Source organism: Oryza brachyantha, chromosome 2, assembly GCF_000231095.2.
Source record: "Oryza brachyantha chromosome 2, ObraRS2, whole genome shotgun sequence".
NCBI classification, from domain to species: Eukaryota; Viridiplantae; Streptophyta; class Magnoliopsida; order Poales; family Poaceae; genus Oryza; species Oryza brachyantha.
The window spans coordinates 15,234,602-15,306,690 of record NC_023164.2 but is presented as its reverse complement, the minus strand read 5'-3'; the positions used below and the strand labels follow the sequence as shown (position 1 = coordinate 15,306,690).

The 72,089-nt window shown below is 40.0% G+C and overlaps 5 protein-coding genes across 5 annotated transcripts in view; all 5 read right to left on the bottom strand.

The window, feature by feature from the left end:
* Positions 1-21,974, bottom strand: part of LOC102711319 (myosin-8-like) — a 23,787-nt gene extending 1,813 nt beyond the window's left edge. Inside the window, 37 exon segments of the mRNA XM_006647293.3 lie at positions 465-521; positions 843-942; positions 1,029-1,099; positions 1,180-1,332; positions 1,576-1,749; positions 3,413-3,562; positions 3,694-3,864; positions 3,958-4,038; positions 4,130-4,168; positions 4,280-4,388; positions 4,508-4,647; positions 4,967-5,176; positions 6,625-6,680; positions 6,683-6,723; positions 7,364-7,416; positions 7,418-7,483; positions 7,703-7,908; positions 7,995-8,172; positions 8,629-8,689; positions 8,775-8,884; positions 12,118-12,249; positions 12,342-12,509; positions 13,095-13,221; positions 13,304-13,341; positions 13,657-13,758; positions 13,863-13,920; positions 16,200-16,301; positions 16,418-16,564; positions 16,645-16,781; positions 16,865-17,014; positions 17,682-17,841; positions 17,978-18,036; positions 18,337-18,493; positions 18,571-18,716; positions 19,076-19,219; positions 19,439-19,567; positions 21,498-21,974. Coding sequence (XP_006647356.2) covers positions 465-521; positions 843-942; positions 1,029-1,099; positions 1,180-1,332; positions 1,576-1,749; positions 3,413-3,562; positions 3,694-3,864; positions 3,958-4,038; positions 4,130-4,168; positions 4,280-4,388; positions 4,508-4,647; positions 4,967-5,176; positions 6,625-6,680; positions 6,683-6,723; positions 7,364-7,416; positions 7,418-7,483; positions 7,703-7,908; positions 7,995-8,172; positions 8,629-8,689; positions 8,775-8,884; positions 12,118-12,249; positions 12,342-12,509; positions 13,095-13,221; positions 13,304-13,341; positions 13,657-13,758; positions 13,863-13,920; positions 16,200-16,301; positions 16,418-16,564; positions 16,645-16,781; positions 16,865-17,014; positions 17,682-17,841; positions 17,978-18,036; positions 18,337-18,493; positions 18,571-18,716; positions 19,076-19,219; positions 19,439-19,567; positions 21,498-21,500 — 4,185 coding nt within the window. The 5' untranslated portion in view covers positions 21,501-21,974.
* A 16,530-nt stretch (positions 21,975-38,504) lies between these two features.
* Positions 38,505-41,227, bottom strand: LOC121053558. Its single transcript, XM_040520994.1, has one exon. It carries the CDS (start codon positions 41,209-41,211, stop codon positions 38,629-38,631), a length of 2,583 nt encoding a protein of 860 aa, XP_040376928.1. The 5' UTR covers positions 41,212-41,227; the 3' UTR covers positions 38,505-38,628.
* Positions 41,228-48,045: 6,818 nt separating this feature from the next.
* Positions 48,046-51,727, bottom strand: LOC102715920 (WD repeat domain-containing protein 83). Its single transcript, XM_006648655.3, has 8 exons — positions 51,453-51,727; positions 51,227-51,329; positions 50,610-50,717; positions 50,392-50,501; positions 50,132-50,239; positions 48,970-49,015; positions 48,617-48,748; positions 48,046-48,497 (listed from the first exon to the last, which is right to left on the bottom strand). Exons 1-8 carry the CDS (start codon positions 51,671-51,673, stop codon positions 48,417-48,419), a joined length of 909 nt encoding a protein of 302 aa, XP_006648718.1. The 5' UTR covers positions 51,674-51,727; the 3' UTR covers positions 48,046-48,416.
* Positions 51,728-57,859: 6,132 nt separating this feature from the next.
* On the bottom strand, positions 57,860-59,541 carry LOC102715646. The gene has a single exon (XM_006648654.2). It carries the CDS (start codon positions 59,450-59,452, stop codon positions 58,160-58,162), a length of 1,293 nt encoding a protein of 430 aa, XP_006648717.1. The 5' UTR covers positions 59,453-59,541; the 3' UTR covers positions 57,860-58,159.
* A 2,422-nt stretch (positions 59,542-61,963) lies between these two features.
* Positions 61,964-63,919, bottom strand: LOC102715372 (UDP-glycosyltransferase 91D2-like). Its single transcript, XM_040521128.1, has one exon. The coding sequence runs from the start codon at positions 63,826-63,828 to the stop codon at positions 62,536-62,538; it is 1,293 nt and encodes a 430-aa protein (XP_040377062.1). The 5' UTR covers positions 63,829-63,919; the 3' UTR covers positions 61,964-62,535.
* Positions 63,920-72,089: the final 8,170 nt, after the last annotated feature.

Here is a 72,089-nt window from a genome sequence, read left to right as displayed (position 1 = left end):
ATTGGCGTGCCAAAAGCATCTCATAGCAAAAGATTTTGCACAACTAGTATGAAATTGGTGTGTACAAGTTTCAACGACTGTCCAGTAACAAGGAGGATTTAAATAAACCTATTTCATCTTAGAAAAAAATGGTACATCAGAAACTGCAGATAAGCTTGAAGAAAACACCATTTCAGTCTCTAAATGAGTTCTCAACATAAAATAGATATAATTTCATACTGAAATATCATCTGTTCAGGAATGATGCACGTATAAATATCTTGGACTGTCTGGCAACCTTACAGCTGGATTTATGCATGCTAAATTTCATGATGACAATTATCAAGTCAACATTTGCTTCTACTATGTGATACATGATTTCAGGACACCATACTAAATTAAGGAAAAATAATTATGATAAGGACGAATTGGTCCAACAATAGAAAGTGGATTTGAAATACAAAAGAGCATGAGATGTAACATACCAAGAAACCAACGGCTTGCCTTATGTGCCTGAGTTCATCCAATGCAGATCCTACATACTGTGAGCTTTTGACAGTTAGGCAAGGTAAAACGTGAAACATTCTCAAAATTGAAGCAACAAAAGGAAACTCATTAAGTTGTCCAGCATTACAAATTATAGTAAACAAGGTTAATGGAAGAAAATTTGCAATTCTCTTCCTTGAGCAGAACAAGAGACAAATTAACAAAGTGGTCATGCACATTATTATAAATTGTAGTAACACAATTAACCTGACCGGTTGTACAGGATGAAGACTTGTTGCTCACAGTAGTGGGGTGTTACAGCTTAGTGGAAAAATTTGCTGCAAATAAGGCATATGCTCCAACCACATTCATATTACCTCTGGCTTGACTTCTCCACACCACACCTCCATTTGTGCTAATCCTTGTTTCACATACTCTCCATTGCTGAAAGAGCAACACTCATGGCGTACAAGAAGACTGAAAACAGTGCAGCCAAAGAATAAGATATTTATGATATCGGGAAAAAAAATACAAATTCAATGCTAGCATCAGCAGACAATTACCTGTTAAAAAGTTGTGCATTGATGAATGAGAAAATCTGGGTAAATATCTTCCTCATAAAAATTGCTGGGACCTAAAATTTTAGCAGAATGTTTAGAATACCATCAACTAGTCGTAGACATGGTATGTAGAGGAAATGTAGTGATTGCTTACGCAGTTTTCTTGCAGGATTTTCAAGAGTTCATCCAAATTATCAACTATCGCCTGCCAGTAGCTACCTTGATTTGAAAATGAACGCCCCCTTGGTAAACTCGATGTCCCAAATGAACGCCCTCTTACCATACTGGCTTTCATAATTCTTGGGACCTGCAGTAACGTAGTCTAACAATTAACTACAAGGAGGATAATAGAACACCTGCAGGCATTGAAACGTTATAGTATTGGATGCACTAAACAACAGCCTAATCAACAAATAGTGGGTTTTACTAGCAAACATACATATCATGAACACACGTTGTTTACTCCACAATAGTGAATCAGTGTGTGTGCAATGGCATGTCTTTCAACTGCTGTTCCAATTGACAGAATAACCAACAGAAAACACTATACCTGAATAGCATGTGAGAGCAGTGAAGATAGTTCTTTCTTCACATTGTCACGGATCATTCCATATAATCCTTCCACAAAAGCTGTAAGCTGCTGCTTAAAAAGAAAAGCAGGATACTTGGCCTCAATTTGGCGCACAAGGTCCATATCGACAGTGATGTTTGACGAGCGGAATACCTGGCCACAACACCAGCGGAACAATGCAGCGATCATGAGATAGTGATGTGATGAAGGGAAAGATGCTAATATCATGAGATTGAATGAGTTTATGCTTCATTAATTGAATTTTCAAATACCATCCAGAAAAAGAGATAACAGTTTAAACAACACATAAACTAAAATTTTGAGCATGTACCTAAACCAAATAGAAAACTGCAAACAGAAACGGTAAAGTAATTCCCTGACCACAGGTTGAGTGAAAATCAACAAAATTTGTCAGTCCATAAAAGAATAAGAATCTTTATTTGTATAGCTCTTGAACCAAGAATTCAAAATAAAAAAATTACTGTAGAAATCTTTGAAAAAGATTTTAAATTTCCCTTTGGGTGTAAATAAGATAGTCAACTAGCATTGACCAATATTAATAAACAAAGAGAAAATCACACCAACAGCAGCATGACAAGAGAAAGAATTACAAAATTTTCTAGAATTTTTTATCTTTGGTCATTCTTCACAACTCTATTATCTTTAAATCACATGTCTTTTGCCACTACTCCGACATTTGGTATTTCTCTATTGCCATTTATTTAAAAAGGGGTTGGACTTAAAATTTGTGCCAAAAACACCATTTTGTCTCAGTATAAGTTCAAAAGTAAAAGAAAAACGATAAAATTAATAAAATATCATAAACCATCAACCGAGAATAGGATGACTACTAAAAAGGTCTATATTTCTTAAAAAACAGAAGGTAATTATATGGTTTTTAATTTTCCTGAAAATATTACACAGAAATTCCTTCAGTATGTACCGGAGAAACTGTACTGTTACATACTAGCTCCATTTCACAATGTAAGACTTTCTAGCATTTGCTAGATTCATATGAACGTTAATGAATCTAGACATATATACAACTAACATACATTGATCAATAGATGAATATAGATATAGCTAAAATGTCTTACAATATGAAATAGAGGGAGTAGAATTATGTATGGATATGAGAAAACATTTCTTCAATATTCTCATTTCCCATGACAAATAGGAACGTTTCAAGCTACACAAATCTTTCTACCATAAAGCCTTTTTTCTGAAAATATCATGGATTTTTTGAATTCTCCACAATTTTGGTTGACATAAGGGTGTAATGGTCTTTTTGGGGTGAGCCTAACGGTTAGCTAGACGTGACAGGATGGTATACAAAAAGGTGGTGAACACTACTGAAAGAATGGAAAAGGAGAAGTGCAAAAATATTTGATGGTAGAAAAGACAACACAGTTGAAATGAGTGACAAAAAAAATGATTAACTCTATGTTATGAAAGGGGAAATCATACTATTATGTAAATAGTTTTAAGAAAAAAAAATGAAGATATCCATGTGGCCAACCTGGATACATTTTTTATGTCAGGTTGAATTGAAAAACTTTGGCTGAACAGAATAGTAAGCCCATAAGAAACACTGACTATGAAGAATAATAATTCAGAGTGATATATGATGGTAAAAGCCTCAAACTGTAATATTGTGAAAGTACTGTCAACAGATCTAATATTGTCAATATAACATTGCACATGTAGATACATGTTAGAAAGAGTAAAGAAGTAATATTGATCAGTGAAAACACAAAGTCCAACTTCTAAGGATTGATGGTTCATATGGTGACTGTGTCAAACTGGCAAAACATACCATCCTCCCTAGGAATGATGACTGAGTCTGTGGTTTTCTCCGTGGAGTGGCACCAGAAGAGCCAGCAGCTTTTAGGCTCTTTTGCAGCATAATCAATAAAGTTGATGAAGTTGATAACCAATATGCAAGATCCTCATTACTATCGTGTTTCTGACACACAGAAGGTGCCATTTGTGTAAGAACATATTCATAAAATTGACAGGCATATGAGGAACATAATGTTTGAAAAACAAGAGTACAATAAAAAGATTTTAGTTAGAATCAACACCAGCAGAGAATACCTGCATCGCAGAACCAAAAATTTGAATAAGCCGATCAAAAACAGATGTTTTCTCTGTTTCAAAGATCTTCCAATGAACAAGACATTTATATATTGTTATTGCAGCAATTGGCTTTCCTTCACTGAAGCCAATATTTTCAGTAACACAGTTTATAAGTGCATCAACACTCTCCTGTAAAATTTGTAAATGAAGTAAATCATCACTTGTTCCACAATAATGTCACTAAATGAATTAAACATTAAAACATAAAAAGTTTGAATATACATGCTGCCTCTCAAAAAAGGATGGTCTTGGCTGTGCGAACTTCCCATATTCTTTAGAAGCTGGTGGCGTACCATGAGGTGTCTGGGGAGAAAAAAGAAACAATTTAGGTTCAATCATAAAACTGAAAAGTATATATTGATTTAACTAGCTCTAAAAGACAACTGCTTCCAACCATCTGTTCATCCCCGTGTGGACTGCCATTAGGCACATTCTGCAAAGGTGGAAATCCAAAGAAGCAACTCAGTAATGAATAGGTGAAAACACAAAAGAAATAGATGAATGTTATATGAAGAGGTAGGATTGGGATAGAAAAGACACGTACAGATTTTGGAGATGTGTTTTCAGGTATTGTTCTCACGGGAGAACGAAACAGCGCCTGCTGACGGAGAACTTGATTTTCCGCTTCCATGTTTATTAGTTTTTCTTGAAGACTGATAATCACAACAAAAACAAAGTCATGGAAAAGAAACTAATCACCAAAAAGAACACATATAGAGGGGTTATCAGTATTGATATGGCTATATCATTTGAACAATGCCATAGCTAGGACCTTAGCATTGTGTTGGTTAGTCCATCTATCTTTGACTCTGCATCTGTGGCTTTCTTGAGCAATTCTTCTCTAGCTTTCTTCACTTCTTCAAACCTCTGTTCTGTTTCATCAATTTTCGTCTCAAGAGAAACCACAAGTGTCTAAACATATAAAAGAAAAGGATTCAGTCATTTAACTTTTATCAATGGCATTCAAGCATAATACAATGACTTGTACCAGAAAGAATAACTATTATGTTGGTGCCAACAGTATGGTTTTGTGTGTAATACTGTAATATGCTCACAAAAGAATCTAAGGGACTGCCTTAGCACATGTGAAGCTACCCCACCAATTATCATAGTAGAATAAATTTCTTTCACTTGACAACATACATACATTCACTTACCCTAAATGCAATGGATTACATGAAAGTGGATAAACTGACTAATGCATTGAATCAACTGCAGTTAAGATGTTTACCTTAAGCTTCTCATTTTCAGCTGTTAGCTCATTAACAAGAGTTGTATCAACTTGAACCTCTGGTACTAAGGCAGCTTTCTCCAATGCGGCTTTAGCAGTTTCTTGTTCCCTTTTTAACAAATCTTTTGTTTCATTGGACTGCAATTGAAGTTCCTGCAATTTCTGTTGCAACTTCTTATTTTCTTGTGACTTGGCTTCTTCCATGTCAGCCTGCAAGCCAGCAAACTTTGCATAAGACACCTCATAGATATCAAACAAAAACGAAACTAAAATAAAATCTGTTGTGACCTAAGTGAGTTCAATTATTCATTTTACTTAACTACTTCCCATCATGGGATCATTTTTTTACAATTAATGTGTATTGCATATCATAATATTATATATTATAAAAGTAACTTTTGAAAAAAAAATATCTAAATTTAGGATTCATATGCATCAAATCTAGATGTTTATTATAATATTGATAATCAAAGTTTTAAAACTTTGACTAAAAACATGTCTAGAACATTTTTTCATGGTGAGGGAGTATATATACCTTAGCTTAATTATGCATGCTGTTTATTAGATTTACCTCCACACATATATGCAGGCAGGTACATGAGCTATTGTCGTCATAATAGGAAGGGATGAAATAGTGTTCCTAATTGCTATCAGGAAAAGAATATACAACCATTTGCCTCATCAGCCTCTAGTCACCTTCTATTTCTAGGAAAGTGGCATTCAGGAAATAGCGAGGCCACAAAGAAAATTTTGAGACATAAACAAACCATTTTTGGCAATCTAAAATCACTCATGATTAGGAAAGAAACACAATAAATAATTGCAGAATACATTGAAGGAACTATCTTAGCATTTAGCAACGCACAGTGTGCCCATATAATCCCATAAATATGTATAAGTAGCCATGGGGTTGGTACCACCACTTCCCTTTGTAGACGGTTATTTCTTGCTTCCACCTCATGAAAGAACAAAAATTGACAACTCAGTTAGTTGTATGTTTATCTAGGGTACTCTCATAAGGACTATCACAACCATCAATCATCTATTCAGCATGCTAATGCCTCTTCTAATGTCATTGAACAGATCTTCTGGTGAGACGTCACCTTGGTCATCTTCACACAGTTCCTAATGTTACCTTTATGTTCCTCCTATACTTTAATTAGACATATAACTTATTTCCATCCTTTGCAAATTTAGTAACACCACCATTTCTCACTCCACTATCTCCTTATGCTGCCTCCAACTACACTGTCTACTTGCACAATATCTCCTTCAGCAATAACTCTAGCATCCTATAAAATTTCATTTCACCATAGTCTTCAGTGTTTGTCCTGATCCTCGGTGCTCCACCCTTGCTCCATGTTATTATCTAGCTAATACCATGGATGTGTGTTTTGATGATCTGCCACTTGCCAAAATCTCAATATAACTTTGATGATCATGCTACTATACTGGTTCCTAATTAATATCACATTAACAAATTTTCTAAAGGAATTTCTTTGTTCAATTTCTATTTAACATGCAATATAGCTATAACCATGGAGAGAATAATGTTGTAGTATGTGCAAAATAGTAGCACATGTTACATCAGCTTTAGACAAGTACAATATAAATGTTCTGACAATAGAAGAATGTGACCCAGTAGTTTAGTAGTTTACCCTTATGCGTTTCTCCAATTGAAGCCGCCAAGTTAGCTCCTCAACTTCCTTCTCTAATTTATTCTTAGCAGCTTGCAGAGCACCAGTTTCTTTTGCAGCCTGAAAGTAGCAAAATAAAGTGATAAATCAATGGACCAAAGTACATGAAGTAATTAGCACTGTTTGAAACTCTAGCTATGATCTTAATGATTACCATATATTATCGGAAGTGCAACATGCTGCAAGTTTACCACCACTAACTGAAACGTGTAGGTAAAGGAGTTTTGGCGAAACTTGGAAAGTACCAATGCACTTCTATTTCATTTATAGGAGGGTACATGCTAGGTTGATGAAGGTATGACATATACTAAGTTTGCACTTTTATTTCATCAGTAGGAGGATACATGCTAGGTACATGAAGGTATGGCAAATACTAAGTTATCGAATGCTTGAAAACTTAAATACCATCACCAAACTATAACTAGACTAATTTGAAATACAGTTTACATGTAATATCTTGCCATGACCATATTAAGTTCATGATGAGAAGTGACAAGAAGACATATAAGCAGAGATAAAGGTATAAATCAAAGCCATGGTTTATAGGAAAATGTTATATATTGATATGCTGGACCTCTTATGGATGGACTTCCTTACTAAGTCTAGTGCCTACATCTAACAAATAATGAAAATATCATACGATAAAGAAAACAAAGGGTCAAAAAAGAAAACATAGACAAATCGTCCAGACCATGCTTACCATTTTAAGTTTTCGAAGTTCTCTTCTGGCCAACCTCCCTCTCCAAGCACATTGGGTTGTGATCACTGCCTTCTTCAAGCCCATATACCGTAAGCGTGCTAAATAACGGCGATAGTAACTCTGTGATGGACAAAATTACCAGAATTGGTGTCAAGGTAGTGATAGGTAATAAAGAGATATGTATATCCGTAAGTTTAAACCAATTTACTCACAAAAGATAGAATTTTAAATAAATTTTGAGTAGAAAGAAAATTTTGTCCTTCTCATTCTGCACACCTTGTTTATCAAGAATTTCATGGATGACAAGTGGCTAAAAATACAATGTGACCAGGAAAGGACCTGAATAATAACTGCAGCTTTTGACTGCTGACGACACTGGAGTTCCTTGCGAGCCGCCATGCCACGTAGGCCAGATTGGATAGTAGTAGACGCAGAACAGAGATCTCTGTACTTTTTTCTTGCAAAAAGCATACGGTAGTAGGTCTGAATTGTCAAGGTAGCAGCCTTCCTACGGAGGTCTTCATAATGATTTCTTGCAATTTGTCCTTCAGTTTTTACATCTTATCATTACCTCCACTTGAAATCATAGAAGACTTAAAGTTTTTGTTGATATTGTTTGACAAAAAGATACCTCTGCATATTGCCTGCAGATGTATAGCAGATAATTGCAACTGAATGAACTGTTTGTGAGCCAAGTATGATCGCACTTTTCTCTGGATTTTGCTAGCAGAACAGCTCAAGACCTCAGTCCTTCGAGCATCTAGCTCAGCCATTTGACCAGCACGTAGAAACACTTTTGTTTTCCCTATCTGTATTGGACATATGACCAAAAGTAATCAAAACCCATACATCAACATTGGATTTTAAAACATATGGCTTATCCAGATAGCATGGAGACTGCATTCAACATAGAATTCCATGTGTTCTAATAAAGAAAATCCCTAGGTCTATGGACAAAATATGTACACAAGTATCTCATGTATTAGTTCAAGTTTTTTAAAACATTGTGAAGATTTCTCATTTTCTGTTGCGCTATAAACTTTAGAGTAACTTGCATAAAGGCTGTTACACAAGTGAACTTCTTGCTTATCTGAGTGGCCTGATTACCAGATCAGTAGAAAAAAAGAAAGAAACTGAAAATTAAAAGTAACTATATTAGAGCAAAATGTTAGAGAATCTGAAGAAAGGCCAAATGTTATAACAGAAACATAATATGGATTAAATTTTAAAACATCGCACTGCACATTGTAATACATATTGGTTACCTGATAACCTGTGAGATTGACTTTCTCAAGAAGCATATTTGTAGCAGTAACTTCATCATAACTGCCAACAAAAAATCAATAGTTTTTGACAAAACACCAAAACACCCCAAGAAGAAAGGTTTGAAAAGTCGAATCAATATACTTACCTTTCACCAAGAACTTCAGGTAGCAAAACACCAAAACGATCAACAAACTCATCATATGTTCTTCTTGTTGGGTATCCTAGACAGCTTATTCTTATTGCCTCTAGCACTCCCTGTTTAAAAGATTAATGCATGTGGCAATATCAATATATCAAAATACCAATCATTAGGAACTGCATTAAAAACATGAAAGTAATAGCAATCAAATCTATTTCCTGGTATACTGCCAGCATATCTTTATTGCAGACCCACATTTTTCCTAATGTAATTGTGTTTCTACTGTGTTACACATCTGAACCCATAGGAGTTCAATAGAACATCTCCTGCATGCTCAAGGAAAAAGGTTCAATAGAACAAGAAATTAGCACCTTGTCTTTATGGTGTAATTTGGCAAAAGGAAGACACACAGAGAAACTTCTGATTTAATACGTTCAAAGTATTTTTCTAAGCGAATAAAGATTCAGCCTTCAGATATTCTTGCAATGTGTGGTTCTGATGTGAGAATTTTTCATCCTTGCATACACTGTTGCCAGCCAGTAAGCCCATTTTTAAACATATAATATATAATTGTTTCCAAGGTTACTTACTAAATAGTAGAGAGAGACACCATCCAAGACCCCAAAGGAAAGAGGTTAACATGGTGTTTTCATACACCTTGTGTTTATAGTGGCAACAAATGGAATGACTTCACACACTGAGGTCCAATTAACTGCATAGCATCTATCTAATAGCCTGCAACAGCCAGTAAATGGGTGTAGCCAAAATTACAGTGGTTAAAGCATTATTTAGAAATATGTACATATGATAAGTCGATAACAATGATTTGAGTAGCAGTGTATGTGTACCAGTGCAGCTGAATTCATAGGTTTTGGCATCTTACTGTGTATGTGCAACAGGTTTTTATGATGGTTTATCTCAAATGATCAGGTGAATGAGAAGTTGAGAACAAAAATCATCTCCACATGTAAATTGAGGTACGTGAACTATCTTGCCAATCCAAAAGGTTTTGATATTTGTGTACAGGCATTAAATGGATAAAGAGAAAATCCTCTAATTGTCATCCAAACATCCCATGTGTCCTTATTTCCCATCCAAAATGGAATGTGCCCTTATACTCCATAAGATGAAATTTACATCACTTATATGATATTGCTATTACCTCTCCATCATAAAACCTCCCTTCGAGGTAGGCAGCTCAACACTTCTCTGACATATGTGACATGCCCAACCCATTAAACCGCATACTAATCTTGGGAGTTGGGAAGAGTCCATTATGGAAACATATTGATATTTTAGACAGGGGTGGTGTAGGCCAAGGGAATGCTAGATGGAGGTGCAAGCATTGCAACTATCACTATGTTGGCTATAGACTTGCAAAAAAGCTAAATTCCCTTACTTGCAGTACATTATTTTTTTATTTTGGTGGCAAACATTTGAAAATTTGAAATAGAAATATATATATATATATATATATATGTACTACTTTTATTAAAAATATGTTGCTGTGTCACTGCATCGGCAATTTTTAGGAAATGGCGAATCCCCATATCCGTGTCGGGACATATCATGTTGGCCTATCTGTGTCCGTGCATCATAGGGCCCACCTGTCAGCCTCATCTCTCTGTTCCAGTGATCTAAAAGCCAGCACTAGACACTGGGAAGCCACCGTGGTTAGGCATTAGATGGTGCATTATGCAGCTAACCTACCTTGGATGCCCCTGCGTTTGCTATTTTCATTTTATAATGTCTAATTATTATGTAATATATGTTTGCTACTCCCTCCATCCCAAAATAACTTCATCCTCTTATAGTTCAAATTTGAACTAGAAAGATGAGCTTATTCTGGGGCAGACGGAGTAGTTCCTTTGATTTGACTAGTTGGTCTGACCTAGGCACCCGCTAGGCCCTGCCTAAGCTCTCAGCACAACCCTGACAGGCCTCTATTCTTATATCTTGTCCTCCTTTTCCTTGCCTCTGCTCTGGGCCGCATTGACTCTAGAGCGGATCTAGCGTGTTGACTGTCAGAAGTGCCTCCTCTGCCGAGTAGATATAGTGTATAGCAAGCTGTATATTTCCCCAAACCTATAGGGCATTTTCTGAATATTTATACATGTTGGCCCATTATGGCACATAGCAATTCCAAGACCAATCAGCTCAGCATAGCACACTTGCCATGCATTTGTCCTCTTTGATCTTGAGGGAGAAAGTAGAGCAGCAGCCTGAGGCTTGTGGTCAATGGCACGATGGTAGCTTAAGGTCCAGCGGCAAAAGATTGGTGCCACACATCACTAGCTGCCAGCTGATGCTGTGAGCTACCCCTTGGTACAATTTTGTTTATATTGTGATTTATTTTGGTGCTTTCAGTGATAGCAATTACTTGACTATTAGGTGATTTCACAAAAATTAGTGCCTCCAATTCGAGGTATCTGTATGTATCTGAAGAGAGCATGCAAATCTTTTATCTCATTATGACCAAATGTTGCTTGTCATCTCTCCCCATCTCTGTCTGTATGTGCCTTCATTCTAGTGGAGATCAGATGTGTTGCCTTGGTTCCCCAAGAAATTGGCTCCTGTGGGAAGACTGGGTTCACACTGTCAAGCCATCAAGTGAAGTGAAAGGAGCTTGGGGATGTCAAGGGGTAGGACCATGTAGGTTACAATTATCAGATGGGGAAGAATGGAGAGTACAAGGGAATTCTGGTCTTTACTGCACTCTCTAAATGGCTGTGGTCCCGTCACAGAGTGGCAGAGAACTGATTATGTGGCATATGGGAGAGTAGCAAGTCTTGAGTGGCATATAAGGAAGCTTCACAACTTTAGATGGCAAATAAAGAAATCTAATCAATAAAGATGGACTAGTCAGATGAAATCTGAAAGTTACATCAATCACGAAGCACACTTGTACTTACAAAAAGTACAACTATACTCTAATTCTGTTTTTCTGGCATTTCTGCCACATTCGCATAATTAGACGAGGTTTGCTGAGTGGAGATTTCCCCATTTCATTCTGGGTAAAGGAAGTGACAGTATTGAGGTTTGACTGGCTAGAGAGGGTGACCATGACAACCAGCTGTGATGCCTGATAGCATACCAGGTAAAATAGCATCACTAATCAGGATGGAAAAGGCACTACAAAAAACTGGAATTACAAGAGTTAACTGACCTAGACTCAGGATTAGAATGGGAAGGCATTTGCTTTGAAATACAAGGACCAACAATGTGATTTTTTTCAAAGCTTTATCATATTTAATCTAGAACATGGTTTATTTACACATAAAAAGAATGCTTGCTATTTTTCCTAGACCTGGCACCCAGTAAAATAAATCAGAGTGGTACAGTTTCTTACTCCACATCGAAGTTGCTGAAGAACATTGCTGTTCTCAAAAATTGCTGGCTTGAGAACATTATTTGGCTTTATACAGCGAATGTAATGTGGTTCTGTTGAACTCAAAGTTTCCAATAAAGCTTGCAGTTGTTGCTGTGATGCAAGAGAAAAATAAGACTAATCATAGAGAACTATGATGTAATAAAACTTAGTATGGAGTAGATAAAAGGAATAACATTATTTACCTTAAAGCTCGAACCAATGGATGTAAATTTCGTAGATTTAGTTGATTCTTCAGAAGGTGGAAAAAGACTTGAAACGAATGAACAACTAGAAGCATGTAACAAAATTTGATGCTCGTTTACAGCATAATCTATGTTCTTATCTAAAAACAAATCTGTTTGATAAGTAACCTGCAAAAGAACAAACTTGTAGTTACAGAAGCCTCCACTGCAAACTATGCAGGTTAACCTGTATAAAACCAAATGTTCTGCCACCGGTTTACTCAACAGGCTAATCCATCTTGAACATAGATATATTTCATTTGTTTGAAGCTTGTATTGGAAATGAAATATTTACTATTTATTATAATTTTAATTAACAGCCACTAATATGCTCGAATTGGTTAAGAGCAGTATACTTTAAGAGAAAGAACATAAGCAGGAACAAATTGCTATTAGCTGAGCTTAGCTATTTTCGGTGACATCGGGCATAACTCTATTTTCTTGTTACATGATCAACATAAAAACAAGACTGGCTAGTATTAACAAGTCATGGCATGCCAATTTCAGGTGGATACCAGAATGCCAACATGCACCCCACAGCCTGGAAAATAGTTTACCATACCAACTACAATGGTATGCTGCTATGTGTCCTTGTCATGAGTTGGAGTTGGTAGTAAATAAATCCTCTATCAGCAGCACCCAGCCAACATATGTTTAAAAATAGAGTTTCCATTTCAGGGATCAGTAGGCAGACAAAAGAAATATGACGCTTACATGTCCAGCATAGTGATGAATAGTGAAATCAGAACGTGAAAATTTGGGCCTACTAAAGTGCTCGTTGCCCTTAAATTTTTGATACAGCTTTTCAGCAAATGTTTCATGGGTTGAATTTCGCAACATGCTGACATGAAAAATACGATACTGTTAGAAAAAATCAGATGATAGTCACACAGAAAATGAAGTCATAATTTACTTATGCATACCAAGTCTCATCCAGTAGAGCAATTATCCCCCCTGGTTTCTGAATGGCAATAAATAAGGAATCAGATATTCCATCATTTACAAAGTTATTGGAAATTAATCAGTGCTATCCATGCATATTTAGACATTGTAAATGGAACATAAAGCCTCAAACTGCATACGAGATAACATTAGATTCAATACTGCTTGAAAACATGAGTACATGAAAATAGAAAAAGGACTGCATGCAGGTGAAAGAATTGTTCAGGGTTTTGGTATAGTGTGAGCCTAAAGTCTACAACACTTTGTATCAGTACAGAAATAAACCATACTGATAATAAACAAGGGATTGAAACAGATACTGGATCATGTTCACCTTCTCAATGAGATCAAGAATATCCTGATTGTCCACAAATTGGATGTAACTCCAGTCAATTTCTTCCTTTGTATATTCCTCTTGCTCCATTTTAAACACATGCTACAGAAGAAAATATGTAGAATTTTAAAAAGTGACATGATGTGAAATTTCATTAACAAGGTAGAATAGAATATGGAACATCGATAGGTATTCCATTTCCTAACCTGGTTAAAGTGCTGCTGGAGCTTCTCGTTAGTTAAGTTGATACAAAACTGCTCAAAACTGAGGCATGGAAAAATATAAAGATGAAAATGTTATAATCAATATCAACAGATTCATATGGTTTCATATAAGTTGTAGTTAATAACTGATTCAATAATACATGCAGATTTAAGGCTCATAAATCTTAGCAAGCAACAACAGAAGCAAACATTAATGCCCGTGGGCCAGATCTACACTTTATTTTGCCATTTCATGACAAAAACATTTTTCATATTTTTTTTCTTGTATGTTCATACGTTCTTAGAATAGAAGACCATGGACAAGATCCATCAACTTTGTGTCAAGTGAATGATTATGTCCAGTCCTCCATGGCAGTGGTATCTGAGTTGGTAATGGAACTAACACCACTTTCTGGAAAGACATATGGTTATATGGGCAGCACATTGAGAATCTTGGACCACGCTTGTATGCCCTAGTTCCAAAACAAAGGGAAAATAAGAGAGAATGGTCCCTGATGCTTTGACTGATCAACGATAGATTCAGGATGTTCACAGAGCAGCGCCTGCTGGTGCCCTTGCGGACTTTCTTGATCTATGTGATATCCTCTCCAAGGTGGTAGATGTACATGTTTGGCATCTCTCCAGCTCAGGTCAGTACTCAGCCAAATCAGCATATAATGCCTTCTTTCAAGGGGCTATCCACTTCGCTCCTTGGGAGTGTATCTGAAAATCTTGGCCCCTGCAAAATATGCAGCTTCTTCCTTTGGCTGCTCGCACATAAGCACTGCTGAACAGCAGACCGTCTAGGACAGCAAGGGCTGCTGCATTCTGACCGTCGTTCCCTTTGTGACCAAGAAGAAACAATTCAGCACATCCTTGCCGTACAAGTTTGCTCGGCAATTTTGGTTCTCCTTATTGCAGAGGGTTGGCCTGGTCACACTCTCTCCTCAACCAACAGACTTGTCATTTGATGAGTGGTGGTGCAAGGCTAGCAAATTCTACGAGTGGTACCATCAGGAAAGGTCTTAATTCTCTCATCATCCTTTGGAGATGGGACGCTATGGAAGCACCGGAATGAGTGTGTGTTTAATGGTGCATCGCGAAGCTTGCAGAATACTTGCTACTTACCGAACAAGGCTCATATGTGGAATATGGCTGGGGGTTAAGGGGCTTTCCCTGCTCTTTGCTGGCACCTAAGACACTAATTTAGGTCGTTGGTTAGTTTTTAGCAGGCACGAATGCAAGTTTCTGAACCGCGCGGTGTGTGCGCAACGCATGTATTGTCCAGCTTCCGTTGTCACTTTTCTTCTACTTCTAATAAAATGATACACAGTTCCCCTGCATGTTCGAGGAAAAAAATACAAGATCGTTGTCCAGATCAAACTTATCTCAGAAGAACTTGAGGAATTAATAGTCTAAGAGAGCAGTCTAGTTTCAGCAGTAAGCCCTTAAATCCCCTAAGTTACAACATATGAAAACAGAAACACTTGGAAGGCATAGGAGTTCAAAATTTCTTACGTTGCAAGTGAACATTGGAAATCGCTTGAGACTACGACAGTTCCAGTGTCTGTTTTGGACTTTACCTCTATGGGTTCGATTGTTTATTGTTCTCCTTCATTCTTTTATCCTAAAGTTCATATTCTAAGAGGATTGCCTTGCTGGTCGTTGCACAATACCTTGGTGCCTGATAACATTAACATCCCTATCTGTTATACGAGGCATCAGTATTATGTAATTATTATTAGATAAATTATACATTTTTCCAATGACAAGTGATCGACTCTACAAATCACCATGAACAAACGTGGGTTCTACTAAATGTCATCGCACAAGGATTTTTATCCGCTTTTTACCATCACCATCAATTGACATCCATTAACTCCATGCAAAATGTCCATTTTACCCCTAGAATATGTGTAGTACTGTCCTTCTTAGATATGATTTTTCTGTCCCTCTAACTCTTGAACACAAGCTGGTTGTTTTTTTAGTTACCAAAATGAACATATTAGAGCATATTTTCCAAGACAGAAATAGAGATATCATTTTCATGTGATCAATCTATACCTAAGCAGTTTAGTTTCTTGGAGAAACAGAGAACACTTAATGAGTCAAAGCCGTCCCGCTAATCTTAAATACAGTTCTTGGCAATGTTGGCAATTAATGTTTTCTCTATATATGATTCTGATTCTTCATCATTGGGCCATGTTCCAGTAAGTATTCCTGGAAAGTGGAGATATGCTCGGAAAAAAACTTTCTAGTCAAACTCAAGACATCACGATGATGTACCTATCAACTGAAGATAAACACAAGACTAAATGCAAAAGCATACCAGTTAAGCACCTGTTTGTCTTGAAACTTTCAAAACCATATATATCCAGCACACCAATCAGAAGCTTTGAACTAGGATCTTGCCCTATTGAAGTATTGATCTTATTTACAAGCCTGAAAAACAATGAAAACATATAGTTGTCACTTATATTTATGTGCAGTGCAAGTTTTGTAATTATAATACAAAGCAGCATGGCAATAACCTTCTCGACAAACAGTTCAGAACTTACCAATCGAACAACCGGGAGTAAACAATTCTGGCCAATGCATCTCTACTAAGAGCTGCTGCCCGGGGATCTAAATTTCTTACAATACTTTCACCACGTGTTGCCATTACACGCTTACATAAAGATTCCTCAAGAGCCTTCTCATCGCACCTGCAGAATGTTTACAAATGCATGTCACACCAAGGGTGCTTCAAAAATACTTTGAATTGAGCCCATGGAAGAATTAGTACATGAAAAGTTCAGAAGCAGTCCGAAGATGAAACTTGGATTTATCATCTTTGGGTACAGAAGAATCTGCTTCACTTCCTTCCACAAATTCTACATTTCCCAAATGAAGGATAGCAGCTACAACTCTGAATATTGCGTCCTGTAAGAAATACCAGCAGAGATCTTAAAAAAAATGCCCTTTAAGATAAATCAAACTAGTTTCCAACATAACTTTGGACTCACCTGTTCACCAGAACTGATGCCCACAATATCCATTGCTCTTCTAGTTGCAATATATTCTGAAGAGTCATCCAACCCATCAAGCTTAATGCAATTAGACTGGTTGAGATAGTGAAATGATGCAGCATCGCCCAACTTATACCTTTCACGTTCCTAAGACCAGAATTTTGAGTACAGGTCAAAAGTTGTAGATAGTTCATGGATTAATAAGTGTCAAGAAAAAACAGTTAAACATGACACAAATTACAACATTGACCTAATACAATAAGTAAAGAAATCAAAAGGCAATAGCAGAGTGTTACAAGTTTTACTTACCATTCAGCATTTGAAGCACCTAACATCAAATTACTATTTCCTGCAGCACTCGTAATTTTGAAAATGTGGTATCTTAGGAACCAAAATGTGAATTCCCATTTATGTACTCCCTCTGTCCCAAAAATAATCACCTTCTAGGGATGAATCTGGACAACTGAATGTCCAGATTCATCTCCGATCTTGGTTTTTTAAGACGAAGGGAGTATAACATAACAATCTCAGACAGCGCATATTACATATACAAACATAAAAAGTCTACACGTGTTTTAAAGTATTCCTTGTAAAGGTTGAAAATATATGTGCTGTATTATATTTAGAAATATAATGAACAATGCGTTTAGACCTTATGGTGTCCTAAAGTGATCTAGTTTTACAGTTTAAAACCATATTAACATGATAAAACCTTCCTTTATGATGGTTGTCGAAAGTTGGCAAAATATAGTGCTACAACTGTAAGTTGCAACTCTATATTTAAGAGTTTAATTTGTAATGACCATGTTTTTACCTCTGGTGGTGCAGCACATAGCATGTAAAAGCAGTGATAGTTTCTTTCTGGATCAGATATTTGGCAAACACGAGATCTTTCCAAAAGATAAGTCCTTATGGCTGCTCCTGAGATCTTCCCATTCTGATCAAATTGAATCTCAACAAATTTACCAAAACGACTGCATTGAGAAACAAAAGAATTGTGAAAACTGAAAAGACATGTAGCTAAGAAGAATGTGAAAATTTATGTAAATGAACAAATGCTAACCACAAAAAAGGGTAAAAACAGAAGAAAAGGGTTGTTGATGTTCACACCTTGAATTATTATTCCTGACTGTTTTTGCATTTCCAAATGCCTCGAGAACAGGATTGGACTATGTCAATGAAATAGGTAGAATGGGAAGTGTAAGTTAGTAATATCAAATATGATATCATCTTTATAGAAATACAAATTTGATACAACCCTGTAAAATAAAGTGTTTGATTTACATGTAATCACATATGATAGCTCATAATACCTCCGTCCCAAAATATAAGGGATTTTGGCTATATATTTGCATTGCTAAAATCCCTTAAAATTTGGGACAGAGGTTACATTATTTGATGGTCTATTAAGATATATGAGAGTAATAAGAAAAACATTAGTAATACATGGGAAACAAATGATTTCTCACCTCCAGAACTTGTTGTTGTACTGAGCGTCCGTCCGATTGAGCTTTGCCACCCATAAAAGCAAGATATTGCATAAGCATTTTGGTGCTTTCTGTCTTACCAGCTCCACTTTCACCACTCACTAATATGGCTTGGCTGACACCATAATTCATCATAAGCCTGCATAGTGAAAATTTAAGACATACACAGGTTCAAATAAAACATACTAAAGGCTCTTTTGTTTGCTGAAAACAAACCTATATGCACGGTCTGCAACGGCAAAAGGATGGGGGCTCAGCTCACCAAATTCTGCTCCTTTGTAAATTTCCATCATATGATTATTATACAGATGAGTAAGTCTTTGAAATGGATTCACAGCTATTAATATGTTCCCTGTATATGTCTGAAAGGACAATAATCCATTAGAGCAGCTATGATGTTACCGGATTACTAACACTTTAATCCATTAGAACAGGTTAAAGCATGAAGAGCATAGCAAGTGACATTTCATGTAATATAGAAGCTAGAAACACTATACACAAGTAAAAAAAATTCAAATTCATGTATGGAGCATTAGTGTTATACAGGGGGGTGAGCTGATCAAAATAATAACAGTGACAACCTATACCCAAGAAAACATGTAAGAATTCTGCAAGTAAAACCTAGAAATAAGTAAAAATCAAACAACATAGAACCAAGTATAACAATGAATTAACCAACTGGCCCAAAGCTAGAGTTGATGGGTTGCACAATTTAGCTTACATATATCTCATTCATCCCATATCTAGACTTCAGGTTATAGAGGACTCCTGGCTCGTGTAGATAAGCTAGCCTCGTCATATCCTCAACACCACAGCGCTTTGCTTCTGCATCCTTGGGGTAGACGCTTGATGCATTAACAGTGACCTGTAACAGAAATATAATGCATGTCATTGAATCATCAATTTAGTACTATCTTAGCTATGAGTTCAAAATTAAATACTAAATGCACTGGATCTAAAAATAATCAACCTGAGACAAAAAAAAAATGGGGGAAATGGTGCAAGAGCCTTGATAAAGCATGAGTAAAAATGGTGCAGCATATTTGGATTATTTGCATTCTCAAAATGCCATTTAAGAACCAACCTTCTTCCCTGAAGTGCAGTTTATAATTAGTTCATCCCCGGTGACCTTCTCCACCAGCCCATCAATCCAAGCCACATCAGCATCCTCGACCCAAACATGAGAACCCACAGTAAAACGGCCTTTGGATGCCTGAAACAGACTATTTATTAATGCATGAACAAGGCTAATGGTGCTGAACTAATGATATGGCAATCTGACTTAAAAAACAGAGTAACAAGATCTCAGTAGTTACTGAAGAAAAGGAAAGTTCGGCAGTTCTGTCGTGCTATGAATTGTAAGTACAGCATCAAGATCTCTAATTAGTATTTTACCCAACACCATGCACTAGTCACCACAGAATAAATGTGAACTAAGATAGAAAATATTACAGAAAGTGCTGCTAGACTGTATCCCAAATTTTAAGTGCCAATTTTGCATACTAATTGAATGCTTTATGAAATGGATAGCAAGAGAGAGTATAATCTCCTGATTCTCAAGAGATAATAGCACACTACTACCCCATAAGATCTATACCATGCTCCATCAGGCTCAACTTCCCAACATAGTCCCAAAGAAAACATGTGCAACAAATGTAATTCCCCCCATGACCTCCAGCTATGAACTATCCACAAGTGGCGTGGAAACCAGCTGTAGGAACTATCACAAAATGTTTTCATTTTTGACATGAAAAGGTAGAGATGACTATAGTCAGACGTCAGCAGATGTAGTATAAGAACAAACCAATAATGCAAAGTTCAACAAAGTATATTGGGTGAACATGAGCTAATATACTATAAAGTATAGTTGAAAACTCATCAACTGTAACAAGCATTACATAGTGACATAAGACAACAACATACCAGCACAACAACGTAAGCACATCAGTTCATAGTCAGAATGTAAACACATAACAATATCTAACACATCAACTTAGCATCAAATTATTAGTATTATGTTTCATTCATTTTATATGTGTGTATTTTAGTGCTGGCAGGTTAAAGAGTAAAAGTGTAACTTTATGTACCATCATTGTTGTTTACTACTATTTAAGTATGAGATAAAGGTCAATAGAAGAGCTACCTGCTAGAATCTTTCCATATCATCAAGAGCTAACATAAAGCCAACTTACGCTATAGTTACACAGAAACATATACTACATCATTAATATATAGTTCACCTCTCATACAAACAATGTCTTGGAGTCAGCTGTAGCTAGCTACAAATATGTATCCCATTTTTCTTCTCTCTCCTTTGCCCTATTCTCCACGCAAGCATAAATATGATGTGACAATTTTTGGAGCCTACTTATGTCACTTATGTACTTGCTCTTAGTGTGTAGACAGTTCACAGTTGGAGGAGATAGATCGAAAACAGTCATTCATCTCAGCAACATGTCCTTTACGAAACTAATACCTTTTTTTATTTAGGTCAGATTACTTGATCGTACAGAACCAGATGAAGTGAAACCAAAATGCACAGAAGAAATGTATTTCAGATTGGAAATTAGCTCATTTATTTTCAGAACAAATAAAAAGAACAACAAACGAAGCTATACTGCTCATTTATCCCATAAGCATCCTATTTACAGCACATCAACTCAGCATAGTACCCTCACAAGAAGGATATAAAGACAGTCCTGACTCCTGACCATTGCGTAGCATTCCTAAATCCTTTAGGGTGTCCAGCCCATCAAAAAAAATTACGCATCATGGTCTTGCTACCCACATTAGCTCGAACCTCTCTGCGTTCTACAATCACAGAAAGAAGGGAAAACCCCCCATAACAATGCGCAACTCTTCTGAATCAGGCACCAGATTCTAGCTAATGTTCCTGTTACCCACCGGCTTGGTCAACTCAGCCGGTGTCCAACCAGAACACGCATTGATCCCAAAACGAACTCGCAACAACAACTCCAACTAGGCCACAGACGGCAAAGCGTTTCCACGCTACGGGAACTTTCCCAGACCACCCCCTACGGAGCTGGCATTTCCGGTATCCGGCCGGAATCCCAAACACGCCGCGACTCCAAAAGCCGCGCGGAAAACAGAAGGCGAACCCGATCGAGCACGAATCGACATACCATTTCGTCCGCGGGGTCGGATCGAGGCTAGCGCGCGCACGCGCGCCCAGGACGGGGAGGGGTGCGGCGGCTCCCCCAGCGCGATCCACGCCGCGCTCCCGGGGGATAGATAGTAGCGGCGATCGCTGCACGAGGCCCCCCAAGTGCGGAACCGCTGGTTCCCACCGCCGCCGCCGTAGAGGAGGCCGCGAGATCGCGATTCGCGAGCTCGTCGGACTCTCCGGCTAGTTTTGTGGATTTTTTTTTTTTTCGGGGAGAGGCGGAGAGAAGGATGGCGTGGGTTGCTGACGAAGTCGCGAAGAAGAAGGCCGCCGAGTCGACGGGAGGGGGAAGGAGGAGTTGGAGGGGAATGGGAGGGAGGGAGGTAAACAAATCGAGGAAACCCGCGCGTTGCTGCGCAGTACGGCGGCGGCTGCCAAGTGGGGTCGGGTCAGGAAGGGGGTGGTTGGAATCGGGGTGATGAACCCCGGTCGGCCGGCGTCCGCACGCCCGCCTGATTCAACGGTAACAACGGGATCCAGCGGCGGCGCTCGGCGCTCGGGAAGAAGGGCGGGAGGGGGAGTCGACGGTGGCGGTGGCGGTGGTCGGAGCTGGGAGGAGGCGGCGGGCGGCGGCAGCGCTTGGCGAGGCGTTTGGTGTGTGAGAGAGAGAGAGGAGCGCGTTTCTGGATCTTGGGTGTACGAGAGAGACAGACAGGTGGGCCCGTTGACTGGGTCCGGGTGGGCCGGTGGGGTTCCCCGATCGGTTGACGGTTTGCATTGTAACGGGTTTTCGTACAAAGGAGCACGTCCACGTGCCCGGAGGTAGCATTGTCCGATTAAACATTCCCTGCACCAGCAATTTTCCCACATCTTATTTTGTTCAAAAATATGATATGGAAAAACACTGAATCGTGTGCATATTATCCCAGTTTATTAGTCGGCCAGATATATACATGTCACTGTTGGCCATCATTCATACCAAATAAAATAAATTATTGTGACATATGCATTTTGACTGAATCAAAGCAAAATTCAATGCAAGAAGAAACAATATTTTACCTGACGTATAAATGCAGCTTTGTTGGTAGTGGCGGAGCACTCGTGGGGAGTTACCATAGAGAGAAAACATCGAAAATATATACATGGTTGATTGTTGGTTGCTAATTAATTGTGCTTTATGTCTTCACTCGTGAGAGAGAGCCACTCTAGATAGAGTAAGAGGGCCCGCGATGAATCTGAAGGCATTTTAGTTATATTTAAAAAACGATAGTTTTTCATTTTATATTTTTATCAAAACAGATGTGAAAAGTCGATGGTGCGGTGGATATTTAATCGGATGATGCTAGTTCCGCCACGTGGACGTGCTCGTTACCCGACAAAGTGCATTGAATTCAGTAGTAGAGATTTGTCGGTCCTAGTAAGCTATATTGATTTTTTATAACATATATACAAGATTTATTTATTTATTGATTCATGAATAAATCTAGGTATGGCTAAATTATATTGTAATATGGAATAGAGTATGCGTTATAACGGGTTTTTCTACCTCTATCTCTATTGTTATAAAAATTAAAAATATTTTCATCATTCATTTTCATAAATTATAGATGTGTTTCCGATTGCAATGATGTGTATCACCTACTGAGCAAGCATGCATGTATAGTCAAACCGTTTGACTTCTGGTGTTACACGGAGTGACGGAAATACAACCTTCTGTATGAAAGCCAGGGAGCCTACCTCTCCCTGGGTTGGCCAAGTATATTGCTCACCATCTGCATGTCATAGCAATCCACCTAGGCGCTCCTCCACCCTATATTGCCTTGGCTAGCCATGTTCAACCTAGCTCGATGGGCACGTCGGCACTTCATCTGGTCTAGGTAACACACTTAATTAGCTTATAAGAGGGTTGGTTGGCCGACCCACTTACACCTTTACTTGAATTATGATAATTTTAGAGAGAAAACGGACTTCCACTATTCTCTTTTCATTTTCCAAATTTAACTGGTCAAATACTTTACACAAAAGGCCAGGTAATCTTACTCTTTAAAAAATAAGAGGTAGCCAAACTCATCTTATGCCTTAATTAAACAAAATATCCTACGTATAACTCTTCACTAACCAAGTAAAACTAACCGAATATGATCTCATAGGTACAATAAACCAAACGACTAGACCACCCATCATAGCTAAATCCAACCTCAATAACTCACACGGACATGACACAAGTGGTGCGAGTAATAAAAAGAAGGGGCTTTTGTAAATTTGCCATTGGTTTTGCTAAATTGCAAGGATGCCACTAAAATGATAGTTCTAGTCGCATTTGTGCAATTTTCTAGTAGTAGATTTGTAATAACGTTTCAAACTAGTGATAAATTTGTAATTGTCCCTAAAAAAATACCATACTACATCGAGAAAACCATATAGGCTTTACGACAAGTTATTTTCATTTTACAAGGATGAGGTGAGAAGTTAATGTTACGATATTTGTGAACTCTTCAAAAGTAGCAACGGCATGGCCGTTGCGGCGTTGCTAGTTTTGTGATTCCCTAAGTCATTACTGTAAGGTTCACCCTTTCCGGCCAATGAATCAACCAGACAACAACAGAAAGGTTACACAGGAGCTACCGGCACCTTCATCTTTTTGTTTATGCTCATGCTTTATTTTATAGATCAAACTTCGGCTCAATTTATTGCAGGCTTGTTTTTTCCCTAAATGATTGAATAGCTAAATGATTTTTGCGATAAATTATCATCATGAAAGCTAGCCATTGAGTTGATAACTCCCTAATTTATGCTCCCTCTGTCTCACCAAAAACTAACTTTTCGGTTTTTGTGTCGAACGTTTGACCATCCGTCTTATTTGAAAAAAATTCAAGAAATTTAAAAAAATTAGTCACACATAAAGTACTATTCATGTTTTATCATCTAATAAAAATAAAATTATTAATCAAAATTTTTTTTTGAATAAGACAAAGAGTTAAACATTGTATCTAAAAACTGAAAAGTTGATTTGTGTTGGGACGGAGGAAACATCATTCCTATAATAAATGCACTATATAGTTTAAATTTGAACTATAAGCCTTCACTTATTATGAGTCTGAGATAATATATTTCTTGTCTTTCCACAACCAACATGAGACATTTAAAAATCTCTCTCTCATCACACACTCATATCACCTCATTCATTCACCACCTCTTCACCGTATATCGATGGTCACTCAGGTATATGGGTCTCACAGACACCCACAATCCTTAAACTTCACATCCTATTGTACGTCTATCGAGTCAGAGATGTTGAACTAAGCCGACTTTGATATCAATTGTTGGATCGTGAATGATCTTTCATACTCCAAAAGCTAGTCAATGAGTTGATGGGCTCCCCTACATTTCTTGCCCTTTCGACAACCAACATGAAACTATTCAACATACAGACCATGTAAATTACAGACCATGTAAATTAATTAATAAGTGAAGATGCATGTACGTGTTAGCATTAGCGGACTAGATTTTCAGCGGTTCTCGACACCATGAGTGTTCTTGCTTGTATAATTGTACAAGCCTGCAAGCACCGGCCCATGTTTTGACTCTCCTATTCCATAACTTTGACATGGGCTGTTGGCCTTCAAGAGATCCCTGTTTGATGGCCGGGCTTCATCCATGAAGATCTCTGAGTAAGAATTTTTTTTGGTGTTATCTAGATTTATTCGTTGATTTTTTATTAATATTCATATAAATCTAAGTAAAGTTAGAAAGTATTACTTTATAGGACGAGGAAAATATTATGTAAAGATACAACGGCGGAGCAAAGTGCGATATCTCAAGGTATCATTTGAAATTTGATAAAAAAAATAAAAATTTTGATAACTCAAACTGCCTAGTATTTAGAGATATTGATTCTTAATATCAAATATATGGTTCTTAATTTCGTAGACGGTAAAATACTTATTGGGGGACAAGTAATTTTTGTCCTGCTATAAACAGCAACAACCATAAATGAAAAAGACGATGGATATATGCATATTTGTAAAATTGCGCGGAAACATGATAGGGCAAACTTTTAAATCTCATGCCCTCGTCCTCTCATGGGCAAAAAAAAAAGAAAAAAAACGCTCGTCAAGTTGGTACTGTATATCATGGTTGCCTGTCTCAACTGCGGAAAAAAAATTAGGTGGCCACCGGGCTCACCTACGCCCCGTGCGCTCCACGGCACGATGGCCACCACATGCACAGGCTTTAGATCGAACGGCCACACATGCGATGCCTAGCCAGGAGAGGGGTTGACATGCAGACGCTACGAATGAATCTACACGGAAGACAGAGCCGATGCGATCTATGTCTGGCTTGTTTCGGAGCAGCTTGCCGTCCGACCCGAAAACTGTGGACGTGGTGGCCATCGCGACGCGGAGCGAACGGAGCCGCGAATGACCCCGGTACCCACCCAAATTTTTTCCCCTGCACGCAACGCCCGAGTCTCCACTGTTCCACGAGGAAAGAGGTCTGCTTCAGCTGTGGGCACGGGAACGGGTCCAATTCCACTCCATGTCTGCACGGTCGCTTGCGAAGCCGCAGGAGTGCCGAGAAGGCGTGCGCGCACGCTTCGTCCTTGACGGCCAGCGCAGTGGCCTGTTCTTCGACCGAGCCCGAAACTCCTGACACCGCCCGATCCTAGCGTGCATATGCACTGCACGATATGATGCTCGGACATGGAGTGCTGGACTTAGCGGTCCGATGTGTATTCGGTTCACTTCTCCTAGCTCATCAGCTTAAGTACCAACTCGCAGTCTATCAGTGCATATATCTAGCTATATATATAAATGTCGGGCAATTTTATTATCATTAAGAAGACATCTTTTATACTAAAATATATGTTTCAAATTTTAGTATCTTAATTTAGGGGTAACGACGTACCAAATTTTATTATAGAAATCGTGATATCTTTCGATGCCTCCTTTTTAAGTTCTGATACTTTATTGCTCATATCTACCATGGTCATTTGTCAAGTTAGCTGCTTTTACGTTGGTAGCCTCTAAACTCTAATGGCTGCTGTTAAGGCCACGATTTATTGTAGAGGTAGATCTCCCACTCCATTCATTAGCTCTTAGTGCTAGGCTGCTAGCTGAAACAGTAGACTCTTTCCAGGGTTTCTTGTGGATATGGGAATTTACATGAAGAGGGATTATTTGAGTTTTCTATAGAAAAAAAAGCATATTTGTAATCGAAAAATAATTTATGAATATCTTTTTATATACGTATTCTTAGCTATCTAAAAGGCAAGATTAAAAAAATAAACTTTGGTGGAAAACCACAAAACAAACTCAAAATTTAAGGTTAAAAATTCAAAGTTTGGCTTATAAACATAAAAAAAGAAAAAAATTGAAAGTGATGATTTTTGTACCGAACAGTTTAATATCTTTAAAAATCCTGTTAGCCGAAGAGACCATAACCTAGCTTTACAGAGTACACATGTGCTCTCGTTCTGACACTAGGTGCCCCTAACGACAATGTCGTCTTGAATAGAAATATATGTTAAATTAAGGTAGTGTTTAGATTGAGAAAATTTTTAGGAGAAGTGTTACGTCAAACGTTTGACCGGATGTCGAAAGGGGTTTTTGGACACGAATGAAAAAACGAATTTCAAGGCTAGCCTGGAAACCACGAGATAAATCTTTTGAGCCTAATTAATCTGTCATTAGCACATGTTGGTTACTGTAGCACTTATGACTAATCATGAACTAATTAGACTCAAAAGATTCGTCTCAAGATTTCTTCCATAACTGTGCAATTAGTTTTTTGGTTCATTTACATTTAATGCTTTATTTAGGTGTCTAAAGTTTCGATGTGATGTTTTTGAAAAAAAATTTAGGAACTAAACAAGGCTTAAGCTTGATGGTGTAATTCTCCTGCCTGAAAAGGTGGGGATGGCGCCATGTTCAGTGAAACATTCAATTATCATCGAATAGCTAGCATTATATATATTTGGCATTTCTCTCACATTCTCTCTCTTCAACTCTTATATAATTTGCACGTGGACCCACTACTTTTATTAGATATCAGCGTCATCAATCTTTTTAGTTTCCCAGAATTGCATGATACCGTGGCTGAAACAAGGTACCCACCTTTCCGTCTATTTCTCGATAAGCCAAATAATATATTTACAGATAAAAAATAATTTATGAATAAAATTTTTATATATGCTTTCTTAAAGATCTAAAAGCAAAAGCTAAAAATAAACTACGATAAAAAAAACCCGTAAAATTAACTTCAAATATAATGTTGAAAATTTAGATTTTGGCTTATAAACATAAGCATAAACGAAAAGATGACGGTGAGAGGATGCTAAGTAGTATGGCTCCGTTTCTCTTTCTTTGGATACAACTCGTCTTGTTTCAAGTACAAAAATGATTTAAAGCTACAATAGTGTTTATAAAAGGACCAAGAAGTATACATCCGCGAGATAGATGTAACAAAAACCGGAGCTCGTCCATCATCAGTAATTTAGAGGCACTTGTTCCCCGTACGCCACCCATATAGCCAAATTAGAACACCTTATGTGACATATCATAGTATAAAATTGATCTCATTGGGGATGCAAGGTATCTGGAATCTAATCGTGTCTTTAGGTCCAATATATTGATGATAAGTATGGATGATAAGGACGAAAAAACTGCACAATGAAATTTCCACAGTTGATGAAAATACAATAGAAATTTGGGACATAGAAACAATCAATATAGTGCTTGAGAAAGATATAACTCCACGAGGTATTTGTGCACCAAGCATCACCAATGCACGAGAATTTCACCGGTGTGTAAATTCGCATTTGAGACCGGTATGTGTATGGAGCTTGGTCATACGGATTCCTGCATAGGTGTGTGTAATGCGTCTCTCTTCTCCTTGCCTTGCAAAGGACATGATCTATTTTGACCATCTTATGAAATTAGCGTGAAACCAAGTGTATTTTGCCCCTTTTTTGAGATAATCTACTATATGCCAAATTTTTCGTTGTTCTACATTTTTTGCCACTGAGTTTGTCCACTTCTACTATATGCCATCAGGTTTGAACTTTCATCTAGGATATAATTTGCCATTTGTGTAAATGCAAATTGTTGATAGCTAGCTAGAACACATCATGAACCTTCTTCCCATGGTTTTGTTTTTGTCACATGGGACATGGGAGTATGTGTGTACTACACATGTAAGCCACTGAATCTTAGATTTGCTCTCTTTGATACACATCTCAATGTTTTTTTAATAGAAAATATCGCAAGAATGTTCAATATTTTTCCTAGCTTGTGTCTAGAGATCAATTTACACATAGGTATTGTGCTCTGTTGAACAAGCTCACAAGGATAGGACAAATGGGAGAAGCAGAAAAGTAGAGAGATCAGATATGGTTACTGTTCACACATGAACCTTCATTTTAATCCCAGTCATCTAAAAAGTGACTAAAATATGGGGTTTTCTGTTAAATGTTCAAATGGACAGTCCAATATAATATTGTCCTCTTTGAGTAATGGACAATACTTTAATATATATCCTCGCATGTGCTTGTTAAGATCGAGTTCAGGCCTTGTTTAGTTCCCAAATTATTTTTCCAAAAACATCACATCGAATTTTTGGACACCTAAATAAAGTATTAAATATAGATGAACTAAAAAACTAATTGCACAGTTATGAAGGAAATCTTGAGACGAATCTTTTGAGCCTAATTAGCCCATGATTAGCCATAAGTGCTACAGTAACCAATATGTGCTAATAACGGATTAATTAGGCTCAAAAGATTCGTCTCGCGGTTTCTAGGCTAGCCGTGAAATTCGTTTTTTCATTCGTATCCGAAAACCCTTCCGACATCCGGTCAAACATTTGACGTGACACTTCTTCCAAAAAATTTCTCAATCTAAACACCACCTCGGTCTCAATTGGTTAGTTGATGCACCATATTGCAAGCAGATACTCCCTTCGTTTCATAATGTAAGATGTTTGACTTTTTTGCTTGAGTGTTTGATTATCTGTCCTATTCAAAAAAAATTGAAAATATCATTTATTTTGCTTGTGACTTACTTTATTATCAAAAGAACTTTAAACATGACTTGTTTTTTTATATTTGTACTAAATTTTTAATAAGACGAATAGTCAAACGTTATAACAAAAAAGTCAAACATCTTATATTATGAAACGGATGTAGTAGCATTTAACCAAGAATATTCTTATAAAAACCACACAATTGGCTAGTGAGAGTTCTAATAAGATGAGAGCGAGCAGAGATAAGAGAGGTAAATTAAAATTTCATATAGATAAACTACATGTGTTACGCAAAAACTTTGTGCATGTTCAAATGCTAAGTAGTTTTCTACATCAACCATAGGTGTGAAACTGTGCATTATCATGGATAGGGGAGGCATCAAGAGTGAAAGTATGTCAAAACTCCAGATTGTTCTACATGAATGTTGTATTATTCATCATAATAAGATGGCTGGAATTACTTGAAATAAAAGAATGCATGTTTTTTTGGAGTTTTGGTCATGGCTAGTCTCCACTTGTCGATTAGGCTTAGCTTGATCATAGCAAAATATATTGGTGTATGTTCCTCATATAGAAAATAGTCATTTCCCTAGCTTATGTTTTATTGTAGGATTAGTTATCTTAACGTTTTATTTTTTGGAGTGCACTATATTTTTATTTTAGGATGCTCAATCTTATCTCTTATGAGGTAAGAGCTTTCATCTAGGGGTGGAAACAAACTGATGCTTGGTTCGGCTCGTGTAAGCTCACTAGATGGCATGTTCGATTTGGCTTGGCTTGGTTGGTGAAACCCTTGGTTCGGTTTGATGAAAAGATCGAGCTGGCCCATGAACCAAGCAAGAATTAACCACACATAACTGGTATCGATCGAACTATCGGTACACCAATTTTGAATCAATTTTATGCTTAGATATCTCTGTGAATTCGATTTGTTTGTGATAATAATAGGAAGCACAGACTGGTATACATGCATATAATGCATGACTGCTCGATAACCACAAGCAAACAACAGATATAACAAGCGCAACATGCTACTGCAGTACTGCTATATTCATAAGAAAAATAAGAAAAAAACACCTCTTCATCCCGGACAATAAGATCCCCTCCTCATCCTCGCCACCCCAATAAGACGAGATATTGCGCTACTCAACCACCGCCTGAATCTGAGACCGACCATTTTTCTTCTACCTTCAACTACAAATCCCAACTGTCCAGATGATATTTTCATAGTTTGGTCATATCTTGCCAATCTGCGTATTCTCTATTATTGTCCAATTTGATGCTCTCTGTTCTCAAATTTCGATGAATGGTTGTGATTCAATCTATATTTCTTCTTGTTTGTCAAAATTTTCTATTTTGAAATGGATGATTCTAAATTAACTTGCTATTACCTATGTTTCATATCGTAAGACTTTCTAGCATTGACTAAATTCATTAGTTGATGAATGTATATAATTTATATATATATATATATATATTTCTAGATATATTAGCATTTATATGAATTTAGATAGGAGTAGAAAGTCTTATATCGTGAAACGGAGAGAGAGTATATACGATGGACTACTGCTATGTTCATGCTCAATTTTAGTTTAGTATTTTTTTAAATAAGAATGAACGTTGCTCAAATCATTGAGCTTGGTGTCCCCTTTTCTTTGACCCAAACAACGTGTCACATGGATGTACAATGCCGCGATTTCCATGTACGTACCCGACAAAAACTGATTTAATAAAATCATATGTTCAAAGTTTGGTTATGTTTCAAGGATCTAGTGCTGAATATCAATACAATCATTCACTCATAACTTATTTAACTTTTGAAACGGAAAATGCATCTTAAGCCACTACGCAAAAAAAAAAAGTCCTAATCTCTCCCAAAATTTAGTCTCTGAAATTACATCAAAATCCACTCAAGTTTAAGGGATTTCTCCCAAAATTTAGTCCCAGAAATTACACCAAAATACACTCAAGTTTAAGGAGCATCTAGCAAGCAAATAAATTACCTGAGCACCCTTAATTATCATAGATGATTCTAGCAAATTCAAATATCTCTTCAATATTTCCCTCTGTCATAATATTTTAAATATATTCACACTTCAAACTCCCTCTCAAAAATTAAAATCTAAGGCACATACCTATCCCTTGAATACCTAAAATTTGTACAAGATCAAATATCAATATTGAATTCAAAACCTCATACAAATTCTTCCCGATACTACTCTATAGGATCCCTAGAAATTATCATAGAATAATGTTTAGATCGGAGGCAACACATACTGAATGGCATTCATAGAATTTCAGCAAACATTTAGGATGTAACTTATTTTTCCCATTATTGTTACAATCTTGTGTTGTGTTGCTCTCTTCATCTGTATACTGTGCATCGACACTACGGCAGCTGACGAATGAGAGTGTTGCGCATTGTCACAGTGAATAGGTAGCAAGAGGAGGGCTGTCCCTTCCTGGTGCTCTCCATGCCCATGATCTGGGAACAACATGGTTGCTAGAGCTTGGACCCTTTTCTAGCTAGCTTGTGATGAGCTTGTCTTCCTTCTGCTAGCCCTCATAGCCAGGTGGCCTTCGGTTTGTGCTCTCGTGATCCATGTGTTTGTTGTTTGCATTTTAAAGCTATGTTGCCCTAGTTTTTGTCAGCTCTCACTAATAGTTAATCAAGCGAAGAATTTATTAGACGGTAGACAGACGTGTGTATGTGTGTGGAAGATGCTGAAAACTTGCTCCTTTTATGAATGGCACCTCATAACTGATGGTTCAAAATCGACCAGTATTAATTATGTTTGGAACCAATAGAAACGGCCACTTTTAAGATATAAGTAATTTTACTCTCCTTAATAAGATACTCAGGGCCAGCTCAATGTATCGAATACCCTAGGCAAACTCAGCATTAAAGGCCCTCATGACTATTTTTTACTTATAATATATAGTTATATAAATCATATAACACAATCACATCAATAAATATTACTAATATAGTGTAAAGCTATAAAATTAAAGTATTAAAATAGTATGAGTACCTTAAATTATTAGTGAGAAATAACTATTATGTTTTATAGAAATAAACATCTGATAATTTTTTGAAGCAAAATCATCAATGATATTTTTTAAATTAATGTTGTTCAAACTATTCTTCTCGGTGTTTTGCTGAGAAGGTGCAACAGCTAGCACATACTTTTTAGATTATGATTAGTGGTTATATGCAAAATATTTGTACCATTTATTTAAAAGTATGATTTCTTGAAAAACTTTGTATACCAATGTTGCTTACAAAACTTCGTGGAAGCTATTATCTTTAACTTTATAATATACTCTATTAATTTACCGCTATAAACAATTTTCCATAATTCGTCTCATCAACTATCTAAAAACAGGTAGACACCAATGTTTTACCAAAAAAATAAAAATATAAAACGTAGGTACAGATGTCCGGATCTTCTAATTTTGTATGACCTCATTTACTTCTTTCACAAAGTTAATCTTTGAGAGAAGATATTCTTTGCTTAAGGTGTTATCTTTCAAATTTATGAACAATGATCTTAGGGTTTATTTCGAACAAAATATAGGCCAGCCGTGCATCCAACTGCACATGTCAATTTCCAAGTATAGTTAATCAAACTTAAAAATGTATAAATTCTCACCCTCTGCAGAAGCCAGACGCTATGTTCATGGTCCAAACAAAGGCCAATTCACATGTTCTTTGCCACTGCTCATCCCAACACAAATCTAGTTGTTGGATAAGAAACCGTGTACCACGATGTTGGTCTCCCGATCTATCTCTACATTTCACAATGGCTGCATATGTCTTCATCCATATAGCGTGCATCGATCCTACTGTAGCTGATGAATGAGAGTGATCGGCAGCATCAGAGTGAATAGGTCGCAAGAGGAGGGGTCTTCATTCCTGATGCCTTCCATGCCCTTGATCACGTCATGGCTCTGATCAAACTCATCCCAAACTGTTTCAAAAAAAAAAAAAACTCATCCCAAACTTACAACCAAATACATCCCTAGCTAGCTCATTTTTGGTTTGTGCCATCTTGGTCTATGCATATATGTTGTTCTTTGATTCTTTCTTTGCTGGCCTTCTGAAGCCAAGTTGAAGTATGGTTGTGTCAGCATTCACTAAAGAATCAGTCGAAGAACTAAATCGACACATGTATATGTAGGTGGGTTTTTTTTTTTTGGGGGGGGGGTGTGGCAACTGTTTGATAAATTGTTCGACTTACCAACACGAGAAATTTAACTATTTGCCACTGTTACAAACACTTACTCCTGAGATGCCACTATTAGCTTTCATTCTCATTTTTTGCCACTGGTCAGAGAAGTTATGTTATTTTTTGCCAACTCTACACACGTGGCAGCCTAGAATTACATGTAAGCTTGAAAAGCATGGGCGAAATGTCTCTTTTGCCCTTTGCACTATCTCGTGTGTTACTAATTACTTAATATTTATAGCAATATATACCTGACAAAATAAACATATATGCATACAGTAGCAACTCTTTAATCCATGAATAAATAACAATCACCAATTTTCTCAATTCAAAAGTTTACCATACATGTATATATACATAATAACTAGGTCTCCAACCCATATTTAAATAATAAAAAAATAGTGATCGTTATTTATTCAAGGATTAAAGAGTATATATATATATATTCATTTTGTCAGATATATATTGCTGTAAAAATATCCAAATAATTAGTTTTGTATCTTATAAAACACAAGATAGTGCTAGGGGCAAAAGAGACATTACACATCATCTCAGACTGCCACATATGCATAATGGCATAAAATTAGCAAACCTTCTCTTGCTTGTGGCAAATAATAAGGATGAAAGCTAATAGTGGCATCTCAGGAGTAGGTGTTTTTAACGGTGGCAAATAGTTAAATTTCCCTACCAACGCAGTGCATTAATTCTGGTTAAAAATTAGACAGCACTGAAGTCGGTTCATTTGTAACCAATACAGCTAGGCATGATCAATTGTCAGAGTTATATAGTGATGGATAGGTCATACGCATGCTGCTTCGTTCTTTTGTCGCGGAAAGATATAGGATAAAAGTTTATCTTATTTTTTTATTTTTTTATAGTTATTTAATAATGTAAAAATTACAATTAATTGTTACTAAATTAAAATTCTACTCTACAAATATGAGATAATCAATGCACAAAAACTTTTTAAAAAATACATTATTTAGAAGTTCGAAAAACATGCGCGAAAAAATAATTAACTTATACCGACATCTTTATCTTTTCACTTTTGCTTATGCTTATAAGCTAAAATTTAAATTTTTTTAACCTTAAATTTCGAATTAATTTTGGGGTTTTTCATAGAAGTTTATTTTTCAGCCTTGCATTTTAGATAGCTAAGAATGCACGTGTAAAAGTTTTATTGATACATTATTTTTCCTTTATAAATATAGCACTTGTTTTTTAATAAAAATACCAAGCGAACACCCCGAGTCTTTGACAGAGGATCGGCGACCACAAATGCGTAGCCCATTCAAGCTGCATTTGGCGCGGTGGTGGTTTACAGGCGCGAAAAATACGGCAATAGATTAGTATATAATTAATTAATTATTAATTAGAAAAATTAGAAAAATAGATTAACCTGACTTCTTAAAGCAATTTTTATGTAGAAAATTTTTAAAAAGACGTACCGTTTAACGGTTCGGAAGATGTGTAGGTAGAAAACGAGGGAATATAGTTTACTTACCGTGCCAAAGGAACACGGCTTCAGCAGTGTAATATATGTTATAATTTTTTGGTAATCGAACTCCCAACTAATTCATGGCGATCGAATTGATGTGGGTCATTACATTTTAGGGACTGTCTATGCGTCAGAATTAGAGTTTTGTACGTAACTAACAGAGAAAAAGATGTAAAAAAAACTGGTTTAAAGAGAAACTCTGATTAAATCTAACCGTCCACGTTCATTCAGTCGCTGGGATTTATTTTTTGAACTCTAATTACGATCAACTTGTATTGTATTTTTACTGCTCGATGAGCTTTACGTATTTATATATCTCTAGCTATTCTATTCGATATTCGGGTTAGAAGTTAAACTTTCACGTCTCCTATTAAGCACCATATGGATTATGGATCTGAATCATGTATCTCTATGGTAGGGACATTATAATTATTATTTATGAGACTTATATGTCAGTGTCTATAATAACAATGATATAATAGCAGAGAATCTCGATTCTTATAAATGGATCTCGATCCTGTACCATTATGAAATGACATTACAGTCACTAACAAGTGTGTCTCATGGATAATGGGACCCATGGATCAGTGATTGTAATGGCAACAACACAATGACAGAGGATCTCCTTTCATAAAAGCATCCAATAAGTAACACAATCATAGATTCATTGTTGCCGGTACCTAAATAGGTACGGACGATGCGATGCACATAAAATTCCATCATCAGAGATATTTCAATAGTATAATTGAAGCAGATTCCAATTAATTACTTGGGGGCTAAACTTGTAACTTCTGAGCATGATTTAACGAGCATGAAACCTAACATTTTAAACTTAACTTTGAAGTTGTGATTCTGAGGTTTATTCATCCGAGTTCTTTTTTACATTTGCTTCTAGTTTGCTGATAATACGTATATAAAAGTTTCATCTCGCTTATGCTTTTTAAAAGCAAAACGATGTTGCTAAAATTCTACTGATCATATGATTACCAGCATTGATTGGGCAGCAGTGCATCTGATCAAATGTTCTCAGACCGCTTGACTGAGCCATCTGATCAAATGATCAAGTCAGCACAGTATATAGACGACTCTCAAGTCTCAGCTGATCCGTACCATTTTGCATGTGCTGGCCTTCGCTTCTGTCTCAAAGGAGATCCTCCTTCCCAAACAAGTGGCTTGGCATACACAAAAGAAGTCTCTCTGTTTAATTTTAACGTTAGATGTCATTGATCTTAGACACATGTTTGATTTTTTTATTTTATTAATAAAATTATATAATTATCATTTATTTTTGTTATTATTTGTTTTGTCACTATAACTACTTTCAGCTCAACTTATATTGTGGCATATATATACACCAAACTTTTGAATAAGACGAATTATCAAACCTGTGTCAAAAAGTTAACGGTGTTCACCATTAAAAAGTACTACCAAAAAGACATCTCCTATGAGAATGAGTGGGTTGTAGGCAAAGTAAACTAATTAATGTTCTTTACATGATAGTATGGCACCCAGATGCATGGCTTGTGATATATAGATGCTCAGTGACAGAATTGGTCGTCGTTGTGACATTGTTTCTGCAAAACAAAATGGACGAGATGCGGTATGAAAATCAGACATGCGTGCGAGAAAAAGACAAGTATAATCTATGTACAAAGCCTACGTTGAACATTCAACGACATGCAGGAAATATTTTTCAGCTTCCAGGAAACCCAAGATGCGACGTTGTTGTGAGAACTATGAAACGAAAAAGTCAGTTAACGTAACCAATAGAAAATAATGATTCTGATGACGAAGACAATTGTTTGGAATGCTGAAAACAATGAAAATTAATCAATCTAAGAAGCTTGGCATGAAAAAAAACATAGATAATTTAGAGATTGCATCTTTTGTTTTTTTGGAAGCAAGCAATATATGCCGCTAGGTATTAGAGGTACCCCATGCCGCAACTACTACACAGGATGTGTATGGATGGACATGACGCAAGGTGGAGCGTGATGGCGATCAACGGAATGGGATAAATGGATTCTAACACTTCAGGGGTAGCCTAATTAAATTGTTTGATGGGCTGCAATCGACTAGGAGGTGAGTGCTACGGTTGATGGTGTTCGATATTTTGAGCGGGTGGCTTAAACTTTCTAATTAGTTTCTTTCAACAAAAGATGGTTAGATGCAACGTTCAACATTGTTGATTGGTGGAGTCGTACACTCTAGGTGGGGTGGCCTAGGCCTTATGGTGAGCTGCATTCGATAGGGAGGTGTCTAAACGTAACACTCGGGTCGTTCGGTAGTTGAGAAGACGGTGGTCATTCGTCGACTTCAGCTCACGGCTAGATTGACAAGTGCACTATGAGGTCAGAGCAGATTTGTAGGCATTGAGTAGGGTTTTGCAGTGCATGAGCCCTTGGTGCAGGGAGCATGCCGGCAGTGGAGAGTGTCTTAGCAAGAGACGGTGATGACTCATGTGTCGATTAATTTATGCCCTCACTAACAATGCAGAACCCAAGGGAGAGCATAGGCAGTGTAGAACCCATGTGTCGGTGAATCAATGCCCTCATGTATCGGGGGCTAGATGAAGGTCGGCAATAGAGGAGTTGGAAGAAAGGCGATGCCAATGGGGGCTGGATGAAAGGCGGTCATGCCTATAGCTAGACAAAGGGCAGCAACAGGTGCTGGAAGAAGAAGGGCGACACCTGGGGGGCTGGAAGACGGGCAGCCAGGCTTGAAGCTAGATGAAGTGTGGCGATGCCTAGATTTGGATAAAAGGTGGCGGCGCTAGGTAGAGGAGCCCATCGTCCTCTCAATCCACACCTGGAGCTGGACGAAGGGTGTGGCATTGGGTGGAGGAGCATGTCTCCCTCTTGATCAAATTGATCCACTCCTTGATTTTTTGCTCTCCCAATTCACTCCCGCGCCAAAAATTAGAAATTTTCTCGTAGATTCGTTATGGATCCATTCGATGACTCTTACTAAAGACAACATGCACAATAAGTTTTTTCTACCGGGAGTTGTTGCCTAGCCAACTGCATGTAAAATAACCATTTTTTCTCTTCTCTCATGTCTCGTTCATGTTCACGATTTTGCACTGAGAGAGATTATACATAGTGACATTTCAATGTGTCCTTATAATATTGACATTTGACTATTGTCTTATTCAAAAAATTTATCCAAATATGTAAAATTATGAATCATATCTAAAGTTTTCATGATAATAAATTAAATCATAAAAATACAATTAATAATTATATATTTTTTAATAAGATAAATAGTCAAACAAGAACCAAAGTAAACGGTGTCGTATAAAAATACGAAGAGATCATAAATCTGTTCCGGCTGTCACACGTTAGATGCTAACGTGAGAAGTTAAGCATACTCAGGCATGCTGCATGCATGAGCATGACTAGCTATACCACATCGGTGACCGGAATGCTTTGATAGTCATGGTGCCTGTGGACGCGCACGCCGGCGTGGGTCATCATGGCCCAGACGTGGGTGATGAACTCGCCGCCCTGGGCCAGCGCCAGCGCGTGCCCCTCCGGCCCCGCCGACGGCCTCGGCGCGACGACGACGAGCAGCCGCCCCCAGAAGTCGAGCAGCATCGTCCACACCTTCTCGAAGTCGCCGTCTGACCGGGAGGCATGCTGCTCGAGCTGCTTCCCAAGCCTGACGCCCCTGGCCATGGCCGACGCCTCGTCGTCGTGCCAGTCATCGCAGAGCTGCAGCAGCTTCCTCCGGCGGTCCATGGCGGTGCAGCAGCTCTGGAAGAAGCCGCCGAGGTCCCTCCTCATGTCTCTGTACGCCTTCTCCGTCCACTCCGGGTCGTCCGGGAGGAGCCCCGGCTCGTAGGACACCAGGTAGGCGCAGTACCTGGACAGCGTCACCGCCGCGTCGCCCTTGGGCGGCCGCGGCTTGCCGCCGGTCTCGAGCAGCGCCGTCGCGAGGTGCCACACCAGGATCACCGTGGCGGCGCCCCCGCTGCTGTCGCACGCCCACTCGGGCGCAGCGAACCCGTTCTTGCGCAGCACGGCCACGCAGCTGCTGAAGTGGAGGTCGCCGGCGTCGCCGCCGCCGCTCTCGAGGGCTTCCTTGAGGGCCGCGACGATGGCCACCTTGGCCTCGGTGGTGACGACGGCGGGGCTGAGCCCGGCGAGGCGGTGCGCGAGTATGCGGGAGAGGAGAATCCACAGCCGGCGCGGGTGCAGGTGGTGGAGCTTGAGCATGGTGACCTGCTGCACCTTGATGACGGGGCGCGAGCGGTGCCGGACCCAGAGGCCGCAGCGGACGGTGCGCTGGACGCGGACCTGCTTCTGCAGCGCGGGCTTGCGCGCGTAGTTGCAGAGCATGGAGGCGGCGAACCAGTCGGAGAGCAGGTACTGCGCCAGCTCGTACGTCTCGACGGAGAAGAGGGTGAGCGTGAGGAGGAAGGTGACGACGAGGTCGGAGGAGGAGCACACCATGCCGACGAGGACGGACACCTGGTGGCGGAAGCACCTGTACTGCACCACCATGTCGATGGACAGGCCGATGAGGCCGCGGAAGAGGGAGCCGAGCACCCTGAATATGTTGCCGTTGCCGGTGACGAGCAGCACGGCGACGCAGTAGAGGAGGATGAAGACGATGGAGAAGACGAAGTTGGCGATGAAGATCGTGGGCTTGGGCAGCGCCAGCGTGATGATGGCCTGGTAGTACTCCTCCATGAATCTCAGCTCCATCTCCACCACGTCGAACGCCCTCTTGGCGTTCGCGGCGTCGTCTTCCTGGCCTCCGGCGAGGGCAAGGAGGCCCTTGAGAACGAAGGCCCGCGCCTCCGGGGTGTTGCTCTCCGCCATGTGGCAGCGCTCTATCCTCCGCCGGAGCAGCTTGAAGAGGGCCAGCCCGAGGCAGATGTCCTCCAGCTTCTGCTTCCTGTGCACGTCGTACTTGAACAGCGGGTCGGTCTCCGCCAGCTTCCAGATGGTGCTCACCCGGACCAGCTGCTCCGTCCCGCCGCCGGCGAGGATGTCGTGAAGCCCGTCGACCTCGATGCCGTGGGGCGTCTTCCTTGTCTTGAGCTGGCTCTCTCCCATCACCGTGTAGTTGCACGCTCTCATGGTGCTGTTGCCGCGGACGTCAGCTCCGTTAATGTCGGCCAGCAGCAGCGGCCGTTCCAGCTCCAGCTGTCGGTGCGCCCCGACGAGCTGCGCCATGTAGCCGGAGACGAGCGCAGCGTTCTTGGCGAGGTCGAGGGAGCGATTGGCGAGGTGGATGCTGATGGAGCGCTTGCAGAGCTTGACGACGCCGAAGATCCAGAGGATGACGAAGAGGGCCTTGACGGCGAAGCCGTGGACGTAGGAGTAGATGAGGTAGCCGATCCAGACCATGCGCGTGGCGTCCTCGACGGCGTCGAAGAGACTGTACCTGCCGACGCCGCGGGAGAAGGTGTCGCCGGCGGGCGCCACCATGGCGTACACCTTCTTGCGGAGGAGCTCGACGAGGAGCATCCAGAGGAGGATGAGGTAGGCGCGGAAGGGCACGTCCTTGCCCTTGGCCTGCGAGAACATGAAGGACATGAAGGGGAGAAAGAGCGCGAAGGAGACCCGGAAGAAGATGCGCGTCGCCGCCGAGTGGCCCCGGTGCCTGCCGGAGAACCGGCCGAGGATCCCGACGGCGAACAGCGCCGCGCCGAGGAACGTCATCAGCACCGTCGTCGTCACCATGAACTTCTCCGTCGTGCGGAGGTCCGGCGACACGGCGAAGCTCGCCAGCAGCATCGGCCCGGGCGTCGCGCACACCCACGCCGTCTTGTTGCCGCCGCCGGCGACGTCGCCCCCGGCCCGCGTCGAGTAGTAGCGCTCCATCTCTATCTCTATCTCTATCTCTATCTCGATCGGCCACTTCCCTAAGATCGATCGATGCATCCACCTGTGTGTGTATATATAGGCGTCCAAATGCAATGGCGTACAGTCGATCGATAATGAAATTCTTTGCTCGACCACAAAGAGAGACATGAATGCTGTACGTTAGTCGGAGCTTCCTTTTTCACTTCTGTTTAAATTTTAAATTAAGTAAATCTTAAAGTTTTTTCTTATAGTTTATTAGTTAGACTTAACTTTTAGATATTTAAGGACACAAAATAATATTTATATATTACTTTTCATTTACAAATATGTTATTTGTTTTTTCCCGGACTAACCCAAACGATGACCCACTCGGTTGGGCCCGGACAATGAGCTGACCTAGCTGCCACGCAACGTGGCAAGAATCGAATAAATCGGTCCTGAGCTAGCCATAGACAGAGGAGTGTGAGCGTCAACAGCACGTACGTGGCATGAATATGATGCGATCTTGCAACCACAAGCTCCGACCGTGGTGCTTGGCTTTAATTTTGCAGCCAAAGCGTAAACAAGCTGAGCTGGCCTGGCCTGGCCGGGTAGCTCGCCGACAAACCATACGTACCCACGAATGTCCAGCCCTTCTGTGCGGTTTCTAGTGGAAATGGTACACTTAATTAGTAATTTCTCGTATTGTTTTTGTCCCTACATAACAGTAACACACTAACACCCTAAAAGTTCAGTTAATGAACAAAGAAATTCTCCCTCAAGGTCCTTGAGGATGCAGAGGTACACTCCCCCGTTATATTACAAGTTAATTTAAATTGAGTTTTATCATAAGTCAAAACTCATCAATTTTGACAATCTTGTAGAAAATATAGCAATTGAGTAATTTCACAGTACTTGAAAAGGTATCAGGAGGTATAATATAAAATTTTGGTACCTTTTAGTATCTAAGAACTAGAAGACACTAAATTTTACACTAAAATTTTAGTACCTCTCAGTATCTACTCAAAAACCGTAAAATTATTCATAGCAATTTTATGAGGCGGTTACTAATCCTGTTCATGCCTGCAGGCAGGGGTGGGCCCACCAAGAGTCAAAGGTATTCCGCTGTATATCCAAGATTTTTAGTAAAAAATATATATTACTATGTATAATCAATAAAATAGATAAATGTCTATTTCAGCCCAAGAAAACTCAAAATGGTTCTCGAAAAAGTATCTTTGAGGTATTAAACTTTTAGTATATATCGTGATATACGGTACTTAGGGACCGAGCTTTTACAATAGAAATTGTGATACCTCAAGATAACATTTCAAAAATGGTAAAAGAAACTTTCGAAATTTTACGCTAAACTTTGGTACCTTTAGTTGCTCTATGTCTGTAAATTTCTCTTAATTTGGACCGATTCTGTAGAAAATAAGAATTTCTCATTTGTTCACACACTTCCTCAACTAGTTTTACCTCTTAAACACCTACTCACCTAATAGCTACTCGATGAACACGACTTGGGTTCCTGGAGAACAATGCTCTACTGGTGATGCAGTACCAAAATGTTTAAATTCCATAGAAGCAAGATTATTAATAAAACTAGAGCAATTTTTTCATCCTTGAGGAGATACCGTGAGGTACCACTGTTTCATACTAGAAGGTTGCAAATTTTGTATAGAAAACAGTGGTACCTCACGGTACCTTCTCAAGGATGGAAAAAATGTTCTCAAAACTAAATTGAAATTTTGGGCACTAAATTTTAGAATTAATTTGCACTATTTTCATTATCTTGGATTGTCTAGCTCTCTCTTTTTCAAGGTTGTTACTAAGGAGACAACTTTAAATTATCCTTAAAATGAAAATTATGTTAGAATCAAAAGAAAAATAAAGCACACACAAAATTAGCTTTCTTCATGCAAATTAGCCCTTACTTTTCTTCCCATGTAGAATATAGCTAAGATCTTTTACAGTACCATGACCAAACTAACATTAATAATACTTTGCCCTCACAATCCCAGCAAGAGGAGATGAACATGCAGTTGATATTGTTGCTAATTACATGATGAGTTGGATCTAGATAGGGAAAACAGTATCTTCGTCTACTCATCATTCCTAACTACCTCTGTCAAAGACGCTACAACTTGACAGGAAGCAAGACAAGGAGACAACCTTCGCTCCATTTAGATCGCCGACAAGAACAGCTTCACGAGAAGTTCCTCAAAGATAGCAAGTGGACCATAGGAAACTTGCGTGGCTAAGTGACATCTCACCCTTACTAACAACTATTGGATACATAGCATCCTAATGCCTCCCATGCTTATAGCCCATCTCAACTTTGCAAGTCACTACTAAATGGCGTTTTTTTTCTCAGTTTTGTGCTGAAACATATGCTCACACTTTGCAGCAACATATAGCATTGTTGCCTATAGAGGCATGCGAGATACTATATAATGTGTCTTTTTGTTCTTGACATTGTGTCTCTTAACCATAGCTCTTACACAACTATTAATGCTCACATTAGGCATTCGACACCGATCGAGCCATTACTCATTCATTCATCGCGACAGCCATATATGTTTGCTGAAATTAAGCACAAACAAAATGGTTTGTTAACAATAAAAAATAATTTATGGGTAATTTTTTCTATACATATTCTTAGTGATATAAAAGTAAAGGCTAAAAAATAAACTACGATGATAGGATCCTAAAATTAACTCTAAATTTAAATTTATTTTAATTCATAAGCATAAGTATAAGCGAAAGGATGGAGACGTACGATTCAAAGCTAAAACTTTTCAAAATACCAGCTAGCATAATATAATCTAGGCCTCTAGGGGGAGGGGAGAGGGGGACTTCCAAATGAAACTGTTTGGAATTCAAACAAAATTTGACCTAATATGAGTAAATTATGACACACGTAAAATTAAAAAGAATTGGAAAATTTGGACGAAATTGTTTTTTAGGGGGTCCGAAATTCCCCTCAAAAAAATTGGAGATTCAAACCCTAGATATAAATACAAGCAAGTATAATTAGTTTTTACCAAACGAACCGTATTACTCCTATTTCATCATCCATCTCAGATTAAATGTTACTCATACATGAGGTTAATTCTGAATCTGCTCGTTCCAAATTTCACGATTAACTAGCTGTGTCTATAGTACACGGCAGATTTCACAGTATCCATGGAAACAGACAGTGAGGGGGTCCCTTTGAATCGAAGAGTTTGGGAAGAAATTTTATAGGATTCAAATCTTATAGAATTTTTTCATATGTCCCTTTGAAACAAATGATGAGAGTTTTAATAAAAATCGTAGGGAATCACTCGTGGTATAAAGATTTGCAGTCAACTTTTCGGAAAATTTCCTTTAACTTTATCTCTCTTATCTGAGTCCAATGTTTTTTGTGTGGTCTATTCAAACGATTATTCATACCTTTTTCATAAGTTTTGGAATACTCTGTCTTACACTTACGTTCTTGTCAATATCATGTGTTCTTTGTATTTGACTTCTCAATTCTGTTTCAAAGAAGACCCAAAACGCCCTGGCAACAACATTGTCAAAGAGGTCAGGAGTTTACTGTGCACAAAACGATTTTTATTTTGTAAACCTTTTTGATAAATAAATTTATTACTAACTCTAAAAAAAACACTTCCCAGTGTAGCAAGGGGATGTTATCACGCGTGAGTAGTTGATGTGGCAACACCACATGAATGGTGGGTAGTGTTGCAACCCTGTCACGCCATTTAGCTTGGTATGACAGTCCTTTATGTCATGTAATGAGAGGTGACATGATAAAAAAGGTTTAGATTACAAAATTACTTATCTAGAAGATTTATAATAAACTTATTTATTAAAAAGATTTAAAAAATTCCGTAGAAAACTGGCTTGGTGGTGGATGTCTGAAATGAGTTTTATTCTCAACCCTAACTGCTGTCAAGTAACACTAGAAGTCCGGAGAATTCTTTTATTATTTTTTAAATTTTTTTAAGAAATAATTTTATTACTAAATCTCTGAGGAAAATATTTCTAAAACTGAACCTTTTAGCCACGCCAGTGCTGGTGGCATGGCAAGACAACGTTGTCACGCCACTTGTTCGGGCATGGCAGTCTTGCCACACCATTGTCAACTGCAACGCCATCGACAATGGCGTGACAAACCGTTTGGCCACGCTAATGTTGGTGTCGTGACCAAAAGTTTCACGGGGTGGAAATATTTTCCCCGAGGTTTAGTAATAAAATTATTTCTTAAAAAGGTTTAAGAAATAAAAAAAATTCAAGTCCAGAACCTTAACGCCCACCTACTTGGCATGCACAACCTTGTTAGGTTGAACTTGCGTATATACATCAATATTTTAGTTAAGTCTGATTTACCCCTTTGAATATCACAAAAGTTCTCAACACTCTATATTCATCACATTTTCAAACCATACGAAACAACCCCTCCTCCCCCACCCCGGACCCGGCCGTTAAATCGTATAGTCCGCCATTTCGCGGATTTAATTAAAAAAAATTAGCGACTCCATATGTCATCACACACAGATGGGCTAGTCTCTCTCCATGCAAAAGAGGGGTGATAGCCCGGCTCCACGACAACCGGTTGAAGAGATGCGTTCCTTACTGGCCTGACCGGTGAGAGCAGCAAACTGATGACAAGAACATGGTCAAAGGCTACTCTCTCCGTTTCGTAACGTAAAACTTAATAATCTTGTCTAGATTCCTGTGGATGCTAATGAATCTAGACTTGTATTCCTATGCCTATATTGCAACTCTGCACAAACTAGTAAACACGTGTAGAGTTATCTTTTGGCTCTGGGTTAGAGTTATAACTTAAAATTTAAATTTTCAACCTTAAATTTGAATTTAATTTTAAGATTTTTTACTGAAGTTTATTTTTCAACTTTGACATTTAGATCATTACAACATGTATATAAAAGTTTTATTTATAAATTATTTTTTGTTTGCAAATATGTTGATTGGCTTTTTCTTCCATACATCTTAAAGATAACTCTGAGAAGTTTGTTTTTTTCCCCTAGCAAGTTATATGCCGAAGCAGCACTAGATCACGCTTTGCAGCTACCGGCCATTCGGGCCTCTTCTTTATTTATACATGTATAAAAATGCCTCCTTTGCAAGAATGTCTCCATCACCTATATCTCGCTCGATAATTAATTCCCTCGCATTGGTCGTTTGAGATTCGCAATGGTGGTGAAGGCTCTGCTGACGGTGTTTGGTGAGGCCACAGGGCTGTGGGTCAATCCAACGAAGAGTGCCATCACGCCAATACGATGTGAAGTAGTGGATGTTGCTCACATATCCCAAATGCTGCAATGTCGGATAGACCAGCTGCCTATAACTTACCTCGGGTTGCCGTTATCCCTCAGAAGGCTAACCAGAACGGATTTGCAGCCATTGCTAGACAGATTCTCCAAGAAAATTGCTGGATGGAAGCCTAATTTTCTTTCGCCAGCCGGCCGACTGAGCCTGATCAAATCAGTGCTCATGGCGTTGCTACCGCACCATCAATCAGTGTTGACTCTACCTAGGTGGGCGACTAAGGAGATCGAAAGAAAATGCCATGGTTTCCTTTGGAAAGGACAGCAAGACATCAACGGCGGGCACTGTCTAGTAGCCTGGAAGAAAGTTGCTGTGCCCAAGGAGTTAGGGGGACTGGGAATGAGAAACATAGACCTATTTGGTAAGGCTCTTATGCTGCGTTGGCTCACCAAGAAAGCTGAGCAGCAAGAAAGACCTTGGGCAACCGTCACCCCCGCCCACGAAAAGGAACTATGGGAAATTTTACGGTCATGTGTTTCTATCCAAGTCGGCAATGGAAGCACAACAGATTTCTGGAGAGACCCGTGGTTGCAGGGACAAAGCATAAAACACCCGTGGCCGGAGCTGTACAGCTATGTGGGAAGATCGCAACGAACGGTGCAGCAGAGCATCGCGAACAGGAGCTGGGTACGCCAAATAAAAGGGAGTTTATCGGCAGTAGCCCTTGCGCAATTCCTGCAGCTGTGGGACTTGGTGGCAGAGCTCAACCTTTCGACTAGGAGCGATGTCTGCAATTGGAAGCTGGATAGCGGAGGGTCATACAGCGCAAAGTCAGCATACTTAGTGTTCTTCCTACCGAGGATAAGGTCCTGGGGAAAGGACCTGATCTGGGAATCACGGGCACCGGCAACGGTAAAATTCTTCATTTGGCTAGCTGCTCAGGGAAGTTGTTTAACCGCTGATAATCTCGCTAAAAGAAGATGGCCGGCGCAGCAAATTTGTACGCTGTGCAGAGAGGTGGATGAAACCTGTAACCACCTATTCCTAACCTGCAGCTTCACTCGGAGAGTTTGGACAAAGTTGCAAGCCTGGACGGGAGTAGTTTTTCCACTGCCAAATGGAACAGAACTGAACCTGGCTGACTGGTGGCATGCAGCACGAACTGCGTTTCGGACGCGCTACAGTAAGGCGTTCGATTCACTCCTCATGCTAGCCACTTGGATGATTTGGAAACAAAGAAACCTGAGAATTTTTTAGAACAAAACAAACTCCATTGAAGAGCTTTTCAACGACATCCGGGCAGAAGTTATGATTTGGAGAGAAGCAGGAATTTTTAGAGAGGGGGAAGGATAGTTTTAGTTTTCAGGTTTTTTACCGGTTTTGGATCGCCTAAAACCGCTGTTTGACAGCTTCCTGTCATTTTTACTTCTGATCTCCTTGATCAGCCCTGTACTTACCCTCCTTTCTCTTAATGAAATTTGGCCGGCCCAGTTGGACCGGCCCGACAAAGAAAGATTCGGCAATTACTCAGTCGTTTACTGCATTTCCCAAAATGATATCCATGATGTTTCGAACAGAGGTAAGGTGAATTTATGGGATACTATTCATGATCCTTTTCTCAAAAAGTGTAACTAGCAAAGCAGGCTAAGCTTGCATCGTTTCTAACCAATAGTGACATGTTATTTCGACATCCATCTTGGATGAAAAATAAAAAAATCACTCAGGCACGATAGGAATCCCATATATTTTGAAACGGACATACTAGCATTCAACTAGCTAGCTGTGACAGCAAAACGTCTTAACAACAACGTTCTCAAAACTTATGCACATGCCGGGGAATTTACTAGCTGTGGATGAGTTCATCCTCAGCTCTAGCAGAAGCAGCCTTTCAGCGCGTCCAGGAACTACTAAAAAACAGCAGAGCACTGAGCACACTCTTCTCTTTTAACGTACGTACAGCTATTTGGTATGCACAAACCCCAGCAGGTTGAACTTGAGTGGTACATCATATCCTTTTCGGTCCTCGATATGTCAAACGTTGATGATTTGGAGATTGCCATATAAGTAACATCGCAAATCAGGGTATGGACCCAACATGTCAGCAATTCCAGCTTTTAGGTCCAAACGCGAACAGTGCCATCAACAGATGATGTTAACATGCAAGCCCTAGTTGGGTGATAACTGACGCTAGTGACCTGTCCAAAGAAAAGAAGAAATATAACATGACATAATTACATGGAGAAATGACAGAACACAAGAGACAGAATGCCAGTTAACAATGGTTTAGTCAGATTTAAGCAAAACAAGGAAATACCACAGAGCTATGAGCTCGAAAGCTTGCAACAACAGGTGCATCCACTAACTCCCAGAAGAAAATGAAACCATCCTCAGATCCACCAACAACAAATGCATCATCATTGGTCAGGCAGCAATCCATCTTGAAGGACTGGAAACATGGAAGGATAAAAAAATTCAAAAACTGAAAATGATGATACATAATGTTTTCATCTTGCAATAATAGATAACTTGACTCATTATGTTATCTTGTCGCTAAAGTATTTCATTGAGAAACATTAACTGTGAGATCAAATTAAACTAGAAGACTATGAGAATACAGAAGTTATGACAATGAAATCACCAACGCAATGGAAGCTTATTTGAGGGTACCTTGCATATATGCCCTTTGTACTCTTGTAGAAGTTCCCCAGAGGACCTAATCAATCAATAGAAGCCAAATGATTAATCAGCAAAAAGAAAACAAATATGCTAAGGTAAAATTGCGGCAGATGAGGGCCCTCTACATAGCATTTTGCAAAAATGGGACCCACGAATTCCACAACTGTCATGGTCAGTCACAATATTCCCTGTTCCATCATTTTTCACTGTGGAAACACAATAGAGTTGCTTTCCATTCGTTTTGGTTTTGGGGGAGGGGGAGTAGAGCTGAATTTCGTGCAACAGGTAGAACAGCATTACACTTAGTGATGCACTCTTGGGACTTGCGAGGAAATAACAAAAAGGATAAACAAAACCACCATTTATAGTCGTACCACATATGTTCCTACTTTCTACTACAACAGAAGCGTCACTTATGAATGATACACAATCATAATGCATGCACTATTATAAGCACAATAAAATCATCTGGAGTAGCCAAGTTCACACATGGACTGAAAGAAAGCTTTGGCTACTAAACTGTGGTGTGGTATAGATTTATTCACATACCGTATTTATGCAGCACAACAATGCCACATTAACTCCAATAAGCTTGGTACGTGTTGCAAAGGTAAAAAGCTAAACAGTTCCATAACGTAAGTTAAATTGAATCTTGTCCGTGTAATAGATAAGTGGAGTCTGGCCAGGTTTTGCATCCCATATCTCAAATTTTGTTCCTTTGCAGGAAACTGCATATGCAAAAATTAAGTACCTCCATAGGCAACAACATCAACAATGGTTCACCACAAATACAAAACCAGTTGTTGGACTCAATTTACTTGCTATGGGACAGATTGGACAAGAAACTCTGTCATCATGATAAAGAGGAAGGCAGCAGATCACTACTGTATCAGAGCCAAGCAAGAAAAGATCCATGGATTGACCAATTTAAGATGGGAAATGGCACACTGTCCAGTAAACAAGTGCAATGATCTTCATATCTCTATACATAAATAACTCAGATATGGAATTTAGTGTTAGCATAAATTACTGGCCATGCCATCTTTCAAATAAAGAATTGACAGAAGTGTACCATTTAGTCATTGTATGAAGTAGAGGAGGTATAGCCATCATTCACGTATACAACTATAAGCAGCTTGTGAAGAGTACTTACTTGTCTAGAAGCCTCACAGTAGAATCTAAACAGTTAGCTAATAGGCAATTGCGGTCATTTGACAAAGATACACAGTTGACAGGATGCCCCAAGTTGTCGACAGTCTCCCTGTTATAAGCAAGAGGGTAACAGAGCATCAAACCACATACGATCTACTGAAGCATGGATAAGGATCTGATCATACTTACTTATTTGGAAAAAGAAGTTCCCACTAGAAACCAAAGATTGAGAATTGAGAGTGGGATAAGAAATGTACTTACCTACCCATGCGAATGTCAAATGTGCGGATAGTACCATCAACACTGCCAGCAATTATTTCTGTGTTGGTTAAATTAACTGACATTACACTATCTTGGAATGTATCAATTGTCTGCATTGGATGAAATTAATCACCACAAACCCAGGTATATGAGAAATAAATGAGCAAAATTTACTACAAAAACCAACGAGTTCATGTCCTTTAACAATAGAAAAATACCTGGATTGGATCGCTGTTCTGTGACCTACAATCAAATGCACGCACTGTGCGGTCATAACCAGCTGAGACTACAACTGTGTTGAACTCATTAAACTTCACGGAATTGATCTACAGAAGGTAGAATGGAGATAAGTAAGCAATATCACAAACTATATCAAGCATCAGACATTATTCATGAAAGTAGTTCTTTATCTATTTTCTGTATGATAATAATCATATAATCAATGTATTTCAGCACACTTGCTTCAACACAAATATATTTCAGGGGTGTGCACAATTCAGAAATTGACTACTTGCTACTAGATCGCTAAAGACAGAGTAGTTCTTTCACATTGTTCCCCCACATTGCACAAAGGAACAGATGATGTTTACCTGATTCACTATGCAAATGCAGAATGCATCGTTCCACTTGCAATACCCAAAACTTCTAACTATCTCATGACTACAATTTCGTAGCACCCAACAGAGCTAAAAACGAATCCTAGCATTGAAATAGCAGTAGCGCTCCAGCAACTGATACAGACCCCAACTTTGTCGTGTGTACTGCTCAACCCAACTACTACAACGGAAGAACAGCACAGCGTGCTCATCGGCGTCACGGTGAGACCGGTCCATACCTCACTGTTGTGGCCGCGGAACTTGCGGATGGGGCGGGCGGAGGCGACGTCCCAGTAGAAGACCTGCCTGTCCCCGCCGCACGAAACCAGCTTGCCGTTGTCCCTGCGCAAGCAGACAGCAAGCAGCGGTCGTCAAATTCTCCCCACTGGCGCGCCTCCGGATCAGATGGGGCCAAGTCGGGGACGGGAATCGCAGGGAGCGAGGAGTGGGGGGCCGGCGGCTTACGAGGAGGAGTGGACGTCGCGGACCTCGCGGCCGTGGGACTTGTACTCCTTGACGAGCGCGCCGGTGTGCGGGTTCCAGAGGCGGAGGATCCGGTCCTTGCCGCAGCTCAGGCAGTAGTTGCCGTCCCGGTTGAACCGCACCGCCAGCACGGCGCCTTCGTGCCCCGACAGCACCCGCGCCTCCGACCGCGGCAGCCTCTGCGCCGCCGCCGACGACGACATCGCTCCGCTTCCTCCCCAGCGACGGCGACGGGCTGTGGATGGAAGAAGGGTTCGTTAATTGGGCCGAGAGATGGGCCCATGGGCCTTTCCACTTTTTTTCTTGCGGAATAAGTTCACTCACTCAACTTAATCATTAACTCCAAAAACAGATATGTGTACCCCTAAACTCATATAAATCATTTACAAAAGGTTTCTGGGCAGTATTGACTTAACTTTCCCCGGTTTTACTGACGTGACATATAAGGGGTCCCACTTATCAGAGGTTTTTCTTTTTTTTCCTCTAGTTTTTTTTTCTATCAGGCTCTCCTCTCTCTCTTCTTCCTCTCTTTCTCTCGGACTTAGAGATGGCAATGGGAACCCTCGACCCGAGACCCGATGGGTATTTATTTCATTAGGGTACGGGTATGAGCTAAATGCATTACCCGTGGGTAAGTAAATGGGTAAATACCTTCACCCAACGGGTACGCGGGTGTGAGAATGTTCTTATGATACCCATACCCGTTTATCCGCGGGTAATAAATACCCGGAAGCCCGAATGAACATTCTGGCCTATATATGAAATTAGGTTAGCTCAATATGAAACCCTAGATATTTAAGTCTTAACCCATATATGAAATTACGCGGATTTATGTATTGTCGTCTATTAGTACTACTTAAGTACTACTTGATGGGATTTATGGTATTGTGTGACTGATGCGGATGCCTTGTCGTTGCTATAATTGGATCAAAACATTTTGTGTATTTTTATTGTCATGTCAAATTTGACGGGTAAATGGGTGACCCGTGGGTGAGGCTTACCCAGGCGGGTACGGGTATGGAGAATTTTTTATATCCATGATAGGTATGGGGATTTTAATGGGTCTAAATTTTAATGGTGGGTATGAGTATGGAGTACCAATACCCGATGTGTATTTATCCATTTTCATCCCTACACGGACTGGGGCGCGCACGGCAGGCTTGATGGCTTCTGACCCTATCATGACCCGGAGGCGTTTGCACGAGTTGACGAACCTACTGTGTATATGCCAGTTCGTAGCAACATAATTAAAGGAGATTAATGATTAGAGAAGAGGGAATTATGTCCAATCTGGTGATGGAGATTAATCTGAGGTCGATCGACTTACTCCCATGGCACGTCGCCGACGAGCATCCAGTCATCGTCCTTGTAGCTCCTGTACATCCTCAGGTCGATCTTCATCCATGCTCACCTTCACCATCGTCGCCGCCGCCTTCGCCTTGTCAGCTTTGTCAGCGAGCACGTTCTTCCTGAACGATCTGACCGGCGGCCACCCAACCGCCTACCCTGCTGTGCTGATCATGCAAGCAAACTAACATACACAAGATTTTCTTGGAAACAAAAACAAGACAAAGTCGAAGCAGAAATGGAGATTATATATTCAGGTTCTCGAGCCGACGGCGTACTTGGGCGTGCGCGGCTTCTCGGGGTCCGGCTGCGCGGTGAGCTCTTCATCGTCATCTTCCAGCCGTCGGACGCCGTCGCGCGGAGCGGACGGCTCCAACCGCCACCGCCGCCCGCCCGCGCCCCAGCCGTCGCTCGACCTGCCTCGGCCGTCGCACGCCGCCGCCGCCGCAAGCCCGCGCAGGCTGCTGGCCGTGCTTCGCCCTCCAGCGCCCCAGCTGTCATCCGGCCCACGCCGGCCGCCGCAGAATGTGGGCACTAGGTCCTTTGTAGGTTGGACCAAATCTTCTCCTGATGTAAAATCAAGCGATGGCATGCTGACCAGCCAAGATGGAAGGAAAGGTATTCTCGTGTGCAGTGCAGTGAATGCCATGTTTCGGAGAGATTAGGGTTCAGCAGCGGTTCTGATGTAGAAACTACAATTGGTATCAGCGCGCGGCAGCCAATCATCAACGGGTGCTTTTGATCTTGACACACTAAAGAACAGCATTTCGTCAGGATTTCACTTTGCAACTAATGCAGGGCCTTCATGTGGTGAACCTACATGGGGTCTGGCATTCCTTGTTGAACCATACATATTCTCGGACAATGCAGATACAATCAATCAGACCATTACAGTAACTTGAGTGGCCAGATAATTTGATATCTACCCGTATACTTACATGCTATGTAAGTAGTCATCAAAAATATAAATTTTTTAACAAGATAGGTAAATATGGGTTATATCATTTCACAAACATGCAGGTTTAAATTTAACTTCTATAAGTTTTAGCAAAAATAACAAATAAAACTAAGACTAAGAATATATATATTCATAATTGTTTTTGTTATTTTTATTACAACTTGTTAAAGTTGAGTTTAAACTTACATGTTTATGGAGTGATATAACTCGTATTTATCTATTTTGTCGCAAATGGGCCTGTAGCCTAGTGGTTACATAAGGTCTTAGTAGCACCTGAGGTCACAACAAGGCACCCGTGGCGACTTTGGGGTTTCTCTAGATTTATCGGCCAGTCTTCGAAGGTGCTCATAGGGAGGTTTGCACACGTGCGTTCTTAAGGGAGAGTGTGCGTGTGTTGTGAGCGTCTGCGTTGTACTGTGTTCTCATCAAAAAAAATATTTATCTATCTTGTCAATTTTTTTTATATTTTTTATAACTATTTAGATTGCATACCAGCAACGGGTGAACATCCATCCGTATGCTAAAAAACTGCTTCCCTAGAAGCATGCCGGCCGGGCAGCCATACTCGAGAGCAAACCCAGCGTCCTGGAACCGATGTATTTCTGTGAACTGACAACGCCGACAGAGCAGTTCGGTGCCATGTATGCTGTTCTTGGCGATTGTCGAGCGAGGGTGCTGAAGGAAGAGATGCAAGAGGTAACCTCATCATATCGTTCACTTGCCGGTTGCCGAGAGCTCTGAATTCTCCAAGAAGCTTAGCAATGCAACTGCAGGTGCAGCCAGCGCACTCCTTGCTTTTAGTCACTGGGAAACTGTTTCACAGGATCCCTTCTTTGTTCGTGTTCCGACAACTCGCGACGAGATTGAAGATTTTGGGGATGGCTCAAACATTGGCCCAAACCTGGCAAAGAAGCTCACTAATTCTGTTAGGCGAAGAAAGGGGGCTACATGTCGAAGAGAAAGTTGTGGAGTATGGCACAAAGCAACGAACTGCTAGCTAGGAAAGTATAGTGGTGTTAGTGGTACGTAGGAGCTAGGCCACGTTAGTTTATGGGGTGGGTAAGTTAACCTACCTGGCACGGAAAACATACTAATAGATTAGTGTATAATTAGTTAATTATTATTTATTAAAAAATATAAAATAGATTAATATGATTTTTTAAAACAATTTTTCTATATATAAACCTTTTGAAAAAAACAATGTTTAATAGTTTAGGAAACGTGCGCGTGAAAAATGAGAGGATTAAGTTATCTTAGCTCTCTTGCCGAACGCGGCCCTAAGCCTCTAACCTATTGTTTTGCCTGGTAAGTTGAGATGTTGTATCATTGTTGTGTTAACTGTGCAGTTCTCATGTAATGATGATCTTTAGTTGAGACATATTTATAGGCGCAACTGCATCTTGAGAGGATAACGATCATCTGAGAAAGATTTGCAATTAAATGGTGTTTTTTTTCCCAGAAGCTTTTGAGTCATCTTTCGATATTAATAAACCAAATTACGCCTACTGCGGTTGCTGCACTCTTGTCTTGTCAAGTGTCTAACCTTGTATCGTTGTGAAGCCCATGGGCCGTACGAAGTAGTAGTCTGCTCACAGGTCATGTCTTGTTAGATCTTAGGCCGTTTCGCCTGGATTTTAAACACTCGAAAGAATATCCTCTCGTTTATTGCATGTTTCTAAATAGTCATTAAATTTTTTTAAACAAATATGAATATATATTAATATAAGATATATTACTACACACATGCAAATTCAAATATAACTTCTTTAATCCATAGCAAAAATAATACTATTCAGAGTTCAATTTATTATTTTTATTATGAATTGTAGAAGTTATATTTAAACTTGCATGTTTGTGTAGTGATATATCTTATATTAATCTATCTTCATAATTTTTTTCAAATTTTTTGATGACTATTTGGATAACATGCAGTAAACGAGAGGACATATACTCGAGGGATTAGAATACTTTCGCTGTTGCCGGTTCTTGTACAGTAGATCGATCGTTTCTCACTTTCTTGCAACTACAGCTACAGTGACTCTATTGCAACGTAGTTATACGTGAGTTCAGAAGAAAGATTTGGTTTAGGCAAAAGGGTAGTAGGATGAAGCTCCTGCTGCTTCCTTGCACAAATTTGAGCCATATAGGTATATGACAATGCCGCTTGAAAATTGCAGTAACAAAGATCAATCAATGGGCGCGTGCCCCCAATTGAACAAGTCTCCAATCACATACATCGAAGATTTTCCGCGTGATTAAACAGGTAAATTATCATTACATTCTAAAAATGTCACCTCGATTGATTTGCACAGAAAGCAAACCCTCAGTAACAAGTATACTATATTATCTAGGGCAGTAAACTTGCAAAGAATCGGAACACATCAGAAAATTCATAAGAAATCTCCATCACTGTAGTAATACTACTAGTTCAGGGGTTCAAGTTTTACAATGATGAAGTACTTGGATGCTAAGGGCACGCTTGGATGCTAAGGGCACGCACAAAGGACTCTTCTTGCCATCTATATCGTTGTATGCTCGCTGACGTGGAAGAGAGATGGTAGGAGAGAGAAAAGTGGTTGTTTGCATGAAGTCAGCAAAACATCGACTCTTGGCATATAAAACGAGGAGACAACCAGAAAATCTGTTTTGTACGTATGCTGACTCTAAGTCTCTAATTAGAGACGCTGATCAAATAGAGCGTGAACAGAGAATTAATTAGCCCATAATTATATGAGGAGTTTTTTCTGCTGATATGATTTAAGATAGATAGAACCCATAATATTGAACATGCCCTTATGGGAAAACTGTACTTGAAGGAAGATAGCAGAATACAGCGTCAAAACAAGTTTCCAATATCAAATACTCCCTCCATCCCTAAATGTTTGACACCGTTGATTTTTTTATACACGTTTGATTATTTGTCTTATTTAAAAAATTTACATAATTATTAATTATTTTTATATCATTTCATTTATTGTTAAATATACTTTTATGCATATATATATAGCTTTACATATTTGACAAAAAGATTGAATAAAATGAATAGTCAAACGTGTGTAAAAAAGTCAACGGCGTTAAACATTTAGGGATAAAGGTAGTATGTAATATGATGATCAACTTGCACTTAACCAAACTACATTGCCCAAAAATTCTTAAAACTGCACATTTCCACTTCTTTTTAGACTACATAGTGTAGTCATCCACTTGGATAAGCTCTTTGCATGGTCAACTTTGCGAACAATATTATCATTTCACATACAACAGCAGTAACTAACACAGAACCCACAAACAACAGAAGTAAACAAAAAAGAACGCACATACTGATAAAACTATTGTTTCCACTTTCCAAGTAGGCTAAATCCTTTTTCAGAACTAAATTAAGAATAAGATCCAGACATAGCACCCTGCATGATGGAGCAGAGTGTTAAAAACCTTACCAGAATAACCAAATGGTTACCGGTACTACCACAACCAGACATCAGAAATTATGGAAGGCCAAATTTGAAATGTTGCCAATTCATTATAGCATTCGCTACCAATGCACTCGATATATGGAGCTGGAGATACGCCCTGCTCCTAAACATGTTTTCAAACATGGAAACCATGTAGTAGGTTCACAAAAACCGTAACATAGCGTAAGTAAATAACTAGCTGACGAAGGATTTACTAATCTTTCCTATATGTGCATTCTCAATATCAGCAACATCACATGGTTTCCACTTTCCAGAGATAATTACAACAGGCAGACTGCTTAACGACAAAACAGAACTGCCGTGCCAAACTTTTTCAATTTTTTGGTTCTCATATTTCAAGCATTGGTGTAGACAAATATTCAAGTCAAAATGTGATACTACTTTTCTGGAACCTATAACTGAAGCATGATCTTAGCAATTTTCAAATGCATACATTTTCACTCGTGAAAATATAACAACTGTCATATCAGAGCAAATTTCATGAAGAATAAACTTCACATTAATTGATAAACTCAATCAGCATGGCACATGCCTGCATGTACTTGTGCAGCAGATTATGATAAGCAAACAAGACAAACAACAAAGGATGCAACATTGCATAGTAGTGAGCAGAAATCAGCTTCTCATTCATTCTGATCGAGGGTTCAGTGATTAACAGAGAGCATCTGTATGAACAGAAACCCAACCAGCATCCTTGCTACGGCTACATGGTACCAAAATGACTTAGCAACTCAACAACAAGCCAAGCTTGCGAATGCATCGCCGCAGGTAATTTGAAGCCTCTTCTAACATCTACGGAAGCTAGCTTCAGCATCTAAAGCATAGATCCAGAAAAACTGCAAACCTGGTTGCTATATAGCTAGGTCTCTTGGGAAGAATTGGAAACCATGACAGCACGGGACCTTATGCACCTAGAGGAAGAACTGAGGGTGATTTATATCGCTCCGGCGCATCGGAAGGAACGGATGCTCGAGAAGGCTTTCCTGGAGCGTATACCTGGACAGGACGGTGAGGTTGCCAGTGCGGGAGTAAAACTTGAGCACGTCCCCCCCGGTGTCACAGTGTAGGATGATGGCCGGGCATTGCACAAGCGCATTCCGCTGCTCGGACACGGCGAACACTGCGGCGGACAGGAAACCTTCGTCGTCATAGCCTTCAAAGATGGCGAGTTGAGGCACTGGCAGCGGAATCTGGTACTGGTGCGCCCAAACCTCCCCTTCCTGAAGAACCCAGACATCCACCCGTTCCCGCGAGATGAAGGTCATGGCGAGCTTGTCGTTGATCTCAAGCAGCTGGTCTCCGTCGACATCAACCCACAGATCGCCCTCTAGCATACGAGGAGGAGGTATCATGTCGAACACCTCGGCGACCGTGTCGAACACCAACACGTTGTGGTTGTACTGCCCAATCTGCGGCCGCCAGTGCAGCCTCTGCCCAACGGTGACAGGCGGCATCTCGTAGGAAGGAGTGATCCCCCGTTCGAGCGAGAGGTCGACGACCTCCATGTTGACCGCGCGTCCAATGCATCTCGGCGGCTGATCCGGGAAGGTCGGGGAGAAGATCCAGTACCTGCTGTCGAACTGTCCTTCCATCGGGTGGTACAGCACCCTGTACTCCCTGTTGTCCAAAGGGCCGTGGCCGTAGAAGGCGACGATTTCGTTGGTGAGGTGGAGCGGCGGGAGGTTCCCCCAATGGCGCGTGCAGGGGTTGAAGGCGTAGAGCCTGGAGCGGTATGAGAAGAGGAGAATCCCGTCGCAGGAGCCCTCGATGATGAAGGCGCGGGGGTCGAAGCTGGGGATAGGGGGGTCGGGGGCGTCGGCGAAGTAGATGACCTTCCGGGCCACGCGGGCGGCGATGTCGACGAAGCAGAGGTTGACGACCACGGCGGGCAGGTAATAATCCCAGTAGCGGTAGAAGAAGAGCGGCATGTGCGAGGAGGAGTGGCGGTGGTGGTCGCGGCGGAACGCGTCCGTCCTGACGAGGTCGCGCACCGTCCTGGAGACGGCGGCCGCGTTCCTGACCTCCGCGGCCGACATGCGGATGAGGACGTGGTAGAACGCTCCCTGGTCAACCTCTGGCAGCGCGTCCTCGTTGGATCCGGTCGACTCCACGTCCGGCATGTCCTCGTCCCCCGCCGCATCCGGGTTCTCTTCTGCGTCCAACACTTCCGGCACGAGGTCCTCTCCGCTGTCCTCCTCCTCCATGGCCGGCGAGGCGGAGGTGGAGACGAGACGACCGTTAGGGCCGCCCGAGCGAGGGAGGGAGAGAGGGTGAAGGGAATCGAGTGCGGAGTTTTTTTTTTTTTTTTTTTTTTTGAGAACGAGTGCGGAGATTTTGGGTGAGTTCGTGGAGAGATCGGCTCCTTTTTCTGCTCGTCTGGGAGAGACGCCGTGTGGGCTTTCGCTTGGGCCCGCACGGGAGAGGGCAGGAGGAATGGTTGGGCCGGATCTCTCTTTGGGCTTTTACCCGGGCCTTGTGGTCAAGTCGTCCGCCTATTTTTTTCTGATCTCATTAGTACTACCTCCGTCCATATAAATAAATGTTAGACGTCGCTGACTTTTGAATGCACGTTTGTTCATTCGTCTTATTTAAAAAATTAAGTAATTACTAATTATTTTTATATCATTTTATTTATTATTAAGTATATTTTTATACATATATATATAACTTTATATATTTAAAAAAAAATTAAATAAGATGAATGTTCAAATGTGTATAAAAAAGTCAACGGTGTCAAACATTTAGGGACGGAGGGAGTAATAAAGAGTAGAAGCACACGCCAAAGCATCATCAAGAAGAATTTACACTTTTCATCTACGCTTTTTTGGACGGTTTGAATTTCAACGATTAGGGAGGCGAATGAAACTCTTGTATTTCACAATCAATTCTTTCTTTTATTTTCCTTTAAAAGATACATCTTTCTTGTATGATCGTAAATGCAAGAAGGCCAACCATGCTCAAGTTCAGGTCTTTTGTTACTAGAACGGACCACACAAAAATATGTAATCTATGCACAGTCATTCCAGGTCCACACATGTTGAAGATAGCTGTTATAAAGTTAATAGAACCTAAAATTGATGATACACCTGATGGGGGAGAACCAGCTAGCTCTAGGTTTTGACTGGCATTTCACCCCTGACCAACAACTCGTCCTCGGATTCTTCAACATCTTGTCGGTTGGGACATCTGCTTAACTTCATCTTTGCCGGGTTTAGTAATACGATACACAACTTTTTTTTTTTTCTTTCAACCGACTTCGTTCATTGGAAAGCAGATAATGTAGGATCTTGTGAAAAAGGATTTGATTCTGCAAGCGGTTTGATACGAGCGAAGAAATTTTGAGGTTAACCTTGGACTCATCGTGGCTATGCTATGGCCATGGTCATAGAACGTAGTTTTTCAGCACACGGGTGGATGTTCACCTATTATTTACCTGTCATCTTATAGTCATAAAGAATATACAAATATTTGACAAGATAGATTAATATGAGTTATATCACTCTACAATGTATAATTTCAAAATTGACTTCTACATATTACAACAAAAAATGATTATGAACGTGCCTATAATAGCTCCATTTTATTTTTTTATAATTTAAACTTATATGTTTTTACAGTAATATAACTCATATTAATCTATAAATTTTTTCATATTCTTTATAACTATTTAAATAACATATAAGTATACGGGTGAACACTTGTATGCTAAAAAGAGTTTTCCTATGGCCATGTGCTTGCTGACGAGCTTGCCCCCAAGCCGTTGATAAAAGCCCACGACTCAATCTGTAAGTGGTCTTGGCCGTAAGCCGACAGGCGTAGTTGTAGCAAAGCGGTCTATGTGACGATGGCTGCGTTTGTCGAAGGGTGTAAGTTAATTAAACTCTCATTTTTTACGCACGCGCTTGTCGAATTACTAAACAGCTAAATAGTAGTGTATTTTTTTAAAAAATTTCTATAAAAAGTTGTTTTAAAAAATCATATTAATCTATTTTATATTTTTTAATAATTAATAATTAATTAATCATGTACTAATTTATTACTATGTTTTGCACGTCGGGGTAAATTAAGTTATCACCTCCTTACCGAACGCGGCTATCATAGTTGTTCGGATAGCAAGCTGCTCCATCCATTCCGTAATGTAAACATTTCTAGTATTAGCTAGATTTGTATAGATACTGATAAATCTAGACACATATATAAATTATATACATTCATCAATAAATAAATTTAGACAAATATTAGAAAGTCTTAGCAATATAAAATGGAGGTAGTATCTGACATGACAAGGCTACCTATGACATGTTCAATGGTAAAACCTATTATGGGCTCTCTGTCAAGCCAACTCAGCAGAAAAAATTTCTTATACAAAGAACAGTATGTCAAGCTGACTCTTTATAATTATAGACTAATTAATTTCTCGTTCGTATTTAATCTGGTCAATGTATCTGATTAGTGTCAGCACATGTACAAAGCATATTTTCTAGTTGTCTCATTGTTTTATACGTCAAGAGTCGATGTTTTGCTGGCTCGATACAAAACAACTAATTTTCTCTCTTATCATCTTTCTTTCACGTTAACGAGCATGCAGCGGTAGCGGTAGAGACGACAATAAGAGCCATTTGTTCGTGCCCTTTCGAAGGTGTAGATTTGGAAATAAATATTAAGAGTTTTAGTTGTAAAATTAGAAAATCACAACAATAAGCTAGATATATGAAAATGCTACGAAACGACTTATTATTAATTAATAGATCATTTAGGAATAGGATATGCAATCCATATAATGGATCAAATAAAGATAAAAAAGCTGGGCTCTCAGCCTCCTATCAAGCACTAGTAGAAGTACATAGTAGGAGGTCTGGTCTACAGTGCCCTCCGTGATACGGGAAAGTATTCTACGCCCTCGAGGAGATATCCCCTCGTTTATTGCATACTATCTAAATAGTCATTAAAAATTTAAAAAAATTATGAAGATAGATTAATATAAGATATATCACTACACAAACATACAAGTTCAAATATGACTTCTACAATTCACAATAAAAATAACAAGTTAAGCTCTGAATAGTATACGTATATTCATAATCATATTTGTTATTTTTTTATGAATTGTAAAAGTCATATTTGAACTTGCATGTTTGTGTAGTCATATATCTTATATTAATCTATTTTCATTTTTTTTTAATTTTTTGGTGACTATTTAAATATCATGCAATATATCGGTAGTGCCTGGAGGGATTAAAATCCACTGCCGTCTCATCTTTGTGCAGGGTGCACGTACATGGCCAATTTATGGCTCCTTGTAAGAGCTGAGCTGCTGAACGAGAGCGTCGATGCACCGGTCGTTGCAGCCGGCGTCGGCGACGACCTCCTGCAGCTTCTTGGCGTTGGCGGTGAACACCCGCCTGCTTTGCTCGTCCACGAGGACGGCCCGGACGGCTCCGGCGACGCCGTGCCGGTCGAACGGCCCGTCGGGCTTGCCGTCCCTGGGCACCCGCACCCCTACCTTCTTGGTCTCCTCGAGGTAACTCGCGGTGGTGATTTGGTCCAGCATGAAGGGCAGCATGACGAAAGGGTGGCCGAACAGGAGCCCCTCGACGGTGGAGCTGCTGCCGCAGTGCGTCAGGAACGCGCCCACGGCGGCGTGCGCCAGGATCTTGATCTGCGGAACCCACCCTGTCTCCACGAGCCCGCGGCCGCGGGTGCGCTCCTCGAACCCGGGAGGGAGGACGTCGTCCCCGCCGTCGCCGCGGGGCTTCCTCAGGGCCCAGAGGAACGGCGCGCCGGAGAGGTCCAGCCCCAGCGCCAGCTCGCGCAGCAGCTCGACGGAGACGGGCGCCTCGCTCCCGAGCGCGACGTAGACGACCGATCTGGGAGGCTGCTTGTCGAGCCACGACGTGAGGGCTGCGTCGCCATCAGCGGCAGTGTCGTACGCCGCGTCCACCTGCGGCGGGAGAAGGCCGACGGGGACGACCGGCTTGCCGAAGATCTCCGGCAGGAGGGGCAACTTGTCGGGCTCGAACTCGACGCAGCTACGCACGGCGACAAGCTTGCATTCGTCCAGGGTCGCCACGAACCCCCGGGCTATGAACGAGGGCACGGGGTTCCCCGCCGCGGGCCCGTCGCGGAGCACCGCCGCGCCGAGGTGGGCGCACCACGCCGCGGGGTAGAGAAGGTGCAGCACGCAGGGGACCTTGTAGTCGAAAGCCCTGGCGGCCGGGAAGCTGTCGACGATGACCCAGTCGACCTTGTTCCCGGCGGCGCGCGCGGCCTCGAGGAAGGCGGAGAAGGGCGCGGAGAGGCGGTCGAAGGCCTTGCGGTGGAGCGGGAACTTGTCGGGCGGGACGTCGGTGGTGGCCTCGGCGCCCTCGGGGAGGCCGTCGACGCGCGGGAACGGCAGCTCCACGAAGTCGACGCGCGCGGCGGACGGGCGGCGGAGGCGCGCGATGTTGCGCGGGGTGGAGACGAAGGAGACGCGGACGCCGCGCGAGGCCAGGCGCTCGGCGAGCTGGAGGCCGGGGAGGAGGTGCCCGAACGCGAGGAACGGGAGCACGGCCACGTGCAGCGGGGGCGACGACTCCATGGCAGACAGCTTCCAAGTACAGCACAGCAAAGCACAGGGGGGAGTGGCCACACGGCCCACACTTGGTACTTGTATGCACTTGTTGGCTTCTCGGCAAATCGCAACCACCTACGGAGAATATCATTAGCACGTGACTAATTAGGTTTTAGTTTTCGTGTATTTTAAAAATAGATTAATATGAATTTTTTAAATAACTTTTATATAATTATTTTTTTAAAAAATAATCCGTTTAGTAGTTTATGAAATATGTACTTGGAAAAAAAATAGATATCTGACCGGACCAGCTCTCGCTAACACGCCTGAAGCTCGATCTGGTTGCGAGGGGACCTTGTGACCATTGCTCCCTCCGTTATTTGTTTCTACTCTAGTTACTTTTTTAGATTAATGTTTGACTGTTCCTAATATTTAAAATTTTATTTTATAAATATATAAAATTATAAATTATTTTAAAATTTATTTTATTAATAAATTAAACCAAAACAAAATAATTAATTTATATAATAACTTAATAAGACAAATTATCAAATGTATACCTAAAATTCAATTACGTTAAATGGAAATGGAGAGAGTAGCTATGGAATTTTTTTTACGAAATATATATAATTTTAAGATTGTTCATGTGTAATATATAGTGTAACTAAACAAAGAACAAATGGTAATAAAAAAAAATACGTAGATAGTTACACTATATATAAAAGGGTTTTTTGATCCATGCCATTGTAAAATTGGTGAATTTGAAACATGCCATTACTATTCGTCATACCCGGCTCATGCCACTGTAAATTTTGCAAATTCAATCCATGCCACTGTGTACGCTTGGAGCCGACTTGAGTACACTGCAGGCTGAGCGTATTTTTGTATGGACGATTTTGCCCTCCGGCCAGAGACTTGTTGGCAGCTGGCCTGGCTCCACCCATGCGCCCATTCCACTCTAGCCTCACCTCTCACGAACCCTAACCCTCTCAGGCGCCGGCGCAGTGACTACTCCGGCTACCGACGGCGGCGCGACAGCGGCATTGGGTTTCGGCGGCGCCGCGACAGCGCCCTTAGATTCCGGCAGCGGTACGGCATCGACATCCTTGTCCACCACAGACGCCGGCTCGCGCGGCACCGGTGCGGCGGCCACAACGGTAGCGACCACACCGGCGCAGATTGTTGGTGATGACCCCGGCGCCGAGTGCACGGGGCACAAGCAGCTGTTGGTAGCGGCTACCGGAGGCCACGACATGATGGATTTGGGTGGATCCCCTCCACTGCTTGCTTCAAAACCGTGAGTAACTTGGTCTCAATTAGTTGAAATCTAATAGATTATGCAGTACGTTGTTGTTTCTTTGCACCATTTGACCTATTGACGTTCGATGGTAGGCATTGGTTCTCGGTCGATGTCAATGTTCAAGCCTATGTGACAATAGATAATGATGGTAGAAAAGTTTACACTAAGGGTGCTAGTCGGCAATGGGTTGTCGACTCAGAGAGTTTTTCCCTTGATTTTCTGATGAATAGCATAAAGGCTGAATTTACTTGGGGGTTGAACCAATCTGCTTCAGTGTGGTTTTTTCAAAAAAACTTGGGGAGGATGTGGCACTACTACAAGACAGTCAACTACCAAAAATATTTAAAATGTATGCAAGTGAGAGCAGGTTCCACCTTATTGTAGCAGTGCTTGACACAAGTATGAGTGGTTCATTTCAGGCATTTGAACATGAACCCATATGTGTTCTCCCCCTAGTAACAATCCACCAAATGATGGTTCTGGCCAAGGTACTTCTAATGTTGGAGGTTCTGAACAGCCTGCAACAAAGGAATTAAATGGTAGAGAGCTAGATATCTTTGATAACGAAAAGGAATATGTTGGTGTTAATGATGAGCACCTTTATGTTCTTCCAAAACCAACACCTGAAAACAATGGCCAGCCTTCTTAGTTTGCTGCCACAGGGCTTGAAGCTCCTGAGGTGGAAGTTAGTGATGAAGACCCTCAAGACATTACTATCATACTGTTGTCATTGAAAATAACAATCAACGGTCACACACGTAAGCCTGGGAATCAATCTTAGACCATTCCAGTGCAGGACCTAATTCTTAGAGATACCGGGCGTGCCAGTCAGTTTGATCCTGTAACTGACAAGATATAACATAGACCAGACGATCGGCTTTACAGGAATTTCGTGATAACAGGTAAAAATATGCTCAATCGGCTGAGTCAGAAGCAGGATAAACACCAGATAAGTCAACCAGCAAACTAATCTCAAAAGATCGGACCCAAACTAAACAATTTTAAGATTACTCGGCCGATCGGACCGCTCCAACATTTATCATCCGCTAAATTATTAGCCGATATAAGTCTAAACATGGAATTTATACAATAAACTGGAACATGTATACTAATTATTCGCATAAAACAACATTAACCAACAACATGTATGCCCATACCAGATCTAGAAGATCGAACCTAATCGAGATAATACAGATCTAAGCATAACCACGCATGATATCAGATAAATATCGTAGCATATGAATAATAAGATAACAAAGCATTGTAATCCACCAATCAATCTATTAAACTCAGTCGATTGGACAAACCTCCATAGCTAGATCGCACCAAACACATATATTAGACCTAACCGAGACAATATGCAACCCAGCGCGATATAACCACAGAGACACGAAGACCAGCAAGATTAATAAACTAGTCAATGAATTACTCAAGATAACGCTGGCTAGAACTCCAGCAGCAAACCCTCGCAGGCCCCTAATCCAATCTGATAACATGAATCAAGCAAACGTAATTGATCAGACCAAACCGAGACAGAATTAGATCAGCAAGACTCATGCGGACAGATCAGACAGAAGAACTTGCGAGAACTTGATCGAGAACTACCATTGCCTTAAACCAAAACAGATTAAAACAATGATAGAACTCAGCCCGCTGATCAACTAAACAGAAGATCGGATACAACCGAGACAGTTCTGCCTTAATTGATCGACGGGTTTAGAACTTACATTGCGAAGCTGACAAACCCCGCGCCGAAAGCTCAAGCAAGTCGATGATTTGAGGCGATGCGCCAAGTTCAATTGATCGAGAGACATTTTACAAGGATCCCGAGCACCTATATTTATAACCCCGGGAGATAACTTAACCGGATAAGAATCCGCTACCAACTAACTTTACATTATTTGGACTCTAATTAAATAACAGAATCCTAAACAAACTTCAAGATAAATCCTAACTAATTTACCCGAACTCATGGTCAAACACCGAATCTATCTTGCATTTTCAGGCCCAATCAGACTCCCATTCTTGTCCGATTCGAACTCTATCGGTTGCAACCCTTTTGCGTCCAGCTTCCTGTTCCCAGCCGATTCAAGCTTCCTGTTCCTAGCTGATTCAAGCTTCATTATCCGATTCGATCTTTAACCATGTTTCAATCAATAACGCCCATTTGCCAAAATCTGGCGTTAACACATACATGATCCAGAGAATCCAAACATTGCGAAGAATGCATTGTTCCCTGACATAGTAACCTTTAGAAAAGCTATTAGACATTATGCCATTAAGAAAGGTTTTGAATTTGCTAATTTTTTAAGACAGATCAGAAAAGATTTCTTGCCAAATGTGCTGCTGAAGGATGTCCTTGGCGCATACATGCTTCAACTATCCATGATCAAAAAACAATTAAGGTAAGATATGTAAGCATCCCATGATTAGAAATAGTTTGCAATTAACTAATAGTGTTACTAATTATGACTGTATAACCTGTATGCAGATTAAAGTGCTTCCATTTGACCATGAATGTTCATCAACCAAGTTAAGAGAAGGGAAGATGGCTACACAAGGTTGGATCTCAGATAGATTGGGTGATTGGGTGAAGAAGAATCCACAAAAGGGTGCAAAGGATGCAAGACAGAAAATAGAACAACAATATGAGATCAAACTGAAGTATTCTAAGGCATGGTCTAGTCTGAAGCTAGCTCTGAAAAAATACATGGTAAATATGAGGAGAGTTTTCAGCTACTCTTTAACTGGAAAGCTGAAATTGAGAGAAAATCTCCAGGTTCGGTTGTTGAAATAGAACTGCAAAAGTTAGGTTAAAAGATGTGTTTCAAGCACATATTTGTTGCTTTCAAACCATGCATAGATGGCTTTCTTGATGGATGTAGGCCGTACATAGGTGTAGATGCAACTCATTTGACTGGTAAATACACTGGACAGTTAGCATCAGCCACCTCTGTAGATGGTCACAACAGGCTTTTCTATGTAGCATATGCAATTTTTGATTTGGAAACTGATGACAATTGGTTGTGGTTCATGCAACAATTAAATAAACTCATTGGTTGTCCTGAAGGTTTAGTAATTTCTACAGATGCTTGTAAGGGATTAGCAAAGGCAGTTGATGCAGCATTCCCTGCACCTGTTGAGCATAGAGAATGCATTAGACATCTCTATGGTGGCATCCAATGCACCACCTGCTAGAGTAGTTAAAAGCTTGTCTAGTTGGCTTGGTATATGATGGCAGTCCACTAGTAAACTAGGTTAAAAGCTTGTCTAGTTGTCTTGGTATATTTAAGTTGGAAACTGAGTTAAAAGCTTGTCTATTATTTTACTAAACACTTGTAATATTTGGTATGTGGTGGTTGATCTCATGATGATGTAGGCTGGGAACTAAGTTATCCCTTCTATTATTTTGCTACAGACTTGTAATGTGATGGTTTAACTCATGAGGGTGTAGCCTGGGAACTATGTAGCCCCCTTCTATTATTTTGCTAGATGTGGTTTGCATTATGAAGATGAAAAATACTTTGTCAAGTATTTTGTTAATGTGTCATTCTATAATGAGATTTGTCTATCTGCAATTTATAGGGGTATGCAGTAGAGATTTGTCTATCTACACTTTCTTTTGTACATATGGCTTAGTTACTTTGAAAATTTTCTTTTGGACATACAATCTGACAAACATGAACAAATTATCTTGCCCATACATTCACTGTTTTACTCCCAGAAATATATGCAACAATTACAACATAGTTTCACATATATATACATAAGTAGTTGGTAACCATATTTTGATGTGATCTACTGTCTACCCAACACTAAGCTAGCAAATAACACAGATATTACTAGCAAAAAGCTTAGAAGTTTACAACGGCGACGCTTTTCTTGCTCCAGAACCTTGTTCAGTTAAGCAGATTCCACCCTAGCCTGCTTCAGTTCATTTTCCTTTTCTTCAATAATATCTGACAAACTCGAATTTTCTTTTGTCTTCTTGGTTAACATATTCTCGAGCACATCAATTGTTTCTTGAAGATTATTGTACTTCCCATCCCAGCATGGTAGTATGCAACCACCTCTTCAGTGTATTCATTCAATAGATCTTCCCAAATCCATAAAAAGCATCTTCCTTGTTGATTCCAACACACATAATCTGGTATCAAATCACATTCTGATGGTCGATGATTGCACAAACAGAAACAACACAAAAGGGCATAGTCACCTGATTACCACACTCAAGCCATCGTCGTCGGGGATTCCTTGCGGTAAATGAAGTGTGCACCGGACACAGAGAGCCCACAAGCACAGTTCAAGGTGGGGATGTCAGGACTTACTAACCTACGACCGCTAGCTGCATCCATCGTATTGCTCTGCCTACTGCTGCCGCCGCCGGTCGGCATGGATGTCTTCGGTGCGCCACCGCCTGGGATGTCCTATGTCACTTCGGCTAGAAAAGTGGAGTGCCACGCCGTCACCACAAGCTAAGCCCATTGTTGCGCCAGCCCACTATTGCGTTGTCGCCGGTAGCCAACGTAATCGCCACGCCGTCGTCGCCTGAGAAGTAAGGTATTTACGGACTGGAGTGGAATGGGTGCACGGGTCTCTGGCCGGAGGGCAAAATCGTCCATACAAAAATACGCTCGGCCTACGGTGTACTCAAGTCGGCTCCAAGTGTACACAGTGGTATGGATCGAATTTACAAAATTTACGTTGGCATGAGCCAGGTATGACGAATAGTAATGGCATGTTTCAAATTCACCAATTTTGCAATGGCATGGATCCAAAAAACCCTATATTAAACGTACATAGTATAAGTAATAATAATATTATCCGAACTAAAAGTCTATGTAAATAATTATATTCAAAAATTAGATATAGGCAAAATAAAAAATGAAGTCCTTATCATGTCATAAAAATAGTACAAACATTACATTATACTCCATCCATCCTATAATACAAGACATATTTATCACTAACTTAAAGACCAATGAAGAGTTATAATTACCCCCATTTAGATTATCTGAGTGCATGTATATATACATGTAATATGGTTAAACGTTTTAATAGTAAAGAAATTTATAATAAGTCAAATTTAGAGAAAAGATAAATGCTAGTTAATACATGTTTACATGCTCATATTACATTATGAGATAGAGAAAAAAAATAGTTACGACTTATATTATGGGACGTAGGGAGTACTTTAATTAATTTAGTCTGGTCCATCCACGCCACGCCAGGCTAACCTGTTGCCTGTAGTGTGCTGTTCCTTACACTCATATGCTTTGCTTGCAACAGATAGCTAGATAATTAAGCAAGGACTAATCAAGGGCTAAGAGAAACTAAAGCTAGATCGAGAGCCAGAGACCCGTGCACTCCACGCTTATAAAACTCTCAGCGCAAGTGGCCTTTATCACTCCACGCTCGATGCTCCTTGCTATCAGACCATCCTTGGACAGTTGTTGTGGGCGTTTTGGCTTTAGCAATATTCCACTTGCCGTGGCTCGTGGGTGGGTATGCTTTCCAACACATTCAATGGGGGTGTTTTTTCTTTCGAATAAAACAAAAATTTAAATAAATGTATCTTTTTTTAAGTTTGTAATAATTAGTCCCAGTTAATCATATGGCAGTGCTCTTGATTTATTTTGCAGCTGTATATTTAACTGTTTATGTGTATTAAATAGCCTGGACTCGCCCTTATAACCCAACACATAGCCCCAAACACAGTGAGCTGGAGCAGGTAGGATAACTGGGTCTAGGCCTTCCACATCACCTATACCACTGTTGGAGGACACAAGAGAGAGAAGACACGGGTGTGGTGAGTAGTCTCTGTCCTAAAATAACATATTTTTCTTCCCCTTGTTTATTCTAAAATGGGTTTATTTTTAAGATAGGAAAACATGTATTGAAACTCGATAAAGCACAAAATAATTATATTGAGATTTAATAAAATATAGGATATTTTAGCTTTTTTATTGATATGTGTAGTATAAATAGTAAGTAAACTTATTTTACATGCTAATTTTTTCCTTCTAATTGTGCTTATATGCAAATTTTTAAATTTGTAACCTCAAATTTGGAGTTGATTTTGAGAATTTTTTTACCAAAGTTTATTTTTCAGTATTAGCTTTTAAATCGCTAAGAACATGTATATAAAAAGCTTTATTTATAAATTATTATTTATTTATTTATAAATATACGGTAATCGCCCAGCATAGAGAAGGAGCTAAATTATCGGACACGGCCTGAGCAGCTCATTGCAATTACATAACAGTGCAAAATGTGTTCCGTCGCTCTCAAAATAGTTACTCCCTCCATTTCTAAGTGGCCTAGTTAACTTTTAGATCTATTTTAGTCATTTATTTTATTCCAAAATCTTATATAATAATTAATATTTTAGTATAATTTAATTTATTATTAAAAAACTTTATGAATAATTTATAATTTACATATGTGTATAAAAATTTTAAATAAGACAAACAAATCTAAAAGTTAACTGCATTAAATAAAATCAAAGAGGATGCAACTATAGTATTTCAATTTTTTTTTTCAATAGGTTGTCACTAGAGGAAATATTTGTGCTATCAATCACCGCCAATTTTTTTATTCTACTCCCAACTACCCTTTCACTGCTAACCACATATTATTTTAACAAGGGGCACTATGGATTTTTATATGCTAAACAATCAAGAAGAATGATAACTATTTTAGAATGAAGACAGTATAGTTTGAGTTAATACGTGTTTATTTTTTTATTACATTAACAATGGGAAGGATGTAGCCTTTCATAAAATGAACTTAGGTTATATATTTAACTGCGTTAAAATATTGTTTTTTTAAAATAAAATGATGTATTAGTAAATATTGGCTTTATTGAATTTGATTTGTGACATGGTTAATTAGCTTAGAGTTTTTATTTTTCAGAAAATACACTTTTCTTTTGCGCGCTCTCTCTACTTAAATCTATAATATTTGGTTGGCTTCATGGTCATGAGCG

Excerpts from the sequence above, each read along its gene's own strand:
- LOC102715920 (XM_006648655.3), bottom strand. The coding sequence starts at position 51,673 with ATGTCGTCGTCGGCGGCGGCGCAGAGGCTGCCGCGGTCGGAGGCGCGG. Across the intron at positions 50,718-51,226 it reads TCCGCGGCCACAACAGTGAG|ATCAATTCCGTGAAGTTTAA; the intron begins GTATGGACCGGT and ends TACCTTCTGTAG. Across the intron at positions 50,240-50,391 it reads TTTGACATTCGCATGGGTAG|GGAGACTGTCGACAACTTGG; the intron begins GTAAGTACATTT and ends TGCTTATAACAG.
- LOC102715646 (XM_006648654.2), bottom strand. The coding sequence starts at position 59,452 with ATGGAGGAGGAGGACAGCGGAGAGGACCTCGTGCCGGAAGTGTTGGAC.
- LOC102715372 (XM_040521128.1), bottom strand. The coding sequence starts at position 63,828 with ATGGAGTCGTCGCCCCCGCTGCACGTGGCCGTGCTCCCGTTCCTCGCG.
- LOC121053558 (XM_040520994.1), bottom strand. The coding sequence starts at position 41,211 with ATGTCTCTCTTTGTGGTCGAGCAAAGAATTTCATTATCGATCGACTGT.